Source organism: Electrona antarctica, assembly GCF_951216825.1.
Source record: "Electrona antarctica genome assembly, contig: scaffold_25, whole genome shotgun sequence".
In the NCBI taxonomy this organism is placed as follows: domain Eukaryota; kingdom Metazoa; phylum Chordata; class Actinopteri; order Myctophiformes; family Myctophidae; genus Electrona; species Electrona antarctica.
The window spans coordinates 100,276-172,364 of NW_027637034.1; the positions used below are offsets into that span (position 1 = coordinate 100,276).

General features: G+C 41.4%; 1 protein-coding gene and 1 long non-coding RNA gene across 2 annotated transcripts; both read left to right on the plus strand.

The window, feature by feature from the left end:
• Positions 1–1,094: 1,094 nt before the first annotated feature.
• On the plus strand, positions 1,095–2,210 carry LOC306919303. Its single transcript, XR_013789507.1, has 4 exons — positions 1,095–1,156; positions 1,240–1,331; positions 1,437–1,505; positions 1,662–2,210. It is a non-coding gene; the product is annotated as an uncharacterized lncRNA (long non-coding RNA).
• A 222-nt stretch (positions 2,211–2,432) lies between these two features.
• LOC306919299 (S-adenosyl-L-methionine-dependent tRNA 4-demethylwyosine synthase TYW1-like) lies at positions 2,433–16,759 on the plus strand (the record flags this gene model as incomplete). The annotated part of the gene is made up of 3 exons (XM_079532101.1): positions 2,433–2,591; positions 10,510–10,677; positions 16,263–16,759. 3 exons carry the CDS (start codon positions 2,433–2,435, stop codon positions 16,488–16,490), a joined length of 555 nt encoding a protein of 184 aa, XP_079388227.1. The 3' UTR covers positions 16,491–16,759.
• Positions 16,760–72,089: the final 55,330 nt, after the last annotated feature.

Here is a 72,089-nt window from a genome sequence, read left to right on the forward strand (position 1 = left end):
ACAGTGTATGACCATGTCCGACAGCAACTGCAGGCCAAAGCAGAACAACGGAACCGAAAGCACAACCAGCAGGTGACCAATCCTGGTCTAGAAGAGGGTCAGCTTGTCTACAGGAGGAACCACCAGGTTAGAGGCAGGAACAAGATCCAAGACCTCTGGCACCCCTGCCTCTATCGAGTGGTGAATAGACCCCTCGATCAGGGAATGGTGTATACCATCGCCCCTGTCCACCAGGATGGCCCTGCTCTGCGAATACACCGGACCGAGCTGCGGACTGCACCAGAGGGAGGGGGGCCCGATGCCCAACCGGTGACTCCAGTACAGGTCACTCTAGACCATACACCTCCAGTTGATGCCACAAGTGACTCTGAGGAGTCTATCGTTCTGGTAGTAGAGGATAATGAGAGAGGAGACCCAGGTCTACGAACACCAGAACCGGAGGCTCATGGGAGCCCACCACATCCGGTACCAGACCAGGGAGGTAGCCCAAGATCAACTGAAGGCTCGGAAGAACATTTATCACCACCTTCTCCTGGCCTGCGCCGCAGCAGCCGGCGTAATGCTGGGTTCCACCCCAACCCTCACCGGCTACCATACAGACAAACGGTGTCACCAGCACAGGGGGGGAGAATGGGGGCCTGCTCGTCCCAGTACCAGGTTGATACATCGTCGGGACGCCGATTCAATTTAGGAGGGGCGAATGTAATCAGTGGGACAGTCCCACTGGGACTGGGAACCAATACGTTTCATAGCACCACCCCCTCAGCTCAGCATATAGGGTAGCTGGCCAGGCATAGGGAATAGGCGGTGTTTTACCCAGGTTGTTTCCTGTTCCAGTCAGGCTGTTGGGTGGTGTTTTGTTTGTGCTCGTAGCATCGAGGTAAGCTCTTGGTTTTACTAATATAGGGTTACCTGTCTCTAGGTTGATTTATGTCAACAACCTCCAGTTTATTTATTATTTTTCTTCGTCAGAAACTGTGGAGCTCTGATCTAGTGACAGCCCTGTCAGCGTGTGTGTGTACACAGTTCAGCACAAACGAGCCGTTACGTTAAATTGTCTCCCAGTTAATTATGCAAATGCTTGTCTTGTTGTTAGACGCAGCGGCGAACGAGCCGGCTAATGTGTGTGTGTGTGTGTACACACCAGAGTCTTGAGGTAGGCTTCCGTCCGTATTTTGACAGCATAAAAGTTTGTGTTTGATGAATGACGTGAGTCCTCATGATACGTTTGTTACACAGACGGTGTTTCTACCCAGTAATACACTGACAAGAGCCTGGCTAGCGTGGTGTCCGTTGTGCGTGTGTGTAAGCCTACACACCAGAGTTTAGAGGTAGGCTTACGTCCATACTGCGACAGCATAGCAGTCTTTGTTATGAGTAAAATGCAAGTCCTCATATGTTTATATTAGTCCTCATGACATGTTTATATTACACAGACGGTGTCCCGACCGAGCAAACACTGACTGTTTTACCAAGAACCTGGATGCCCTGATCACCTTAACAGGGTATGTGCTCATTAGCAGTACAAAGTACATTTAATGCATGTTATGTATGACTGTTTGGCTACCTCAGCGTTGTACTCAGAATCTGAGTACAACCATGAAAGCGCTTTAACTATATGGTAAATCATGAGGCTAATTGAGGTTTGTGTTCCATTACAGATTGGACCTCATACTGTGAACCGCTGTTCTTTTTATCTTTTTTGTTTTGAATTCAAGTCTATGCTGCTATAGTTTTTATGTTTTTGTACTAGATCACACCCAAGTGGTGTTTTTATGGGGTCCTCACTTTTACTGCTCTAACCAAGGAGTTAACTAGTTAACCGCCAAAGACGGATGTATTGGTTTAAGGATTATATTGCAGAGTTGCACTCAAGGACTACTGTCCCTTTTTACAGTGTGGTGTTCTTTTTGGCTTTTAGCCTTTTAGTGTTATTTTGCAGTGTTTAATGCCAACCATATTTGGCTCAGAGTGCTATTGCGTTTCTTTGCAGTGCTTAACGGTGTGTCTATGGACATAGGAAATGAGTGCATCCTAGTGCAATTGATTCAAATCCCTTTTATCTGTGTAGTGGAAGACTTGATAACCTTTTATTGGTAACGCTGTGAATAGTGAATATACGTTTTAAAGGAAATGTCAATACTGTGAATAGTGAATATACGTTTTAAAGGAAATGTCAATACTCTGTACTTTCTCCGAATAAAGTTCTATTCCCATGAAGCAACCGACAATTATTGTTCACTCAACCTGAACACTTACCTTCATATGTATTCCGGGTCTCCCACCCTGTAATTGGGAGTGGCGTAGTATCACTGTGACATTAGGAGTACGTAGCGACTCCATCTGGTTACATATGCATTTGATGTATTACCATGCATGTGTTGTTCTTGCTTACTGTAAATCGCTCTGGTCTGATAAATGCCTAAATTGTAATGGTCATATCCTTTGCCTCCACTTTGCCCATCCCTCCTGGCATGCAGAGGCAGAGGACGGTGTACAGGCTGACTCTGGTGAAGGCTTGGAACGTGGAAGAGATGCTGTCCTACTCTGAGCTAATCGCCATCGGCCAGCCGGACTTTATAGAAGTCAAGGTAGGTCTGATCGGCATGCAAAGTTGCACACACACACACACACACACACACAGCAAAATCAGCGGTGTAAAGTAACTAAGCAAATTTACTTAAGTACTGTACTTAAGTACAATTTTTAGGTATCCGTACTTTACTTGAATATTTTCCATTCCATTTCCATCCACTTTTACTTCTACTCCTCTACATCTCAGAGGCAAATTTTGTACTTTTACTCCACTACATTTATTTGAAAACTTTAGTTACTTTGTAGATTTTGTAGATGCATTACCCACTTCAGCCCTACTGTTTTTACTGTACATTTCGGCCATTTTAAAATAGGCGATCTACAAGCTCATAATGTGTTGTTGCGCAGCCTAACACACACACACACACACACTCACACACACACACACACACACACACACACACACACAAACACACACACACACACACACACACACACACACACACACACACACACACACACACACACACACACACACACACACACACACACAGTACAAGTACAGCACCACTCAGTTCAGACAGGCCTGAATTTTTTTTTTGTCATAATGAAAGAATTACCACATACTGCACTATATTCTTTTCTACGCTTGCTTATTACCATTTGTTCGTTCGCCGCACTCACATATTCAGTGTGAATCTTTATACTTTCTATTGGCGCGAAGCTGCGATGTCCGTCTAAAAGTAAAGTGACTCATGTCCCGAGCACATCCCCTTTTACTCCTCGCCAATGTTATTTGCCAAGAGCAAATGAGCCAGGAGTACTGCTGGCACTGGTCTTAAGCAATTAATGGATTTAGGACAGCTCACCTCAATGAAATCTCCATCCACAGATAAATCTGTGTTCAGCACATACCGTGCTTTACCAAGTAACATTTATATATAATGATCCTGAATTAGCCTGAACGTATAGCTTTAATGGAAATGTAATGGGGAGAAATGGTTTTGATTGAATGGGCTTGACAGCGCCACGGTGCTAGCTAGGTAAATATTTCAAAAAATCAGTGTCAACATCTTCCTGGGCGTGGGTTCTTCACAGTCCATCAATTATATCTCCATCATCATATCCATCAAGTGAGACGGATGTTACACCTGATGTTCTTACAAATAATATTTTTCTCTACCCGGCCAGGAGGCTGGGATTAAGCAAAGATTGTGTTTCCGCCCCTTGTGTGTGTTCTGCACAGCTACTTGGTAACCACTGGACCAAGGATGATGTATCAAAGATATAAAATGCATTATTTAAACATGGCACCAATAGAGCACCGAACGTCAATATCGGTAGAGAGTGCTAAGTCCACAGGTTCCCCATAGGGGGATTTTAGATCGCCTCATATAAGGACTGTGTTTTAAAAATAAACAAATCATCCTGGCCGTTTTGCACTCATATGGATATGAAGAATCAACTGACTGAGAGAAAACGCTAATATTACTGCTGCCAAATTAGTTAAACTTTCGCTAGAAACAGACTGTATCAAATATGACTGACTGACTTGTCTTAAACGATATAGAGACACCTCCCTGACAATATATCAGACGATTTTAAGATGACCCCATGTTATTCTCCATAGAGAAACACTCATTCTGTTTGTTTTTTGGTTCCAGATCCACAGGGAAGCCATGTTGTTATTAGAACCATGGCTATTATTTGTTTTTTACCAACCTTGTTGTCCAGTGCAGTTTGTACTGGACAACAAACTGCACAGTTTCCCACAAAAAACGACCCCAAAAATTAGGTCAACGGAATTAATTGTCTCCACTTCAGACAACTAGGAGACCTTTTGAAGTCATCATGTTGAAATGTGGTTGTATTCTATTTTTATCCAACTCCGGGGGCGCTAACTAATTGGTTTGAACAGGCTCCGCGCTTCCTCCATCTGCCCGGCCTGTCCCTGATACGCATCCACGTGAACCCCACCCAACCCCCCTTCTTATCGGTCCCTCTCCCCTGGTCCTTCTTATCGGTCCCTCTCCCCTGGTCCACTGGTCCTTCTTATCGGTCCCTCTCCCCTGGTCCACTGGTCCTTCTTATCGGTCCCTCTCCCCTGGTCCACCTGAGTTGAATATGCACAGTCTGGCCTGGGCCATAGCTCAGTGGTCCAGGCACCTTGGCTGGTAATCCAGTCTGGCAGTGTGTCGCGGGTTCGACTCCCGATCCCGACGGCCTTTACTGCATGTCTTCCCCCCATCTCTCTCCCCATTTCCTGTCAGCCTACTGTCTGTCCCTCCATAAAAAACATAAAATAAAGGCGAAAGCCACAAAAAAAAACTTAAACTTAAAAAAGAATATGCACAGTCTTAGCCAGTCACCGACTTGATAACGATCCAAATGGATTTAGACTGTGTGTGTCCACCAAAGCGTTGAAAACGCCACAGCACTCCTGTCCCAACAAAGAAAGGAATGTCCACACAGGATAATTATGTTTACTCCGCCGTCCTCTCTTTATTTTAACCAAACAACGTTTCGCCCGTCCGTCTAGAGTTGAAAATGTTTCAACTTCTTGTTGACCAAGATGAAAACACACACACGTGAACTCACTCACTCACACGTACAGTACACACACACACTTCCTCTGCGTGGTAGCTGGGTTATAGGATCAGACAATGTTCTTGGCCGAAAGATCAGAGAATCTTGCTAACAGTTGCCACATTGGCCTCTTTACAACAACACCAATGCGCTGCTCAGCCCTTCTTCTGTGTGTGAGCGTTGTGAGAATGGACGAGTGTCTGTGGGAGTGTTTGAGCGTGTTAACCCGTTAAGACCTGAGACCAGGTTCTAAAAATGTCTTCTAAATCCTGACAGTTTTCGGAAAAAAACTATGTTTCTGTGTCAGTCAGTGGTGCTCAAACTTTTTCGTGTCAAGGACACCCCAAAATTATATGTATTTTCCCGCCAACCCCCAATGTTTTGTGCCCCCCCCCCCCCCCAGAAGCAAAGATTTGCATTAAAAACGTTTGCTGTGAAAGAATATAATATTCAAAGACTGTGCCACATTTTCACGATTTTTCAAAAATATCTGCTATTTTTCAACAGCTAAAGTTTGAAATAATGGTTAAAAGCTAATGTGATGGGTTAAAATGAACGCCCAGGACTTTACTGTGTACACGACACGCGTCGTTATCATATTCAATATTATGCCAGAAATTGCAATTACTCCTCCAGTTTGTGGCGCTTCTTCTCTCTCTAGTATAGGCACAGAGCTTGGGAGTTATTATAAGAGCCAATGCCCACGTTAATCCTCCCAGTGTCATCGTCAGGCTCTTTGCTACGATCCCCCACAGCCCATTAGCTTTCCTGTGGCATGCACGGTGGAGCTGTTGTTCATCTCTCATTAGCTCTCTCTCTTTGGTTGATGTCACGGGCAAGGCCAGATGGTTTTTCACCCCAGACAACGTCTCTCTCATCCACTGATTGGAGATAATGTGCAAAAAAAAAAAGAGATTTTACCTCATATGGAGGTAAAAGGAGATGTCTCAGTCTAAACTCGTTTTGATTTGTAATTCCCACTACCTTGTTTTGTTCATTTTTTTTCTTCCTTATTTTTGAGTGGTGCAACCACTCCATTGTGGAGCTATGTGTGTCCCTGGGTCCCTGGCTGTGTCCCTGGGTCCGTCCGAGCACGAAAATAGTGTTTGGTTGGGTTTCACCACCAACTGTCACGTAATTGCGCAGCCTAACACACACACACACACACACACACACACACACACACACACACACACACACACACACACACACACACACACACACAAACACAAATTAACTGTATATATGATGATTTCGGATGTGACAGTACAGTACTGTCCACGTTAATCCTCCCAGTGTCATCGTCAGGCTCTTTGCTACGATCCCCCACAGCCCATTAGCTTTCCTGTGGCATGCACGGTGGAGCTGTTGTTCATCTCTCATTAGCTCTCTCTCTCTTTGGTTGATGTCACGGGCAAGGCCAGATGGTTTTTCACCCCAGACAGCGCTTTCTCTCGTCCACTGGTTGGAGATAATACAAAAATAATAAATAAATAATGAGATTGCGGCGGGGGTGAATTAGCGTTTTTTTTTTTTTGCGATCCAGATGCTACAGACTGTGAATATTGTCAGATTTAAACAATTGAAGGATATCTTTTATATCATACGGCGACACATTTATTATGAATTTATTTTTCTTTGTCTGAGGAACAGTTATTAAAATCTCAATGGACCGTGAAGACAGTGTACCAACTGAATCCCTACGGTACATTCTTATTTAATACAGATCAGAAAAGCGGTAAAAGTGGAAGAAGTACTTAATTGTTTTACTTAAGTAAAAGTTTCAATACTGCAATCTAGAACTTTTACTCTGTTACCTCAGAACGAAAATACATCGCATGGATGCAACTGGGACGTATCCCCAGTGATGTATCCCAAGGTCATCAGGGTTTCCGGTCTCGCGAACATCATACCCGTCACTCAGGTGACCCAGCCGGGGTGATCAAGTCCCGACTTACGTCCCAGTAGAGCTACCCTCGATCAGACCCACTAGGGAAAGACCAGGGCCACACAATCCGTTGGAACCACTCCGGAACTACTATGCCGCGACTTAGAGGTACAATTCTGGCATGTGGAGGGACTAGGCTCTGTGGGTTGCCTCCTGTCCGGGCCCCTCCTACGTCTCACCAGGTCCACTCAAGCTCTCACCAGGACCTGTGCGTTGCACCAGACACTTCATTCAGGAGTGGTGGATTCTTGAGCCGCAAGTAAAAGTCCGGAATTCAAAATGTACTTGAGTAAAAGTATAAAAGTATTGGAATTCCAAAAGTAGAAAGTAATCACTGTGCAGATTGTCCCATTTCTCAAGTTTTCAAATGTATACAAATCTTTTGAAAATAGCAGATCTACAAGTTCGCAACACATTGTGAGCTTGTAAATCGGCCATTTTAAAATGGTCAAAATGTATATAGGGCCAAAGTGGCTAATGTATGTTTTGGAATAATAATCAAAGTGACTAGTAACTAATGTTTTAAATGTAGTGGAGTAAAAGTACAATATTTATCTCTGAGATGTAGTGGAGTAAAAGTAAAAATATTGGACATTGGAAATACTCAAGTAACCAAAAAGTATTACGTAAATTTACTTAGTTACTTTCCACCACTGTGGAGCTTAAGTGCAGCCTTGTCCTCTGTATGAATTGATGTTTTTGTCTGAGCTTTCTAATTGATCCACAATGTAGCCTCGTTAGCAGCCTGATTCACCATTAATTGGTTTTGTCACTTGGCTACTCGGTGACAGAACAAATTCACGGAACGTAGCGAATCGGGTTGGAAGCCAGGCTACACCTCTGCAGTAAGGGTTAAATTAAATTCATTTTGATTCTCCAAACCCTATTCAGAGTCAACACGGACTCATTGTGCTCCCATGCCACCCTTTAAATGTAAGTCCATGATCAGATTGTGTGGCGTGCCGACTAGTGCCAGCTAGTTTGATATCACCTGGGGGTTGTAAATTGAGCCCACATTTATTGGAAACACAGAAAAGCACATTGTACCGCATTGAATGTTTTTTCATGTGTGCACTGAATACTGTTCGTTTCTCAATTCTAAGTCTACAGAACTCTTTAGTTTAAACCCAGTCAACTGTCGAATATGGTTCACAGGAACGGCAACAAAGTACTGGAAGAAATATTCCAAAACATGTATACTCTCTTTCTGTGTCCCCTCGGACTTCCTCCTGCATAAGTCTGTAGAGAAAAACACTTTCCCACCACTGGAGAGGCCTAGGATCGATTCCCGTCGGCACCACTGGGGAATTTATTTCTAAATTGGTTGTTGGAGGCTCGAGGGCACAGGGGAACTGGGAGAAAGATTGAAACTACTGCCTGTAGACTTTGTTGAAGAATTTTCATTGCATTACATTAATTTCATTACCAAACAGCACTCGGCATAAATGAGTCAAATGGGTCAAATCAACTAATCAAATGATTCCCGATCCCGAGCGTGGCACGGCTGCAGCTCACCGCTCCTTGGCTGCGGCTCACCGCTCCAAGAGATGGGTCAAATGCGGAGAACAAATTTCACTGCGTTAACTTTAAACTGTTGGTTTTATTTTTTTATTTCAAATCTTTTACTCCATCTTGTTTATTTACTGTCTGTGTCCGACTAAGGTACTGTTGGTTGTATGAAAACTACATAAATAAGTCCCTGTCATATGGAGGTAAAAGGAGTCTCAGTCTAAACTTGTTATTTGTAATTCCCACTACCTTGTTTTGTTCATTTTTTTTCTTCCTTATTTTTGAGTGGTGCAACCACTCCATTGTGGAGCTATGTGTGTCCCTGGGTCCCTGGCTGTGTCCCTGGGTCCGTCCGAGCACGAAAATAGTGTGGTTGGTTTTCACCACCAACTGTCACTGTTGCGCAACCTCACACACACACACACACACACATATTAACTGTATGATGATTTCGGGTGTGACAGTACAGTACTGCAGAGGGACCCCCTGGGGGCCCCCACACGGTAACTCTGTCATTTATCAACCGTTTCGGACGTGGGGCGGCTCGCCGGAACCGGCCCGGCGCATTCCTGTGGGTCTGGAAGTCCCAAGGACCCCCCGGGTACCCCCACACAGAGTTGCACCACTCAGTTCACACGGGTGTAATTTGTTCTTCTTTTTTTTTAGCCTAAGGGGGGAGGAGGGGGAGCCCGGGTTCGAACTGGCAACCTTGCGGTTCCCATCCAGGCACTCTACCCCTGATCCACCGCCGCCCATGTGTTTTAAAACGTCTTCCTGTCAGGCTTGTGTCTCAATGTTTGCCTATACCCTCTGCAGGTCAACAGTGGGGGGTATTCATTGTCTCCACCAGGCCGAAGGCATGGGGAGAGAGTATGTTTTGCACTCCGTCCGTGTGTGTGTGTGTGTGTGTCCTTCCTTCCGTCCGTCCGTCCTTCTGTCCGTCCGTTATCAGCTAATCTCTGGCACCGTTGGCCCGATCCATGCCAAACTGTGCACACACACTCCCTGGATGCCAACGACGAACCTCTGCCCCAAATATTCCTCAACGGCCTGTTATAGCGCCACCATGAGGCCGATTTAGGCAAAACACATTTCTGTAGATAACTCGTACACATTGTATCCATACATCACACAATTCGGTATACACTATCTCCATAGTCATGTGATCAACAAAGATCTGCACAATTTCCCATCTTCCATCCTGATTGGCTAAGATTGGCTTCCAAAACTCACATGATTGGTCCGTTTCAAACAAAATGCCACAAATCACAAACACAGTGTCCAATTTCCATGAAATTATACACGCACATTTCCATTAGGCCGAGGACGACATGCCACAATTCTTTCCCCAAATCAGCCTCACGGTGGCGCTATAACAGGACAATTCCTGTTTTTACCTATAACTGCATTGACAACTTATGTATGCGCACTCCCTAGAGGCCATGGAAAAACATTTTCCCTGCATCCCTCCACATCTGCCGGATATAGCGCCACCATGAGGCCGATTTCTGCTAAACACATTGTTTGTGTTAGTCGCACAGATTTCATCCAAATCTCACGCACATCGGTACACATGATCTCTGTAGTCATGTGATCAAGACGAGCCTTTTGGATTTCTCAGATTCTACACTGATTAGCTAAGATTGCCTTCCAAAGTTTTCAGGAGTAGCCCATTTTGTACAAAATGCTGCACATGTCCTGCTCATCCAGAATTCTATCCTCAGAGATGCTATGAGTGATCTGGCTCTGTATTTCCTCAACAAAACGAAGAAAATTGTTGCAAGAAACAAACAAACAAAAAAACATGTTTATATTACTCCTAAACATTTTGCCAAACATCACACACACTCCTATCCTCCTGGTGGAGACCTGTGCCCAGAAGGGCACTTTTTCTAGTTTGGCACTGACCTTGTCTGTGTGTCCACACCCAGGGCGTGACGTACTGCGGGGAGAGCTCTGCCAGCACTCTGACCATGGCCAACGTCCCCTGGCACCAGGAAGTGGTCAGCTTCGTCCAGCGGCTGGCTGACATGCTGCCTCAGTACGAGATCGCCTGCGAACACGAGCATTCCAACTGCCTGCTTATCGCACACACAAAGGTAAGACGCATGCTTATTACTTCCATTGACCATCCATCAAAACGATGTGCATCTGTTTTTAAGCAAAATAGATTTAATCAAATATATTTGTAATTCTTGCTTAAAAATTGGTGGTAAAACATACTTACTTCCGTTGACCATCCATATAGAGACCATCCATACAGTGCTGTCAAAATAGATTTAATCAAACATTCATACATTTTGGTTAAACAAGCACGTTAATTTATTTATTATCACATAACTAGACAAACCTTGTAAAATCTTAGCGTTTTTCCGGCCCTTGGCTAATAATAACGGAATGTGAAAAACGGATGCTTTGGATGCATGTGCGTTGTTTAATTGTCAATCAACGGCATGTGCAAGAAAAGCACGCACAAGAGCGCGAGCCCCGGCCAGGTCAACAATCTGCAATGTTGAGAGCTGGAGGAGCAGCTGGATAAATCCCACCGGAGGTTTGTTCAGCTTTGTATGAACCAAATACTACACATACCACCCAAGTCAGGATTTTACTAGTCAGCTGCATTCCAGCTGTCAATAATAATCACAAACACATACAATAGACAAACATACTGTACAGTGTATTACCTTTTCCTAAATATGTTCTTTTTTCCCCCTTGTCTCTTAACCCATTTTGGGCGGGAACCTATTTTGGTGTTTTAAACATTATGTTATAATTTAGCTATTGAAAAATAGCAGATCAGCTTGTAGGTCTGCTATTTTTTGAAAAATCGTAAAAATGTGGCGCAAATCTTTGAATATATATTCTTTCAAAGTGAAGGATTTTCCCGATTTTCATTGATCCTAACTTGCATCGTTCCCAAGTAGGCCGGTAACTGGATCAAGCCCCAGTAAACAGTATATTACAATACCGGAGTCGGAGCTCTCACTTATTTTGCATAATTTAATCCCCTCCTCCTCCTTGTGGTTATCTATCTATCTTTGCTTTCCCCTTGATGTGTGTGATGAGGTAATTAACCGAGCATTACGTCTGTGTTCCCCCTTGGAAATCAGCCTAATAGCAGAGAGAGAGAGAGAGAGAGAGAGAGAGAGAGAGAGAGAGAGAGAGAGAGAGAGAGAGAGGGGGAGAGAGGGGGAGGGAGGGAGGGAGGGAGAGAGAGAGAGAGAGAGAGAGAGAGAGAGAGAGAGAGAGAGAGAGAGAGAGATGGAGGGAGGGAAAAGGAGGAAAGGATCTGCTGAAATGATTAGAATGATTAAGTTATACTCTGTCGTTATTATATGATGCTGTGAATAACCGATCTACAAGCTCACAGTGCGTCAAGTTGGGACATGTGGCGATGTGACACGTTGTGAACTACATATTTTTTAAAGCAGCTTAATCTTTGCCCATCTTTGGAACAGGACATACAATATCCCCTTAGCACGCTCCCACAACTCAACATCCCCTCTCTATATATAGAGGGGATAATTCTTTTATATTTTTTATCCCACAATTTTGTTTTGTCCATTTTTCACCCAGTGTCGATTATCTAATGTAATCCTGGGCTCTACACTCCCTCCGCCAACCAGGGGAGAGCAACGGACTGACCTCATGCTTCCTTCAGTGCATGAGCGTCCAAGCTGCTTCTTTTTACCTGACAGGGGGAGTTTCGCTGGTTGGACGTATAGCACATGGAAGGAACACGTTATTCCAACCAGTTCCTTCCCCTCCATCAGGCGCCACGGCTGGCCGGGGCAGTTTAGAGACCAGGACTGCTGCATGTTTTTTGTGAGGGACATGGGGAGAACATAAAGATAAACAAAAAAATAAAAATGATCAAAACATGCAAACACGAAAACCCTTTCGCCAACCCCACCCACTGATGACGTGGAGGAGAGAACACGCCCCCAGCGTCCCCAGCGGGAATTGCACCCAGGATCTTCTAGCTGTGAGGCGACAGCACTACCGACTGCAGGCGCCACGTGCCCCCAAAATATTTTGTTTTATGAAGACATTTTGACAGATTATTATTATTATATTATGCAGTACATGCACAGTTGCACACTTCCCAACCACGGAAAAAGCTGTTAAAGAGCCAGTTGTTCCTTTACTGCTCCATCTGTCACAAGCCGGCCAACAAGGCCAAAGTCAATGTTTCACTGCATTGATTTACGCCTCCTTCCTCTTTGGTTCTCTCTCTTCATCACCGCCTTTCTTCTTACTTCACACAAATGCTGTGTGATCTATAAGCACGCCAAGTTGTGCCACCACTTTAGACACCTTCATTCATTTACTCATAATCTCCCCATCTACTGCTGTTACTACTGCCTTATATGCACATGCATGTGCGCGTACACACACGCACACGCACACACACACACACACACACACACACACACACACACACACACACACACACACACACACAACTTTAACTCACACTCTCTCCTTCCATTTCGACCCCCAATGGGCAGCTCTGTGTGTGTGTGTGTGTGTGTGTGTGTGTGTGTGTGCGTGTGTGCGTGTGTGCGTGTGTGCGTGTGTGCGTGCGTGCGTGCGTGCGTGCGTGCGTGCGTGCGTGCGTGTGTGTGTGTGTGCGTGTGTGTGTGTGGGAACCGTTAGGAACCAGAATCGATAAGCAGAATCGTTATCGGACTCATAAAAATCCTAACGATACCTATTTGGGTGAGACTTAATTTAGCATGCAGTGGTAAGGCTTTTAAGTAGTTTATGGGCAGGTTACAGATTTAGTTGGTAGAAAGTGTATCAAACATCTTCAAAAGTACAGTATATTTCTGTTGCAGAACTCGCCTATCAGCTTGTTCCTGCAGCAACGCAGAAGTGCCATTAATGACAGTAAACCACTAACCGCTAAAAACGCTAAAAATACATAATTTATTTAATGACAGATGTAGCCGCTACGACCGAAAATGTCCCTAGAAAATCGCTAGCCTAGCAAAAAGAGCAGCGAGACTTGGCACAGCTGATTTTTGAGTGGTGCAACCACTCCCTTACGGAGCTGTGTGTGTGCCTGCCTGGGTGGGTATGAGCACGAAAATAGCATGGTTGTTTTTCACCACCTGTGCGCAACCTAACACACACACAAACACACACGCATATATTAAGTGTATATATGATGATTTTGGGTGTGCCAGTACAACACAGTAGAACTAGAGGGTACAGTAGAGGGACCCCCACACGGTAACTCATTTCTCAACCGTTTTAGACGTGGGACGGCTCGCTGGAATCGGCCCGGCCCCCTGGGCACGTCCCTGGTGGTCTGGATGTTCCGGGGACCCCCTAGGGTCTCCCCGGGGACCCCCGGATACCCCCACATGGTAAATCTCATTTCTCTACCGTTTCGGACGTGGCTCAGCGGCTCGCTGGAACCGGGCCGGCATCCTGGCCGTGTTCCTGTGGGTCTGGAACATCCGGGGACCCCCCTGGGGACCCCCACACGGAGTTGCACCCCCCCTGGGGCTCACAGTCTGAGTTGAAGCATTCACTGCTCCCCAGGTGTCGTATTATTACAGCCTTTAAGAACTGAGGCCGATTCTACAAATGCCCTCTTCTAAATTGGTAGTTCTCACACTTTCAAGATTTAAAAAATAGCAGACATACTGTACAAGCTCGCAAGCGCGGCACAAAGGGGCACGCTGTGAGCTTGTAGATCTGGCTTTTAATCCATGGTGCAGCGTCACATTTTTCTTCACAATAGGCTGTCTTGTTCCATACATTATCAGTGTGGTTTCACTGTGTTGCTTAGAGACTGAAATACTTAACTCTGCACGTTCTATTGAGATTCCAGGCTGAACAAATTGCTTCCCTCCTTGTTACATTAACGTGACGTCGAAATAAAAAAAACCGTTTGCTCTGAAAGAATATTTATTCAAAGATTTGTGCCGCATTTTTACGATTTTTCAAAAATAGCAGACCTACGAGCTTAGATCTGCTATTTTTCAATAGCTAAATTATAACATAATGTTTAGTTAAAACACCAAAAGGGGTTCCCGCCCAAAATGGGTTAACTCCCAGTAGGCCTCCTTTTTTTAATGCCCTCAGGGTTCATTAGCAGAGTATAGCGGGTAAAACCGTACCAATTCCTTCAATGACTCGCAGAGATTAAAAAAAAGCATGTAATGGCTGTTTTAAATCTAAATTCCCATATACCCTCAGCAGTGCCATGATGTCCAACAGAACGTCTATAATTGGACAAGTGAGAGATATTGCCTTTTATGTATCGCTAAGGCCAACCCCCTTCCGCGACCTTGTATAATCGACGTGATTGGTTTTAAAAAACATAATAACTTAAAGGACCACTTCACCACTTTTCAACCTATCTTCATATAATAGGTCCTCACTAATAATCATGAAAAAATGGCGCAATTTTTTTCTACTGTCTGTGTCTCATAGGAGGGCTGTGGGCAGTTCAGAAACTGTCTTCCAGTGACATCATCGATGGGGAATCCAAGCTAATAGAAACTGCAGGCTTTCTAGTCCTGAAAAATTGCAATGCGAAAATGGAAGCCATCGTTCTCACGATAATGAAAATCTAAATATTTTTGTAAAAAAGAATCTTGTCCTATGAGACACAGACTAAGTAGAAAAAAGCGTGCCATTTTATCATGATTATTAGTGAGGACCTATTATATGAAGATAGGTTGAAAAGTGGTGAAGTGGTCCTTTAAGGTGGCATTTGATGCGTCACCGACACGCGTCTAGTAGGTCGGTTATAGTTAAGGTGGCCTTACACTAGCCGATTTTTTTTCACTCTGAAATCTGATAGCACCACACACTACAGGATAATCGGAGCGGGGCACAGCAAATATCAAACATTCTTGATGTTGATCAGGCCGATCCCGATCACGCTTTGAGCGGTCGGGCACCCCCCGAGCGTCAAAAATGCCCGATTATCGGCAAGTGTAAGGCCACCTTTAGTCTCACCATGTGACCTCTGGTCGCTATAGGGAGCGAGATGATGAACGCCATTTTTGTCCAGAGTGCATTGTCTGTGATTTGCTTTGAGTGGCTTCGTGCTAAAGCAGTATATATAATGTCTGGATTTTGTAGCACCCATATCTTTTCCCAGTTCTTCCTTTTTGAAAATATCTTAAGTCCATTGTCCCTGTTAAAGGACCACTTCACCACTTTTCAACCCATCTTCACGTAATAGGTCCTCAATAATAATCATGATAAAATACCACCATTCTTTTCTGCTCAGTCTGTGTCTCATAGGAGGGCTGTGGGCAGTTTGGAAACCCGTCCACCAGTGACATCATCGTTAGGCAGATTATTTTTAAACAAGATGTTTTTTACTAAAATGTTTAGATTTCTATCATCGCGAGAACGATGGCTTCCTTTTTCGCATTGCAACTTTTCAAGATTAGAAAGCCTGCAGTTTCTGTTAGCTTGGATTCCCCATTGATGATGTCACTGGTGGACGGGTTTGTAAACTGCCCACAGCCCTCCTATGAGACACAGACCAAGTAGGATTTTTTTGCCATTTTATCATGATTATTAGTGAGGACCTATTATATGAAGATAGGTTGAAAAGTGGTGAAGTGGTCCTTTAATAAACAAACTACATGATGCACATGCTACAGTTTTCTATCGTCTCTGTTTATCTTTGTCTGCTGTGTGTGTCCAGTTCAAAGTGGAGGGCGAGTGGTGGACGTGGATCGACTACGATCGTTTCCAGGAGCTGGTGGAGGCCCACGACGAGCAGAACGGGGGACTGCAGAGCTTCTCGGCCCTGGACTACATGGCCAAGACGCCCCGCTGGGCTCATTTCGGAGCCCAGGAGCAAGGCTTCGATCCCGCCGAGACGCGCTTCCAGCGGCGCAGCAACAAGGCCAAAAACATCTCCGGATGCTGAGAGTATAGAGGGAGTTGTTGTTGCACATAATGAAATGACTACTCGGAACGAGGAGTTTGTATGCACGCCGAGTTTCAACTCGCAGATTCGAATGAAAAACGTCCGATAATCACCAGTAGGTTACTGTACTTATCAGTCGAATGCAATCGAGCCAGCAGGCTCGCCTGAGCCTACTGGCTGTGACTAGGAAACACAGAGACGTCCGACGTGGCGGCCGCGTTGTCCGACTAGTACTAAATCTAACCCTGACCTCCGTCTTAAAGGGGAATTTCTCCCTAACCCTTTTTTTTACAAAAGTAAGTTGATAATTATGTATATTGACAAAAAAAAATATTAAAAAATAAATAAAGATATATGGGAGCTGAAGCTGCAGCTGGAGATGAAGCTGCTCCTGGAGGGATCTAACGTCAGCTCACGTAGACCAGGAAGAGTGCAGTGTCAACAATGCATGGAGTGTTGCTTTCACATCATCTAGAACAGAAAACAAAAAACAATTGCGCGATTGAATAGGAGTTCTAGCGTTAGACCCCTCCAGCAGCAGCTCCAGCTGCAGCTTCAGCTCCCCTATATCTTTATTTTTTTTTAATATTTTTTTTGGTCAATATACATAATTATCAACTTACTTTTGTAAAAAAAGGGTTAGGGAGAAATTCCCCTTTAACCGGCCACGTAAGTCAGTTTCACGATGTTTTGGCTTCGGCAGCAGTAATTTCACGTCCGTGTTTACCTAACAGCAGCCAGTAGGCTCCAGGAGATTGTTTTGGAGTGATAAGTTACCTACTGGTGAATGATTATCGGTTGATGACATCCAAAACGGGTGGTTTCACACAAACTTTGTTCTCATTTGTGTTGTTGTTTTTTTGTTTCTCAAAGCATTCCACTATGAACTTGAATTATTTCCCTACTTTTAGGAACTCACATCTTGAATATTTCCTCTCCTTTCAGGTCACCATTATATAAATGTCAATGGCTGTGGCTTTTATTGCCCAGAATGGAGCCATTTTGGAAGGATTATGCTGTTTATGTAGTGCCTGCGAGCGACACACAGCACATTTCTTTCCTTTCTGACACTTTAACAATAAAGCTTCTTCTAACGCTGGCAACTCGGGACATGCTCGGGATGTTCAAGCAGCTCCAATCTTTTCCCCCCACATGTCAACCCATGTGTAGCTGCAGTTCTTTCCCTGCAGGGAACCTTGAATACTCAACACGCTCATTAGAAATGTGTGCCAAGCTTAGTCATATAGACAAATTCACAGAGGGGTGCCCTGGGCGCGGCCATTACTGAGGGGTAATCCATGGAGCAGGTGCTCCGTAGGCCAGGTGTAGCTAATCAGTGCTGCTGCGCTTAATGGTACACCTCAGTAATGGCCGCACCCAGGCAAGCCTCTGTGAATGTGTCTATAGTAGGTAAGGTATATAGGGCTAATAGTAATATGTGGTGTAGCAAGGATTCATGATTTGATTTGATTTTATTAACCCATTTTGACCTGAGATCAGATTCTAAAAATGTCTTCTACATCCTGACAGTTTTCTGAAAAAGCTATGTTTCTATGTCAGTCGTTCTTCGATTTTTCAAAAATAGCTTGTAGCTATGAGCTTGTAGATCTGCTATTTTTCAATAGCTAAAGCATAACATAATGCTAACACCAAAAGGGGTTCCCGCCCAAAATGGGTTTTAAACGTCAAGCACGAAAAACAAGTTACATCATGTTCACCTGGGAAGCGTCATGGATAAAAAACACAATACAGTCTTTCGACTTATTTTCATTGTGGTCCTTGGTCTGTGACAAACAACATCAGAATAATACTAGCAAGGAGGTATGAACTATATACATAATTCCAGTTACACTGTCATGGAAAGCAGCAAAAATATGACATGCCCATGTTGTTAGTTGGAAAAAAATAAATGATGATGTCACTGGAAGACGGGTTTCTGAACTGCCCACAGCCCTCCTATGAGACACAGACCGAGTAGAAAATAATTGTGCTGTTTTATCATGAACATTAGTGATGACCATATATGAAGATAGGTTGAAAATGGTTGAAGTAGTTAGTCCTTTAACCCATTTTGGGGGCGGGAACCCCTTTTGGTGTTTTAAACATCATGTTATAATAAAGCTATTGAAAAATATCAGATCTACAAGCTTGTAGGTCTGCTATTTTTGAAAAATCGTTAAAATGTGGCGCAAATCATTGAATATATATTTCAGAGCGAACATTTTTAACTAAAATATTTGCTTCTGGGGGGTCCCTGGAACTACATATTTTGAGATGGGGGTCCATGGCCCAATAGAGATAATTCTGGGGGTCCTTGACATGAAAAAGGTTGAGCACCACTGACATAGAAACATAGGTTTTTCAGAAAAAAAATAGGATTTAGAAGCCATTTTTTTTAATCGACCTCAGTCCAAAATGGGTTAAAGATGGAGTGCTGTTATTTTTTTTACACCTCATGTGTGGTTATTATAATATTCAAATATGTCTTACCTGTGTATTTTTGGTTTCTTCCTGAAAGCTGAAAGCCCAATGGAAATGCACCACTTTAGTGACATCAAAACCAGTTGTAGGCGAGGCTTAAGTTCAGGTGTGTGGTGCTAACCTCAAGCTCATAGCGTGCCTCGGTGGCGCGCTATGAGCTTGTAGGCCTGCTATTTTTGAAAAATCGTGAAAATGCGGCACAAATCTTTGAATATATATTCTTTCAGAAGACTTTTTTTAGTTAGTTCAGGCTTAAATGGGTTAAAATAAATTAACTTGTATTATAATGCCACATCTGGGTCGACAAGTACCATCCAAGTACATGATATTCCACAGCCGTATTCTGTGGAAACCACAACCGGAGGGCCACAATCACACCCTACAATGAAATCCCATTCCATAATCCATACAAAACAAATCATGTATAAATATAAAAATCACACCCGTGTGATGTGAGTGACGCTCTTTTAATCGTACATCATCATCATACATCATCTCATTCCAGCCAATAAGAATTTGCGTCCTCACCTTCATCTTTAATGTTTGTGTTACGCAATGTATGTGTTTACACACACACACTAAAAGCTGGAGATAGGAGGGGCTATCGCCCCACAAATATAGATATGTTTTGGGTATACTTTAATATGAATTCCTTGTTATCTCAGCTCCATTGTGCCACTGTGGTTCTCAACCAGTGGTCCTTGAGGGGGTTCCAGGTTATCCCCAGCTAAATGATGGAAAGTTGGTAACCATATGGACCCAGGTGCAGTACTTAGTTTAGACAGTTTTTGGTTTAGACTAGTCATTGGTTAGACCAGTCATTAGTCCTACAACTACAACCTATCCCAGAAACCTAAACCTAACCTCCCACGGGGCAGCACACCTAAACCTAACCTTAACCCATGTCTAACCAATGACTAGTCTAAACTAAGTATGCACCCCTATGGACCCTTATAGATCTTTAACTCTTGAGTGTTAAATAATTTTACACTCTCAAGAGTACAATTATTGTTAAACATCTGCATTGCTTAATTTACAGGAAGTCTACACAATTAGAGAATGTAGAAGAATAGTTATTTTGACCGTTTGCCTGTTATCTCTCCTAATGGTACCAACATCAATACATCATGGAATTGTGGACACAATCTTATCCAACAATAACAACATACGGAGGCTAAATGTCATCAAAATGGTCTGTGGCTCAAAATAAATAATGGGCCTTGATATGAAAAGAGTTATAAACACAGTGATCCTATAAAGTGTCAGGCTACTTTCTGTATACTATACGCACAATCCTGTTCCATCTTCCCTGCTTTCTCCCAGGCTCATCCCTTGTGGATGAATTGCCTTCTCTGGTCCTGTAGGCCTACTAAGCCGCCGAATCCAAATGTTATACTTGAAACTGTCCAGTTTGATTGTTGATTTGCTTTTGCTTTTTTTTTTTTTGCTATTTTATTATTTCCATATTGCTCCTGTGTTTCCCTGCGTGGGAAAAGAGCAGAACAGCGGTTACAGTATGTACATGTATTTGTGCATTTTGTAATAAATGTGTGTAACAGGAGAATGTACTTGTCTTTTATCTTTCTTTGTCATTTTAGATGCAGTTGCATATGTACTTCCATTCATACATGTATGGAAGGACAGACATTCTGGCTGACACCTTTGTATCTCCCTTTTTGTTGTCTGTGTTACATTGGGAGGCTTTTTTTGCGGAGCCTGTGAGTTGATGGTCGCTGAGGGGGCGCTTGTTTTACAGGTTAGGCTTAGGTTTAGGCATAGTTTTACTGAGGTTAGTTTTAGGCATAGTTTTTGTGAGGTTTGGGTTAGGTTTAGACAGGTTATATTGGGGGCACGGTGGCACAGTCGGTAGTGCTGCCGCCTCACAGCTAGAAGGTCCTGGGTTTGATTCCCGCTCGGGCGCTGTGGGTGCTCACTGCTGGCTGCGTGTTTCCTCCTCCGCGTCATCAGTGCCCATACCCGAGGCGGGGTTGGCGAAAGGGCCTTTCTGTGTGGAGTTTGCATGTTCTCCCCGTGTCCCCTAGGGTAGGTACCCTCACAAAAAAACATGCAGTAATCCTGGTCTCTAAACTGCCTCCCCCTGGCCAGCCGGGGCGCCTGATGGAGGGGAAAGGAACTGGTTGGAATAACGTGTTCCTTCCACGCGCTACGTCCAACCAGGGAAACTCCCCCCTGTCAGGTGTTAAGGAGCAACTTGGACACTCAGGCATGAAGGAAGCATGAGTTCAAGTCCATTGCTCTCCCCATGTCCCCCATGGGGACTAGGCTGGCGGAGGGTGTGTAGAGCCCAGGATCACATTAGATAATTGACACAGGGGTGAAAAATGGGTTACAAAATCGTGGGATAAAAAAAATAATTTAAAAAAAGACAGGTTATATAACCCTGCCCGGTGCCATACTAGTAGTAACCGGCGCTGTAAAACAAGCGTCCCATCAGCGCCCACAATAAAGGTAATCCTGTGTTACATTTTTTTCCTGCGACAGAGTAGCAGGCTGACATTTTAAGACTGATGTTGCCAGTAAAGTTGTTTGCAGACTGTATTTCTTAGCATGCAGAAAAGTGTTGAATCGTGAGTTGATGTTATAAGGTTGCGCCATAATTTCACACGTAATCATTGAGAATGAATGCATGGATGTTTTGCCAAGCAGAGCAAAGGCATGGCTACCGTAACCTGACTCCGCCAGACCGTACAGGCAGGGGTGATTCTATTGTCTGCTATAGGTTCTGTTCATCAACACTTTGAGACGGGGAAGTGTGCAATTTATAATGAATTGCATTTGTATAGTGCTTTTCCAAGTGCTCAAAGCGATTTACATTTGGTTCATTCATTCATACATTGGGAGGTGAAGTGGCGAACGGTCAACGCCAGCGTCCTCACTTCCCACATTCACACACCAATGGTGGCGAGCTAGCACAGAGTCGCCACCGACCAACTCATTTGAGGCAATGTAAATGTAAGGCAAAGTGTCTTGCCCATGGACACTTTGACATGTAGACAGGAGGAGCCGGGATTCGAACCGCCGACCCAGGGATCATTGGAGGACCTGCTCTACCTCCTGAGCCACAGCCGCCCTGAATTTATGAAAGTTTATTTATGCTAAATGCCTATATTGTAAATTGTCTGACAGTGCAATCAATGCATTGTGTCGCTCAGCAAAACTAGCCGATCTACAAGCCCACAATGCGTTGCGCTGAGATGTGTTGTGAGCTTCTAGAGTAAATAAGCATAAATCAGGCCTAATGATTATGTGCCTGGTCGTATACGAATGTGAGAGTGATAATGGCTTTCGCAGATGGCTTGTAAATGTGTTTGGGGTTTGTTTTCCAATTATCTGTGTGTGTGTGTGTGTGTGTGTGTGTGTGTGTGTGTGTGTGTGTGTGTGTGTGTGTGTGTGTGTGTGTGTGTGTGTGTGTGTGTGTGTGTGTGTGTGTGTGTGTGTGTGTGTGTGTGTGTGTGTGTGTGTGTGTGTGTGTGTGAATCCATGAGAGAGGGCAAAGTATGTAAATGTGCTACCCTAGTGTACATATCCTCTGTTTGACTTGGAAGCACGCAGCATCGATACTAAAACTGACGTAGAACAATGTGAAAATGTCATTGTGACTCTTGATTTACAAACATCAGATGATGCATTTATTTCTGTTCGTTATAACAGACGTTTAGCGGCGCACATATTTCTGTGCTCAGAACTGCTGAGAGTAAGCTACTGTGTTTGTGTTAAAAAATATGTGAAAGTACATTGACATCTGGTACTGGGACATCTGTGCAAACAAACACCCTTTTGTGTGGAAAAACACTTTGTGACACATCTTTGGTCCCGAAATGCATAATGTTTCAAGTTTGTGTTTCTAGAATCTGGGATGGAGTTCAGGAAAACGGCAAGGAAAGTAAATATTGTTCCAAGGGCGGCTCTCTTGTCTCCTGCATCTTTGATGTGGTGACGGCAGACGGCATGAGAGATGAGATTTGGGAGGTTTTTGAGGCCCTTTGCAAGACGTCTAGGAGCGTATAAAGTTATACAGGCCCTTTGCAAGACGTCTAGGAGCGCATAAAGTTAAACAGGCCCTTTGCAAGACGTCTAGGAGCGTATAAAGTTAAACAGGCCCTTTGCAAGACGTCTAGGAGCGTATAAAGTTATACAGGCCCTTTGCAAGACGTCTAGGAGCGTATAAAGTTATACAGGCCCTTTGCAAGACGTCTAGGAGCGTATAAAGTTCTGAGATGTTGAAGCTAACAGTTTGAAAGTGGGATGATGCTGAGGCGAGTGCTTTTCAACCATGTCTTCCACAATGGCAGAGGTTAAACATCAACTTTTGTTTAATTTCTTTATCATGAACACATGGATTACCATAGTTGGTTCTAGGGCTGTCCCCGACTAAGGATGTGTATAGTCGACTATGATTGGCCAAATATTGTCTAATTTGGCAGCCTTCTCAGTCTGATTGCATAACATAAAAATGTTATAGAGAAATGGAGAATCAAGAGCAATAGAGAATAATTATGTCTGATTTAACATGTACTTGCTTAGTTTCTCCCTTACAAATCATGATATCCTTTTTAATGTATTTCTTCTCCAAACTACTAATTGATATAAGAAATTATTTCATGATCTCTAAGTCAAATCATGAAAAACAAACTCGAGCGATTAGTCGACTAATCGAGGTCAGGCCCAGTTATATCCGTATATCCGTGCATATTTGTGTTAATCCCTGACAAATATTGGTCTGCCGACAACAGAGAATTTGAGGGTTTCTTGTTCTTGTTCTTCTTGTCGTATCCACAAGGCAGTCAGTTACAACACTTGTTAGGCTAGATGTGGTTCAGCCACAGCTGAATAACACATAGAGCACCGAAGTCTGACGTCGATTTTTCAAAAATAGCAGACCTACAAGCTCGTAGCGCGCCACTCGGTGGCGCGCTATGAGCTTGTAGATCTGCTATTTTTCAATAGCTAAAGCATAACATAATGCTAAAACCAAAATGGGTTAATCCAGGGCGATTTACATTAAGCAAGAACAAAAAACATGGCAATACATCACATACAAAGAAAGTAGTTATCATGAATCATACGTAAGCTGATTACCGATACGTAAGCTATCGGTAGAGGGCGGTAAATTCACGGGTTCGTGTACTTTTTTATTTGTATTATAATTCCCAATTCCCATAGAGGGATTTTAGATCGCCTCATATAAGAACTGTGTTTGAAAAATAAACAAATCATCCTGGCCGTTTCACTCATATGGATATGAAGAATCAAATGACAGAGAAAAAGCTAATGTTACTGCTGCTGAATTAGTTAAATTTTCGCTAGAAACGAACCGTATCAAATATGGCTGACTGACTGTTGTAAACGATACAGTTGTGAGCTTGTAGATCTGCTATTTTCGCTATTTTTGTCCAAAAGTGCCCTCTTACGGGATGTCAGCCCCTGCCTCTCTAACAAACGTCCCTGGCGCTTACTCTGCACCCCATGTTTGCTTCCCGCCTGGCTTTCACCAACACAGATAACTGAGAACCAGGGGATGAGCGAGTGACATCAGGACTTCGGCGCTCTATTGTTGTCACTTCTCATTGAACTCTGCCAAGTCCGATGCTGTGCATGACTGCTCCAGCAGGGGGCATGTGTGAGGAGGTGCTGCATGGCACCTCCTCTTGTAACACGGGTACACTTGATTCTTACCAGCGCTTACCAGGGATGTGATCTGCACACATAGACATCAAAGGGGTCTTCAGCCCCTGCCCTTTTACCCGTCTGTAAAACAACTGCCCTCTCCAAACCACAAATGCTATGGTGAAAGAAATGCCACTCCTTTCCATGCCATGCCGGAAGGCAGCATTCACGAGACTTCCTTTTTTCCCCGAAGTCTCCCGAACTTGAACGCAGCATTTTGCATGAAGAAATTTGTTGTCGTACACCGCATCTCCACTAGCTAAAGAGTGCTGGGTTGCGCCCCGAAAATCTCTCAACGTGTCGCAGCGCGGCACGTTGTGAGCTTGTCGATCTGCTATTTTCGCTATTTTCCAAAAGTGCCCTCTTACAGTCAGCCCCTGCCTCTCTACCACTCTCTGCACGTCCCTGGAGCTTACTCTGCACCCCATGTTTGCTTCCACCTGGCTTTCACCAACACAGATAACTGACATAACCTTTGCACCTGTGGGAAACAATCTGTCCTTTCCAAAGCATTTAGAACAAATAAGCAAAATGTGATTGATGCTGCGATGGCAATTCTGTGAGATCAAAGGACGTAATTGAGGAGGGGGTGTCCGGTGGTCTTAGGAGTTCCTGCCTAACTACCACTATGGGGAATGGAATACCTCCAGCTTGGCTGTGACTGGGCGCTCCAATGAACACAATTTGGCTTTGTTTTGTGGGTGGGCAGCTAGTTTATATTAGTTTACATGTTAAACATTTACCATTGCCAAAAGATAAGTATTAATACTATTTGTAAGTTCCAAATTAACTTTGAAGAGAAAGGAATTGTCCACAATTGGAATATCGTAGAGGAATATTATTACATAATTTTTTTTATTCATAGGGATCATTCTAACTCGGCCTGTGAGCTCTGATTATAGCAGTGTTGATTTTGACAGCAAATTTTGATTTTAGTTTTAGTCATAGTCTCTTGAATAGTTTTCATTTAGTTTTAGTCACATTTTAGTCACCTGGAATGTTTTAGTGTTTTAGTCGACTAAATATCATAACATTTTAGTTGACTAAATCTACAGTTGATTTAGTCGACTAAAATGTATTTTGGCGGGCCTTGATGCCGTCGTAATGGCTGATTGTACGAAATTGCCGATATACAAGCTCACAACAAGATCACAACGCGTCGCAGCGCGGCGCGTTTTGAGCTTGTAGGTTTCAGCATGTAACCAAGTGTAAAATTACTTTTACTGTGTCTCTTGTCCACTAGTCCCTTCCTAACATTTTGGTCTACTATTTTTATTTGTTGACGAGATTGCCAATATATTTAGTCTTAGTTTTAGTCATCATAGCTTAGTTTTTATTTAGTTTCCATTTAGTTTCCGTCAGTGAAAAAAGGTATAGTCGACGAAATCAACACTGAATTATTAGCAATAAAGATCACAGTTTTGGTTTTACAGTGAGCATTACTGTGTTTGACCACTAGGTGGTGTCAGAGACTCTTATTTCAGTGGGATATATAGTGTTGAACTCAATTTACTGAGTAGGAGATAATTTATTGTTGGAGGAGAGCCTTGAAAAACATAACTTGGTTTTGCTAGAATTACCAAGTAACTTATTTATATGACTCTTCAGGGTAATAATGATGTTTTCACAGCATGATGGAAACAATTACAAGAGATGAGCAGATTTCATTGACTGTACTCAAGTTATTTTGTTCACAACTGTGGGGAAATAGACCCAATAACTCAAGTTATTTTGTTCACAACTGTGGGGAAATAGACCCAATAACTTAAGGAATACTTATTTCCAAGGGGCGGTTACAAACAGATTCCAACATCAGAGCACTTTGAATAGTGGCTTCTGATTGGTCACTCACAACTTTGGGGTGAGCGAAATGTAATTCAAACTGAGGAGTGCCAGGCCAATCTCCCCAGGGAGTTTTATTTTCCCTGTGGCAGATCCATCAGATTCCACGCTACCAATAGTGCCCGTACTACTGTAGTGTACTTAAAGGACCACTTCACCACTTTTTAACCTATCTTCATATAATAGGTCCTCACTAATAATCATGATAAAATGGCACAATTTTTTTCTACTCAGTCTGTGTCTCATAGGAGTGCTGTGGGCAGTTTAGAAACCGTCTTCCAGTGACATCATCATTAGGCAGATTATTTTTTAAACAAGATTGTTTTACACAAATGTTTAGATTTTCATTATCGTGAGAACGATGGCTTCCATTTTCGCATTGCAACTTTTCAGGACTAGAAAGCCTGAAGTTTTTATTAGCTTGTATTCCCCATCGATGATTGATGGATTTATAATTAAGATAAAACCCATTTGTTGCATATAAAATGCAAAAGGGACCAAAGATATAAAGGACTGTATTATACTGAATTACTGAGCCACACAGGGCTAAACTATAAAAAATACTTTAGAGAAAGTACTCAAAGAGTACACAGAAATACTCAGCACCACAACTAGGCAGAGAGCCTATGACCAAGTTAACAATTAGTTTTAACAGGATTAACAACTTCCAAAAGTTGATCTGAGCAGGAAATACTCTTTTAGAAAAATACCTTTAAGTATACCCAATAAAAAGATGAAACCACCAGGAAGAAGGATTGTCCAGTCAGCAGATTATGGTTTAGTTCTATTCATTTTCAGATCAGAGAGACAGAACAGATCCGCATACAGCCAAATTACAAAAAAACTCTCACCCTGTGCGGCAAACGGCACAGGGTTCTCTCTCACGAACAATTCATTACAAAGGCATTAATACTGTAGAATTACAATTGTTGATACACTTTCATTGGCTCAATACACAGTTAATTTCCACAATGCCACGCTGGCACTAGGTGTCGAACGCTGATTGGACCAGCACATAGATGATGGGACTGATATTGGGACAACTTCCTTAGTTTCCGTCATGAAAGCCATAGACCGGGAAAGCGTGGACGCTGGCGTTGCCAGGCAACCTGTTGATAACATTCTTTCCCTGCTAGCAGAGACAGAGAGAAATACTCCTATCTACTTTCTCACTGGGCACCAAGGTCAAATACATGTAGTGTTTATCCAAATAGACCTCTCAATATGCCAGCTAACTTTTGACTACAGGCAGACAGTATGGAGCCTAATTAAGATATAAAATCTGAGCTTGGCGTCAGGCAATCCATAATATAATATGATATAATAATATAGGTCTGAGATGATTAGGCCTGTGGAGGGTGATAAAACTGATGGTCAAAGGGCAAGATGACAAAATATGAACACTTGACACATGTCCACAAAAAAAACCAAAGTAGCAGATCTACAGATCCATCAACTCCATCACGTTTTGTGGATGAAGTGTCAAATGTGATCAATAATCAATAATCAATCTTCAGGGAATTAAATTAAAATAATATAAGGGTCAATAGGGAGATGAGAAATAAAAATTAACTCTAAACTAAGGCTCAGGAGGGGAATGGAACCAGAATGAAAACAGGAACAATGAAAAATAAAAAATAGTTTTGACTTAAGACTAGGCAAACAATCACTCCTTATTTAGATGGTACTGTGGGAGAGAGACAGAATGACTTTTCTCTCTCGAAGTCTTCGGTCTTCGGGGTTCTCAAAGAACTCAGCAATGTTGCAGCGTTCCTACGCCGTCGAAAGTGTCATTTGACAACAAAGTTCTTTGTGGCTCATCAGAGCAGACACTGGATGGTCTTCTTTTGGCTCGTTGTCGGAGCCGAATCTTCGCCCCGCCCCCCGGATGGGTGACATAACAGTCTCAGCCTATACTTTCTCATTGACAGATACTTGATCTCTGTGATTCAAACGGGAGAAAACGGCCGGAGATGCCCCTAACAGTTCTTATACCAAGCAGAGCTTGGAAAGGGGGGGGGACAGGGTAATTGATGATGTCGTGTCGCTTCCTGGCGAGTCCATTAGTACCATGAAGGCCAAATATAGAATCAAGTCTATTCAGGGGAGGATATATATGCCTAATCAAGTCAAACTCAAGGTGATGAAAACAAAATAATAAAATGAAATGGAAGGGAAAGATGTCCCTATTCTAAATATCTCAATGTAAGGTCAAGGGGTGGTTCGGGGATAATAAAGGTTAAATGTTTACAATGGAGGGATATTCCAAATTCAGAGGTAAAATATGAATCCAATCTAAAATAATAAAAATATGATGAGGTGGGATAATGAATCCTAATGGAAGGAAATTTAGATTGTCCAAAGATGGGATAATTCAGTTTACATAATCTATATAATGAAGCAGATCTGGGATCTGGAAAATGAATAGTCAAAATACCATATTAATCAATTGAGGGGAGAAGGAATGATCAAATGAATCCTAATACTAGGTAGGGAAGGGTAACAGCGTTTTAGCAAAATACAGTGTCTTAGAAAAGAAAAACATAAAACAATTATGTGTATGGTGAAACATGAGTGGAATTCTAATTTGTTCCCGATGGGAAATCTATGGGCAGATGGCATAAGGCCTAATCATAATGATAAAAGGGCAGTCATTGTTCTGGGGGTTTGGGCCTAATACTGTTTTTTAAACGGTTCTGAGTGGGTCGGGGTCTAATACTGTTTTTTAAACGGTTCTGAGTGGGTCGGGGTCTAAGGGCAAACCCTAAACTTAAGGGAAAAGGGATCTCGAGGTCGACAACACATTCCTTCACTATATTCTCCATCACTTTTTGTTGACCTCAGATTCCTCTATCCTGGGTTTGTTCCTGACCACGAAACCACCAGAAATCCGTATCTGTGAGATAAAAACAGAAAGACAAAAAACAACTGGTGAATGAAATGAAACAACAATTATAAACAATTCATCAACAGGGTAAACATCCACAGGGTATAGTTTAAAAAAAAATGAAAATGACTGTTCTACCAACCGCGCATGTTCCACAGCTATGGTGAAAGTAGGGCGTGTAGGTAGACAGGGTATGGTTTAAAAAATTAAAATTTAAATAATAATAAAAAATAATATTAATATTTGTACTTCTCCTGACCGTTCTCACAGTACGTATTTACACATTTATGGAGGGAGGATACGCAGAGAGACAGACGTTCTCAAACGCATGCATTTCACAGTTATATGGAGGGAGAGTACTTAGAGAGACAGGTCAAGGAGAGAGAGATAGAGAGAGAGAGACCCAGCGTTCTACGTACGCATTTACACAGAGATAAACAACTGGAGGGAGGTTACGTAGAGACAGGGAGAGAGAGAAAGATATCTCAAGAAGAAAACAAAGTATTCTATTTTTTCTATTTAATTGTTTTCTATAATACTGGTGCAGTGATTAATCCGTTAACACAGGAAACACAGCTTGATGATGACAGAATAAACGCACAAGTCTATTTTGCCCTGTATTTGCACTGGACTTTAAGACTATCATGCATAATATGGCATGGCATTGCAAACACGGACAGAAATAAACAAAATGTAGGTCATCACTCCTAAAAAAACACATGTATGCTAATGTACTTATCAAATACGCTATTAATGACGTAGCTAATGTCACGTATAAGATGCCAAAAAAGAAATTGTGAGATCACAAGTTCTACCTGTAGGAGCCTGCAGAACTCGTTCCAGGCAGAGAAAAAGAGAGAGTAGAGTACAAATAAAAATAAAATAATAAGTATTATAATAATAGGGAATTTAAAATGTCTTGGGAATGAATGGTTGACACCACTCAATTGTCATGATAATGGGCCTTTAAATGTTCATGGGGTCCTATCTAAAATTGAAAAACCATGGCACAGCCACTAGGCAATTATAAAGTGTATGAAATGATGATAAATGGCGGGACACGGAGCCTGACAGTTAAATAAATCAATAGTAAATAGTCGTCACGCATCCCTAATATTATCACTAATCATTAGAATGGAGGCTATACGCAAGTACCCGTACTGTCACACTCTAAAAAAAAAAAAAAAACAATCAAATGGTGTTTCACCCACACACATATACACATGAACACGGACAAACACATATGCACGCACACACGCACCCTGTGCGTAATTGTCTCAGCTACTGACACACGCACGAACGCATGCACACACACATAGACGAGGGCAACATATCCGCCCACAAGACGAACGTACTCACTCAGTCACTCTAAATACAAATAAAATAATGTACAATATAAATAGGTGACATTGAACGAATGGCACGCTACACACACACCCACATCATTCAACTATTAGGCCTAAAAGAAGAATAACTGTTCTACGGGACAACACACACATCCATTCCAACACAAGACAGTGATATACACACCTACGCACGAACACGCACGCAGACAGACAGAGAGGCCCACAGGCAGATAGAGAAAAAGGAGAGAAGGAGAGAGTTGGAGCCATGCGTTATAACACGCACGCACACGCACGAAGGAGAGCCTGTTGCTCTCCTCCCTAAATTCCTTAGATAAGGAGCCTACACACTCTAAAATCATTAGTGTCATAAAAACCGAACACTACTATAAGGTACAATGTAAAAGGGGTGATAAAAAAATGGTGTAATCAAATGGTGAAAGGAATCACAGACCTTTTTTTACGGTATAAAAGAACCTTTCTACTCTCGCACCCCGGCCGGAGGTTTGAGAGAAAGAAGACTATAAATTAAGTAACATGTATGGGTTCCTACAGCGATATATCAACATAAAACAAGACAAATGATAACCGCATGCTGAAAGGCAAACATATTATAACAGATAAGAAATCGAAGTGGAAAGTAAAATAAAGGCTGAGGATGTTGTGCCCATGCATGGTTGCGCTACATCCTGAAAATCTAAAGTGAAGAAAAGTAATGTGACTGAGACATGTTCAGGGATTAAGTCCCAGACATGAATGTACGGCAATAAATTATAATAACAGTATAATCTAAGAAAGATACAGAAAGGGTAAATTACTTAACTTGAGAAAGGCAAGCTGGGAGAATCACGTAGGCAGACCGGACCCAGACAGAGGGCACCGAAGCGGAGAGGAACCGTCGTACGGACAGACGGTCCAGATGGGGGGGGGGAAATCTGTGGAGGACCGGCCAAGGCAAGCTGTATAACTCGTGCTTCGTTCGTTCGTCCACAGATCCGCGGCTTGTATGTTCCCAAAAATGGGAAGGATCGGTTCCAGAACTGAACATGCATCGACCAAACCACTGCTCCAAAAATATGACTATGGACTTTGTTCTTCCGGCAGAAAAAAATGAAAATGGGGATGGGGCTGGTTCCTTTTTGTCGGAGGTGCTAATTAAATAAATTAGACTTATACTCGGAAAAAAGACGGTTCGAAATGGACCAATTTGATGGATTTATAATTAAGATAAAACCCATTTGTTGCATATAAAATGCAAAAGGGACCAAAGATATAAAGGACTGTATTATACTGAATTACTGAGCCACACAGGGCTAAACTATAAAAAATACTTTAGAGAAAGTACTCAAAGAGTACACAGAAATACTCAGCACCACAACTAGGCAGAGAGCCTATGACCAAGTTAACAATTAGTTTTAACAGGATTAACAACTTCCAAAAGTTGATCTGAGCAGGAAATACTCTTTTAGAAAAATACCTTTAAGTATACCCAATAAAAAGATGAAACCACCAGGAAGAAGGATTGTCCAGTCAGCAGATTATGGTTTAGTTCTATTCATTTTCAGATCAGAGAGACAGAACAGATCCGCATACAGCCAAATTACAAAAAAACTCTCACCCTGTGCGGCAAACGGCACAGGGTTCTCTCTCACGAACAATTCATTACAAAGGCATTAATACTGTAGAATTACAATTGTTGATACACTTTCATTGGCTCAATACACAGTTAATTTCCACAATGCCACGCTGGCACTAGGTGTCGAACGCTGATTGGACCAGCACATAGATGATGGGACTGATATTGGGACAACTTCCTTAGTTTCCGTCATGAAAGCCATAGACCGGGAAAGCGTGGACGCTGGCGTTGCCAGGCAACCTGTTGATAACATTCTTTCCCTGCTAGCAGAGACAGAGAGAAATACTCCTATCTACTTTCTCACTGGGCACCAAGGTCAAATACATGTAGTGTTTATCCAAATAGACCTCTCAATATGCCAGCTAACTTTTGACTACAGGCAGACAGTATGGAGCCTAATTAAGATATAAAATCTGAGCTTGGCGTCAGGCCATCCATAATATAATATGATATAATAATATAGGTCTGAGATGATTAGGCCTGTGGAGGGTGATAAAACTGATGGTCAAAGGGCAAGATGACAAAATATGAACACTTGACACATGTCCACAAAAAAAACCAAAGTAGCAGATCTACAGATCCATCAATGATGTCACTGGAAGATAGTTTTTGAACTGCCCACAGCCCTCCTATGAGACACAGACCGAGTAGAAAAAAATTGCACCATTTTTTCACGATTATTAGTGAGGACCTATTATATGAAGATAGGTTGAAAAGTGGTGAAGTGGTCCTTTAATGCATAAATAAACAATTATTTACAATGATTTTAGTTGCTGGGGAAAAAAGGAAGTGTACTTTATCTTATGTCTGCTATGCTTTCAGCCTGCCTGAAGTGGACTTTATCTTATGTCTGCTATGCTTTCAGCCTGCCTGAAGTGGACTTTATCTTATGTCTGCTCTGCTTTCAGCTGCCAAGAAAGAGTAACATTTGCCATTGAAGTTTTAAAAAGTACATTATGTATTATATAACTTTTTTGCCTATTGTGCAAATCTTCTTCACAAACCTGCTGGAAGGCAGCTGCGATATCAAAAGGTAGTTTACAAACCCCAAGTTGGCCTCCTGATATTGATCTTTTAGCTGTTTTGCTGTGGTTTATTCTGCCAGCTGTCGATACACTTTATTTCCATTACTTCCCCACTTGACTTTTACATAAAGGTTCACTTTATTGGCATCTATAAATTGGGCCCAGAAAGCTCTACTCCGCTAGTGCCAGAGTAGTCATGTGTAAACCATTGTTATTGTTATTTCATTGGCTAGCAGGACCTTTTCCAAATACTGCAGAAGTGAGTTGAATGGATCCCTTTTACCGTCGCTGCATATAGCGGTCCTTAGAGATGGACCACTCTCCATCCACCTACAACCTACAAAAGTGGCATTATTGTAAAAGATGAGGAGTTTTATGTTTTTCGCTTATATATATATGGTTTAAACCAGTGTTTGCACTGTCCATGAAGCCAGGAACCAGAATAACCTTGCACATACTACTCTGGTAAAGTTGTTCTTTGTCTGTGACCAACACAGACAAAATAAACCTAGAACATTTGCTCAAACATCTCAGTATGCCATGGTATTATTGATTCTCTATTGATCTACCTTAACCCATTTTGGGGCGGGAACCCCTTTTGGTGTTAGCACTATGTTATGCTTTAGCTATTGAAAAATAGCAGATCTACAAGCTCATAGCGCGCCACCGAGTGGCGCGCTACGAGCTTGTAGGTCTGCTATTTTTGAAAAATCGAAGAACGACTGACATAGAAACATAGCTTTTTCAGAAAACTGTCAGGATGTAGAAGAACATTTTTAGAATCTGATCTCAGGTCAGAATGGGTTAAGCAGCAGTGGCTAACATTTTCTGTCACTTCACTTAGTGTAGATTAAAACATAACAAAAACTGCATTTCAGGTTTGCCTTTTTGCCTTTCCTTTCATGTGAATATAAATCGGGGCAAACGCGGCCAGCTGTGCTGCATCAACAAAAAGCTACCCGCTTGTTGTCAACTCAGCAGTACCAGGCATCAGATAAACACAATGGTATAGCTAATAGGATTAGTGATGGCCCTAATGGAGGAGATGATACAGATTGCTGCAGTGCCGTGTGTGTGTGTGTGTGTGTGTGTGTGTGTGTGTGTGTGTGTGTGTGTGTGTGTGTGTGTGTGTGTGTGTGTGTGTGTGCATTGTCGCTCGCATGCGTGCGCTGAACAGTGTCATTAGCCTGTTCTCTCACTCTTTGCTGATGTAGGCCTGATCTATTTATTTAGTTACATCCTCCAGTCATGCCCAAATATGGAGTCTATGCAGATGTCAGAACATCATTGTGAGAACAAAACAGAACAGGCCAGCTCCATATATGGAGATCTAGGGGTGATCAGGTGTGATCAATTGGCAAATTTGGGCCCTGTCCAGAGCCTGGGCAGAGGCTTTTGTGCTGGTTCTGGACAACCATGCATCCGACCAGCTCATGGCCGGACACTGCACTCCCTGTGGTGGTGTGGCAGGGCTGGAAATTGCGACCGGTTTGGTCGCAAATGTGCCTGAATTTTAATCTGTGCGATCTAAAAATCGAATTGGGAGCACCAGTGCCACTGCAAATCATTGCTACAGAGCGACCATAACGATCGCGGCCGTCCCGCAAGATGATTTAATCCGACTTGTAGAGCATACATTTCTGAGCATGTAAAAAAAAAGTACGTTTCTAGTGCATTCCTGTCAGAAGTTATGATTTTTTAAAGAAATATCGGTAACACTTGCAGATACGGTTCATGAAGTAATGATTAACTCATGATTAACTAATACATTAGTTAAGCATTATTTCATCACAATTCATCATGAATTAATGATGACTTCATCATGAATTAACTGTAGTTAGTTAATCATGATTCATGGCATTCATGATTTCATTTATAGATCAGATTTTTTCGCCCAAATCTATGCCCACGATGAGTGCTCAAAGGCGGGTAGGTTTAGTCAGCAGACTGTCTCTCTGGAGGTCCTTCCTGGTTGTCCCCAAGGGTATTTTTTCTCAATTCTATGCCCACGATGAGTGCTCAAAGGTGGGTAGGGGTCCCTGGTGTTTTATGGATCATTTTTGGACTCACCCATTTTGCCCAAATCTATACCCAGGATGAGTGCTCATAGACGGGTAGGGTTAGTGAGCAGACTCGGCCTCTCTGGAGGTAATTTTTCTCAATTCTATGCCCACGATGAGTGCTCAAAAGTGGGTAGGGGTCTGTCCGAAGCTCTCCCTGCATGGTGCTTTATGGATCATTTTTGGACTCAGCCATGTTGCCCAAATCTATACCCAGGATGAGTGCTCATAGACGGGTAGGGTTAGTGAGCAGACTCGGTCTCTCTCTGGAGGTAATTTTTCTCAATTCTATGCCCACGATGAGTGCTCAAAGGTGGGTAGGGGTCCCTGGTGTTTTATGGATAATTTTTGGACTCACCCATTTTGCCCAAATCTATACCCAGGATGAGTGCTCATAGACGGGTAGGGTTAGTGAGCAGACTCGGCCTCTCTGGAGGTAATTTTTCTCAATTCTATGCCCACGATGAGTGCTCAAAAGTGGGTAGGGGTCTGTCCGAAGCTCTCCCTGCATGGTGCTTTATGGATCATTTTTGGACTCCCCCATGTTGCCCAAATCTATACCCAGGATGAGTGCTCAAAGGTGGGTACCCCTACCCACCTAAACCACCTGGTGTTTTATGGATCATTTTTGGACTCCCCCATTTTGCCCAAATCTATACCCAGGATGAGTGCTCATAGACGGGTAGGGTTAGTGAGCAGACTCGGTCTCTCTGGAGGTAATTCTTCTCAATTCTATGCCCACGATGAGTGCTCAAAGGTGGGTAGGTGTCTGTCCGGAGCTCTGCCTGGTGCTTTATGGATCATTTTTGGACTCCCCCATTTTGCCCAAATCTATACCCAGGATGAGTGCTCATAGGTGGGTAGCGGTTAGTGAGCAGACTCAGCAGAATGGTTATTTGTACCCCAAAGTAAAGTGACAACATTTTCATCATGAACTAGCTGTAGTTAATAGTTAGTTAATGGATATTTGCACCCCAAAGTAAAGTGACAACATTTTCATCATGAACTAGCTGTAGTTAATAGTTAGTTAATTGATATTTGTACCCCAAAGTAAAGTGACAACATTTTCATCATTAACTAATCATGAACTAGCTGTAGTTAAGGTTATTTGTACCCCAAAGTAAAGTGACAACATTTTCATCATGAACTAATCATGAACTAGCTGTAGTTAATGGATATTTGCACCCCAAAGTAAAGTGACAACATTTTCATCATGAACTAGCTGTAGTTAATAGTTAGTTAATGGATATTTGTACCCCAAAGTAAAGTGACAACATTTTCATCATGAACTAGCTGTAGTTAATAGTTAGTTAATGGATATTTGCACCCCAAAGTAAAGTGACAACATTTTCATCATGAACTAGCTGTAGTTAATAGTTAGTTAATGGATATTTGTACCCCAAAGTAAAGTGACAACATTTTCATCATTAACTAATCATGAACTAGCTGTAGTTAAGGTTATTTGTACCCCAAAGTAAAGTGACAACCTTTTCATCATTAACTAATCATGAACTAGCTGTAGTTAAGGTTATTTGTACCCCAAAGTAAAGTGACAACATTTTCATCATGAACTAATCATGAACTAGCTGTAGTTAATGGATATTTGCACCCCAAAGTAAAGTGACAACATTTTCATCATGAACTAATCATGAACTCTTGATTAACTAATCATGAAGTAATCATGAACTGGATTTTAAGAGCCAGTGATGCATATCAATAACAAAGTGTTACATGGCCACTTATTACCAAATAGACAGCAGTAATATGAAAAATAACAAACAAAAAGAAAAGCCGGCAAAAATATGAAAACCCTTAGTTCCCAAAGTTTTTGTTGTCGTTGGGGCTCTTTCATCTGAATTGTGACATTGTTCGATTGGTCTTTTTCCTACCACACAAACCGTGAGGGAGGGGAATCAATGTTGCACCATCAGTGTCCAGACTTGGATCCGTTAGCTTGCCATCCAATATGCACTGGGAATTTATCTGGGGAATTGTTGGGTATGGAGACTGTGGAACCTCACATGGACCTGGGCTCCTCAGTGGATGGGAAGGGAAGCGCTGTCCTCTGTCCATGTGCTCCAGGGGATGAAGATGGGGATCACCCAATCTAAAAAAAAAACTGACCTATGGTAGATCGGACAAGATCCAATAGCATGTTATTCACACACTCTGTGTAAAATGTTTTTAAATCCCCATGAATTAGTAAAAATTAACACCTTTTTAACTTGCATTAATTAGCTTAATCATTTTCTTTTTATAGTAATCATTTCAAATACATTGAAAACCATTCAAAATAATTCAAAGTACTTATTTTCTTTTACAATGTTTCAAATATTCACTATATTCAATGAACTGTTTCTTTTCCACAAAAATACTATGAAATGCTCCTTTAAGTATCACAATGCAATGAGTTAAATTGCATAAAGTGCACATTCAATCGCTTTACAGGGTGTTTTGTGCAGTAACTGAGGTATTCATGACTCAAATGTGCTTAGCATCTCTCCCTGGCTAGCATCAGGTGAGAGATGCACTAAAAATGTACATTCAATCACCATAACCCAAAATACTCATGTACAGGAATAAGTGTTTCAAAATGTAAAACACCATTTAAGATGTCACCTGTACTACTGGCTGCTCAGTGATTTGCAATACTCGCTCTCACACTGCTCTGCAAAGTTCAAAATGACACAATATACAAATCAGGAGTTGTCTAACAACATTAAGAATGTGGATGATTTGAATTGGAAGATTATTTTTTAGTCTTACCAAGTGGATTGCAAAGATTGTTCCTCTGTGTGTGTTTACAACAACACATGAAGAACCAGCCATGTGTTCAATTGAACAGGAAAGGGGAGTTTTCCTGCTTAAATACTGACAGGAAGTGGAATCACTGGTAGGCTGGACATAAACGCTTACAGGCTCACTGATTGGCCACTTAGGTTAGCAATCACAGAGCCAGGTAATTTTAACCCTTTGCAAAAACCTGTTAGACATCCTGTTTGTTTGTATATAGCTTCTTGGCATTTGAATCAGACTTGTAGAGCAACATTTTAGATATATTGTATATAACTTAAATGCATTAATTCACTGTAAAAAGAAATCACTGAAATGAACGTATGTATCCTATTAACTATTTTTTAATTCAGCCTACCCAGGCTTGAAAGCAGGCAGCCAATTTACAAGTGTTAAAAACGATCTAAAATGCTTTTGAAATAACACACATTTAAGTTCTAAAATGTTGCTCCACAAGTCTGTTTAAAATACAAAACAAGCTATTTACATGAAAGAGAAAAAATGCAAAACAAACAGGGTGTCTAACAGGTTTTAAAGGATTAAAATTACCTGGCTCTGTGATTGCCAGTGGCCAATCAGTGAGCCTGTAAGCATTTGTGTCCAGCCTACCGGTGATTCTACTTCCTGTTAGTATTTAAGCAGGAAAACGTCCTTTTCCTGTTCAATTGAACACATGGCTGGTTCTTCATGTGCTCTTGTAAACAAACACAGAGAGACAATCTTTTGCAATCTGCCTGGTAAGACTAAAACATAATCTTCCAATTCAAATCATTCACATTCTTAATGTTGTTGGGCAACTCCTGATTTGTGTATTGTGTCATTTTGAACTTTGCAGAGCAGTGTGAGAGTGTTGCAAATCACTGAGCAGCCAGGTGACATTGCAGTCTCAGCATTCATGAAGTGGTGAGTGAGACAATGTAGAACAAAGATGGTTATCTTAAATGGTGTTTAGCCACAATACATCCTGCCAATGATTTATTGTTACATTTAAGTATTTAAGTTCATGTTACAATTTGAAAGACAGTTTGTTACCGAAGGAATACAATATGCATGTACATGAGAATTTTGGGTTATAGTGACATTTTAAGGGTACATACTAAGCACATTTGCGTCATAAATACCTCCTAGTTACTGCACAAAACATCCTCTAAACCTTTTGAATGTGCACTTTATGCAATTTAACTTATTTCATTGTGATTTCATACTATTTTTATTTTTGTGGAAAAGGAACAGTTCATTGAATATTAAACATTGTAAAAGAAAATAAGTGTTTTGAATTATTTTGAATGGTTTTCGAATTGGTCCAAAATGGTCTCAACCTCAGGTCAAATGCTTGGCTAGTATGCTACGGTGTGTAGTACCAGCATTCAAATCCGAGGGGGGTAAAACATGTCTGGCCTTCTTTGGCCCTTGGTCGTGGAACGACCAGTCCAGACTAAAATTGGCTTTGAAAGTTCCCTTGAGAAGTTTCAAACGGATCATCTTAGATGTACAGTCCAACATCTGCATCTGTTTGGATATGTACTAGCCTATGTTCATGCCTATATATTATGTCGGGTTAGATTTTATATATTGTGTATTTTGCCGTACTACTAAAAGATTAGGACTGTGGTGATGTGTTGTATTTATTCATAGGTACTTTGAGGTGTATTATGGATGTTCTATTTGCTGTTCCAAAATGTAACATTTATGATAGTAGTATTAAAGTGTAATTTTATTTCTGCCACTTGGCCAGCTCCCACTTGTAAAAGAGACGCAGTCTCAATGTGTTTTTTACTGGTTACATTTTTTACAAGTCTTCCTGGGGTCCACATAAAACATACAAATACAATTAACAATTGATAAATGTCATAATGTGAAAGCTGGTGTTAGTGTACTATTTATGAAGTGTGTCTTCACAATTTACAGGGGGTGGGTGGCAGTTTGTGTCTTGAAAGAAATGGTATGACTTTATACATTTCATTGTGTTTTTCTCTATATTTTTAATACATATTCGAAGGCAAGAGTTGTTTTGTATCTATGCTTTATAGGAGTCCAGTTTGTTCATGACAATTTCAGTCAGTAACATGCCATGCCCTTTAGTAGATAATAACCCTCGTAATGTTATTGCATGGTTTCTACAGCGCCTAAATGTCTATAACTTATTGCACATTCATATGTCTTACTGTCCATTTATATGTACCTTTTATGTCCGTATATCTATCTCTCTCTCCTTGGATCAATTGAGCATATCTGGGGAGGAGGGAGGGGGGGGGGGTCAGTATTGTGGAGAGGTAGTTCTATTGTTCTCTTTGGCCAATCATATCAAAGCAGTTAGTGGCTCCACCTCAAACTATCTGGTATAAGAAGACTTTGTCTGTGTCATTTCTCCACAACTGCTCCGGGATATCAATCATTTATGATCAGATGTGACTGTGGACTGTGTGACTTCAGCTGAAAATGATGAACTCTCTCGACCCCACCAAGGACATTTCTGCTCAACAGGAGGAACCCAAAGACCTTGGTATGTTACTCTACCTCCCTTTTCAAACCCCATGTTCTGTTTTCTTTTCCCTCAATATTGTCAATAGTCATTTTATTATTATTAATTCTGAATCTTATATTGTGTTTCAATGTAATTTGACCTTTGGAATGTTTCTTTTAAATAATTCTAGTATTACTTAAGTATTAAGTAACCACTTAATTCCTATATTTTTAGTCATGCAATGTATTAACGTTTTAGGGCCATTGTTCGTTGGCTACGTGATAGGGTTTTGTTGCACCATCTACTTTTACGTACACAAAGTGCTGTCTTTCTACCTATCAACAATCTTTGTATTTGTTTCCAATCCAGTGTCTCATCAGTCTGATTGCCCTGACCTACCAGAGGTGAATGAACAAAGAAGCTTGGCAAAGAAAAAACACCAATGCTGTGATCAGTGTGGAAAACACTTCCCTAGCATATCCAAACTTAAAATACACCAGCGAATTCACATGGGAGAGAAACCCTATGGGTGCGATCAGTGTGGACAACACTTCTCTAGAATGGACAGCCTGAAAAGACACCAGAGAATTCATACTGGAGAGAAGCCCTATGGTTGTGATCAATGTGGACAACACTTCTCTCATTTGGCCAACCTTAAAAGCCACCAGAGAATTCATACTGGAGAGAAACCTTTTGGGTGTGATCAGTGTGAACAACACTTCTCTCGTTTGGACAACCTTAAAAGCCACCAGAGAATCCACATGGGAGAGAAACCCTATGGGTGCGATCATTGTGGACAACACTTCTCTCATTTGTCCAACCTTAAAATCCACCAGATAACTCACACTGGAGAGAAACCCTATGGGTGTGATCAGTGTGGACAACACTTCTCTGACATAGCCAACCTGAAAAGACACCAGCTAATTCACAAGGGAGAGAAACCCTATGGGTGTGATCAGTGTGGACAACACTTCTCTGAAATGTCTAGCCTTAAAAGCCACCAGAGAATTCATACTGGCGAGAAGCCCTATGGGTGTGATCAGTGTGGACAACACTTCTCTCAAATGTCTACCCTTAAAAGCCACCAGAGAATTCATACTGGCGAGAAGCCCTATGGGTGTGATCAGTGTGGACAACACTTCTCTAGAATGTCTACCCTTAAAACCCACCAGAGAATTCACACTGGAGAGAAACCCTATGGATGTGATCAGTGTGAACAACAATTCTCTCATTTGGCCAACCTTAAAATCCACCAGAGAATTCATACTGGAGAGAAACCTTATGGATGTGATCAGTGTGGACAACACTTCTCTCAAATGTCTACCCTTAAAATCCACCAGAGAATTCATACTGGAGAGAAGCCCTATGGGTGTGATCAGTGTGGACAACACTTCTCTATAATGTCTACCCTTAAAATCCACCAGAGAATTCACACTGGAGAGAAACCCTATGGATGTGATCAGTGTGAACAACAATTCTCTCATTTGGCCAACCTTAAAAGCCACCAGAGAATTCATACTGGAGAGAAGCCCTATGGTTGTGATCAGTGTGGACAACACTTCTCTCTATTGGCCAACCTAAAAAGACACAAAATAATTCACACTTGAGTGAAACCCTTTCATTGTGATGTATGTGGACAAGCTTTCATTCGCTCAAATGATGTAGAAGTTCACAAGTAAACGCTGGATTTAAACTGTTTAAACTGGTCAGTGTGGAAAAGGTTTTTCGTAAAATATCATGAGTGTACACATAAGAAAAATAAATCTGTTTAGTGTGAACAGTAGGCCTATGACAAAAGCTTAATAATATAGGCAGAGAAAGATCAGCACATCCATGGAAATTATTGTATGATGATCAATTTTTTATGAATGTGTTGATTAATTGCAAGTAAACTTAACATACTGTTGATCAGCTTTTTGCGTGTGGTGGTGACTTGTGTTTGAATCTGTTAGAGTCCCCTTTGTCTTCTGCCATTTAGATTTTCCCCTATTGCAAGAATCTATCTACATTATTTCTTTCTGCTTCATTACATCTGACCCTACATGTTTTATTATTATGATTCTGTTGTTATATACTGTATTGACTTTGTGGAACATGCCACATCAACATTATGCTGTAGAAATAAACAAGTCTCAATATAAAAAAAATATTCTCAATCATATTCTTTGTTTCACTGTAATTTGACCTGTAGACCTGCTGTATATTAGATTTGCTTTGTCTCAGAGGTTGTTTGACTACTTCGACCACTAGAGAACATAAGATTTGTGCCAGCATAAATAATTACTAGACTTTTCTTTCCCCTAATAGAGGGTAGATGAAATGTCCTCTTTGAGGACATTTACACCAGAAAATGGTGAACCTGCCCATCAACACCTAGCATTTAGAGTTATAGTCTAACATTACAATGTTGGGCGTTGCCTCCCAAAGGGTGTTTAACGTGATTTACTGAAATTACCATATCAGAACTTTGTTACTATTTTGAGGTGATTTGATGCGATGCATTGCAAAAGTGCGGGCTAGCCAACACCAACTCGCTACTCCTGAATCGTTGTCCTCCACACTCTCCTATCGGGATCATGAGCTCTACGGTGTGGTGATTCATGTCAGTGGCGCCACCGGGACGTATAAAGTATTATATTATTTTGGGCGGATGGTCAGAATGGTCATTGCAGCGAGAGGCAAGCATGCAGCGGCAGCCAATACACAATGACGATTGCGCAAAACAAAATGGGCACGCTGCTAGAGAGACCACCACCAGCGCCAGTCGGGAAAAGTAAATACGTAAATAGACCAGTCAGGGCAGGGTACAGAACAACACTTTCTATCAACATTCTACAAGCTCAAAACGCACCACACTGCGGCACGTTTTGAGCTATTTTGCTATTTTCGCGTGCCGACGAATCGAAACACCGTCGAATCAAGGGCGTGCGAGCGCATTTTAGGTCACTTTAGGTCCTACAGTGACCTAACAGGCTGCGCTGCAGCCAGGATGGCTGAGAGCGGCTGCTGTGCACAACATTATTATGTCACAAAGCAACATGATTATATAGGCTGTTACCTTGTTAAAAGATAATTGTGTATCTTCGAAATTAAATATATATTTTTTTTATAAAAACAAAAACAAAAAACGGCTGGCCCAGACCGGCCTGGACTGGACCGGCCGTTCGGGAGTTGTCCCGAATTTCCCAATGGCCAGCACGTCTCTGATGACATGCTTACAGAACAAAAGGTTTAAGTAGATTGGACATCCTTTCTTTCACCTATTAGAGGTGGAGATGATTGTCCTACTCTTAGAGGACATTTACACCTGTATTATGATATGGCACTTTTGATCAACCAGGATGCAAATAGTGAACCGGCCCATCGACACCTAGGATGTATTGAAATGCAAAGTCTGGCCAGATCTATGAAGACGGATGGCTGTTCTGTACAAAACAACACCAGTCCTCTACACTACAGAACCAGACCACTGTTTTCTAGGTACAAAAAGTGAAATAAATGTAACGATTGGACGTACATTGCAACTTTATTGTTGTATATTTTAATTGCACGGTTAAATAATAGATACAGTAGGAAGTAGGCTATGTACAAAGTCTAGATTTTAGGATCCACATTAGCTGGTGCCGTGGCACTAGTCTTCATGGGGTCCACATAAAACATACAAATACAATTACAAAATTATTAAATGTCAAAAGCTGGTGTTGGTGTACTATTTATGAAGTGTTTATGGAGAGGGGGATGGGGGATTTCAGGGGATGGGTGGCAATTTTAAATTAATTGTGTTTTTGTCTTTATTTTAAATAAATATTCAAAGGCAAGAGTTTTTATTTTAATCTATGAGTCCAGTTTGTTTATGACAATTCCAGTCAGTAACATGACATGCCCTTTAGTTAGATACCTTTATGTATTTGCCCTAATTTTGCTGTGCTGAAGTTGACACTACTCAAATGCTTCTTTGTTATTAACATCTTAACTTTGTTTTTATTTTTAATTGAATTTATATAATTGTCATTGTTGTAGCATATATATATATATATATATATATATATATATATATATATATATATATATATATATATATATATATATATATATATATATATATATACAATCATTCATTAAATATAATCATTAAAATGTTATCACTTTGGATCAATTGAGCATATCTGGGGGAGGAGGGAGTGTGGAGGACAGTATGTTAGACTGTGATTAGTGGAGAGGTAGTTATATTGTTCTCTTTGGCCAATCATATCAAAGCAGTTAGTGGCTCCACCATCCAGACTCTGGTATAAGAAGGGTTGGTCTGTGTCATTTCTAATTCTCTGCAACTGCTCCAGGATATCAATCATTTCTGATCGCATCGGACTGGACCCCGCACAGACTTCAGCTGAAGATGAACTCTCTCGACCCCACCAAGGACATTTTTGCTGAACAGGAGGAACCCAAAGAGCTTGGTATGTTACTCTACCGCCCCTTTCAACCCCTATGTTCTGTTTTCCCTCAATATTGTCAATAGTCATTTTATTAATTCTGAATCTTACATTGTGTTTCAATGTAATGTGTGTTTTTAAGACCATTATTAGTTGGCTACATGACAGGGATTTTTGCAACATCTACTTTTAAGTACACAAAGTGCTGTCTTTCTGCCTATCAACAATCTTTGTATTTGTTTCCAATCCAGTATCTCATCATCAGTCTGGCTGCCCTGACCTACCAGAGGTGAATGAACAAAGAAGCTTGGCAGAGAAAAAACACCACTGCTGTGGTCAGTGTGGAAAACGCTTCTCTTACATCTCCAAACTTAAAACCCACCAGAGAATTCATACTGGAGAGAAACCTTTTGGGTGTGATCAGTGTGGACAACACTTCTCTCAAATGTCTAGCCTTAAAATCCACCAGAGAATTCATACTGGAGAGAAACCCTTTGGGTGTGATCAGTGTGAACAACACTTCTCTAATTTGGCCAAACTTAAAATCCACCAGAGAATTCATACTGGAGAGAAACCTTTTGGGTGTGGTCAGTGTGGACAACACTTCTCTCAAATGTCTAACCTTAAAACCCACCAGAGAATCCATACTGGAGAGAAGCCCTATGGTTGTGATCAGTGTGGACAACACTTCTCTCAATTGGGCCACCTTAAAATCCACCAGAGAATTCATACTGGAGAGAAACCTTTTGGGTGTGGTCAGTGTGGACAACACTTCTCTCAAATGTCTAGCCTTAAAATCCACCAGAGAATTCATACTGGAGAGAAACCCTTTGGGTGTGATCAGTTTGAACAACACTTCTCTCATTTGGCCAAACTTAAAAGCCACCAGAGAATTCATACTGGAGAGAAGCCCTATGGTTGTGATCAGTGTGGACAACACTTCTCTCAAATGTATATCCTTAAAATCCACCAGAGAATTCATACTGGAGAGAAACCTTTTGGGTGTGATCAGTGTGGACAACACTTCTCTCAAATGTCTAACCTTAAAAGCCACCAGAGAATCCATACTGGAGAGAAGCCCTATGGTTGTGATCAGTGTGGACAACACTTCTCTCAAATGTCTAGCCTTAAAAGCCACCATATAATTCACACTGAAGAAAAACCCTATGGGTGTGATCAGTGTGGACAACACTTCTCTGGAATGCCTAGCCTTAAACGCCATCAGATAATTCATATGGGAGAAAAACCATATGGATGTGATCAGTGTGGACAACACTTCTCTGAAATGTCTAGCCTTAAAATCCACCAGAGAATTCATACTGGAGAGAAACCCTATGGATGTGATCAGTGTGAACAACACTTCTCTCATTTGTCCAACCTTAAAATACACCAGAGAATTCACACTGGAGAGAAACCCTATGGATGTGATCAGTGTGGACAACACTTCTCTCATTTGTCCAACCTTAAAATCCACCAGAGAATTCACACTTGAGAGAAACCATGTCATTGTGATGTGTGTGGAAAAGCTTTCAGTCGCTCAAATGATGTAGAATTTCACAAGGTTGTACACACTGGATTTAAATATCTTAAGCCACAGAAAATGTCACGAGTGCACATGATCAACGACATCAGGACATCCACGTAAATTGTTGTATGGTTATCCATTTTTGATTAATGTGTTGATTAATTGCAAGTAAACTTAACATTCTGTTTAAATTGTCTGCTTTTTGTTGTATTTCTTATTAACTGGGTCAAGAGTTTTCAGAGCAGAAAAAAAAGTGTCTGTTAGAGACACTTTTTTCTTTTATTTACATTATTTCTTTCTGCTTCATTACATCTTTATTATTATGATTCTGTTACTGTATTGTCTTTGTGGAACATGCCACATCAACATTATGCTGTAGAAATAAACAAGTCTCAATATCAAATCTTATTCTCAATCGTATTCTTGTTCCACTGTAAGAGAGAAACCCTATGTGGACAACACTTCTCTGGAATGCCTAGCCTTAAACGCCATCAGATAATTCATATGGGAGAGAAACCATATGGATGTGATCATTGTGGACAACACTTCTCTCAAATGTCTAGCCTTAAAATCCACCAGAGAATTCATACTGGAGAGAAACCCTATGGGTGCGGTCATTGTGGACAACACTTCTCTCAAATGTCTAGCCTTAAAATCCACCAGATAATTCATTCTACACTACAGAACCAGACCACTGTTTTCTAGGTACAAAAAGTGAAATAAATGTAACGATTGGACGTACATTGCAACTTTATTGTTGTATATTTTAATTGCACGGTTAAATAATACATATAGTAGGGAGTAGGATATGTACAAAGTCCTAGTCTAGTTTTTATTTTATTAAGGATCCACATTAGCTGGTGCCATGGCAGTAGTCTTCCTGGGGTCCACATAAAACATACAATTTCAGGGGGTCGGTGGCAGTTTGTGTCTTGGATTCACAACAGAGAATTTTCAATAAATCATTCAAAAATCTGCCATAGCAGAAACTAGCAACCAAAGTGACTGGACCCAAATCTTCTAAAGAGTTAATAAAGGGGGTGCATACTTAGTTTAGTCATTGGTTAGATAGGGGTTAATGTTAGGTTTAGGTGTGCTGCCCCGTGGGAGGTTAGGTTTAGGGTGAGGGTTTGAGATAAGTTGTAGTTGTAGGACTAATGACTGGTCTAACCAATGACTAGTCTAAACCAAAAACTGTCTAAACTAAGTAAAACTAAAGCTATGGTGTTCACTCCACAAGCTATTTCAGCTCCAGTGACCATCTCCACTCTCGATGGAACTCCCATCGAGTGGGTGGAGCGCTACAAATACCTTGGCTACAAACCCCTTCATTTCAAATTTCATATTTCCTTGTGCAAAAAAATTCACTCTGGTTTTCTTCTACAGATTGAAGGCTTGTTTTGCTTGTTCAGCTCAGGTCATTGGTCTCTTTCTGTCCCAATTGGATTATGGCAAACCTATAAATTACCATTTATAGGTTTGCCTGCTCCTCCACATTGGCCAAATTGGATCCCCTGTACCGTGCTGCATTGAGATTCATAACTAAATCTCCTTTCAGAACACATCACTGCACGTTGTATGCTGCAGTCGGTTGGTTCTCTCGCAGGCTGCAACATTGGCATATTTTCATTTACAAAGCCATTAATTCTGAATCTTACATTGTGTTTCAATGTAATGTGTGTTTTTAAGACCATTATTAGTTGGCTACATCAGGGGTTCTCAACCTTTTTGGCCGGGTACCCCCGGAAATGCTTTGGCAATGTCTCGGGACCCCCGCCCCGCCCCCTCCCGACCCCCAATATAAATTGACTGCTACAATAACCTTAAACCATTTTGGGCGGGAACCCCTTTTGATGTTTTAAGCATTGTTATAATTTAGCTATTGAAAAATAGCAGATCTACAAGCTCATAGCGCGCCACCGAGTGGCGCGCTATGAACTTGTAGGTCTGCTATTTTTGAAAAATCGTGAAAATATATATATATTTTTTGAAAATAATTTGGGGACCCCCTAAAATAATTTGGCGACCCCCCGAGGGGTCGCGACCCACGGGTTGAGAACCCCTGGGCTACATGACAGGGATTTTTGCAACATCTACTTTTAAGTCCACAAAGTGCTGTCTTTCTGCCTATCAACAATCTTTGTATTTGTTTCCAATCCAGTATCTCATCATCAGTCTGGCTGTCCTGACCTACCAGAGGTGAATGAACAAAGAAGCTTGGCAGAGAAAAAACACCACTGCTGTGATCAGTGTGGAAAACGCTTCTCTAACATCTCCACACTTAAAATTCACCAGAGACTCCACACTGGAGAGAAACCCTATGGATGTGATCAGTGTGGACAACACTTCTCTATAATGGCCAGCCTGAAAAGACACCAGAAAATTCATACTGGAGAGAAACCGTATGGGTGTGATCAGTGTGGACAACACTTCTCTATAATGGCCAACCTGAAAAGACACCAGAGAATTCATACTGGAGAGAAACCGTATGGGTGTGATCAGTGTGGACAACACTTCTCTATAATGGACAACCTGAAAATCCACCAGAGAATTCATACTGGAGAGAAGCCCTATGGGTGTGATCAGTGTGGACAACACTTCTCTCAAATGTCTACCCTTAAAAGCCACCAAATAATGCACACTGGAGAGAAACCTCATGGGTGTGATCAGTGTGGACAACACTTCTCTCAAATGTCTAGCCTTAAACGCCATCAGAGAATTCATATGGGAGAAAAACCATATGGATGTGATCAGTGTGGACAACACTTCTCTGAAATGTCTTCCCTTAAAAGCCACCAGAGAATTCATACTGGAGAGAAGCCCTATGGATGTGATCAGTGTGAACAACAGTTCTCTCATTTGGCCAGCCTTAAAAGCCACCAGAGAATCCACATGGGAGAGAAACCCTATGGGTGCGATCATTGTGGACAACACTTTTCTCAAATGGTCCACCTTAAAAGCCACCAGAGAATTCACACTGGAGAGAAACCCTATGGATGTGATCAGTGTGGACAACACTTCTCTCATTTGGGCAACCTTAAAAGAAACACACAGAGAATTCACACTTGAGAGAAACCATGTCATTGTGATGTGTGTGGAAAAGCTTTCAGTCGCTCAAATTATGTAGAATTTCACAAGGTTGTACACACTGAATTTAAATATACTTAAGCAACAGAAAATGTCACGAGTGCACATGATCTGTTTAGTGTGAACAGTATGACAAAAACTTAGAGGCAGGACATCCAGGTAAATTGTTGTATGATTATCAATTTTTGATTAATGTGTTGATTAATTGCAAGTAAACTTAACATTCTGTTTAAATGGTCTGCTTTTTGTTGTATTTCTTATTAACTGGGTCAAGAGTTTTCAGAGCAGAAAAGTATGATGGTGGCTTGTATTTTAGTCTGTTCTTTTTTTTTACATTATTTCTTTCTGCTTCATTACATCTTTTATTTTTATGATTCTGTTACTGTATTGTCTTTGTGGAACATGCCACATCAACATTATGCTGTAGAAATAAACAAGTCTCAATATTAAATCTTATTCTCAATCGTATTCTTGTTCCACTGTAATTTGACCTGTAGATTAGATGAGCTTTCCCCTATTAGAGGGTAGATAATTGACCTCTTTGAGGACATTTACACAAATGGTGATCCTGCCCATCAACACCTAGGATGCATTGAAATGCAAAGTAGTGTGACCACTGACCATGGTCTATGCCGATGGATGGCTGTTCTGAACAAAACAACAGTCCTGTACAGAACTAGACCACTGCACTCTAGGTTATAAAAGTGTATCTACTAAAGTGAAACCAATCTAACAATTACAGTACATTGCAACTTAATTTATGCATTTATTGTATACAGTGCATAATAATATACAGTAGGTTATGTACAAAGTATAGATGTGAAGGCTGGTGTTAGTCACTGGAACAAAATATTTTCACATGTGGCCAAATACAGATCATTCTGGGGGTCCTTGACATGAAAGGGTTTGAGCTCCACTGATTTAACTGATAACTGATTTTAAATAATTACAGCAATATAAAAGAAAACATCACTGTTGCAATTAATTACACCAGTTGAAGTAATTGGATAATATGAGAAAAAAAAACAATTAGTAGTGAGGATGAATGGTTATGAAATGCTTGTCGTTAAAAATAGAACTCGCTGAACGTCACATGGCAGCCTATTGCACGACTGTATTTTTAGTTCAATGTTTCTGGATAAAAGACCTGAACCTGCTTGGTTTGGATGGAGGCCATCAGGCTCATTATGCCAGCCAAGCATCCAGGGAAGCGTAACTCATACCAGACTGATAACAAAGGCAATTCCAGCATAGTTTATTATGTTACATTTTTATGTTTGATTTTGTGTGTAGAAAATGCTGTCATTACAGTGTTATCGTATTTAATGCCCATCCTTTATACAGCTTAACAATGGCATGTATTGTGGATTGCCGTGTGCCAAGTTCTCATTTCTCAAAATGAAACGTTTTACAGTGAATTGAGCCTCACACTATCTCTTCCATTCTCTCCCTCTATATTCATCTATTTTCGGATTCTCCTGACCCATTTCTCTCTACGGACCGCCCCTTTATTCCTCATGGTGGACTCTCCACCTCCATATTATTGACGGATCGACTTTTACTTCTCTGACTTCTCCCCTTTGGACCACATTCTCCTTGTATCTCTCATCCAAGTGGCCTCCATTGCAGCATGTTGGGAGATTGATGGTTGATGCATCGTTGAATTTTATAGTAGAGCATGCTTGATACACCTCCCTGTCTCCACTGTTCAGCAGGGGAAGGATATCTTCCATCTTCCTCCTTATTTTCCCCACCGTCCGTCACCACTGCCAGATTGTTCAGTTTAAGTCCAACTACAGAGCTATCCTTCCTTACTTACTAGTTTGTTCAGTATAAATGTCCCTCTCCTTGTGTTGATGTTGACCCCCAGCAGACCACCGCAATTGAGACACTAAGATCTTGAACACATCTGTATCACTTTAGCTTTCAACCACTTTAACCATTATTTTAAACTTTAGCTGTTGGAAAATAGCAGATCTACAAGCTCATAGCACGGTACAGAGTGCTGCAATATAATCTTGTAGATCTGCTATTTTCGAGTTAATAAAAAAGGACAACAAAATAATAATATTTTTTATTTAATAAAAAAAATAAAAATAAAATAAACGAATGGTTCAAGCCCATTAATTAAGATTCGAGTGCCAACCCTAACGAGCGAACATTCAAACCGTGAATGTTTGGCGACAGCCTTACTGTCATGTAGAGTTTGTAGTCTGTGGTTGATGTTGTCATATTATGTCATATATTATTATGTGACTGATTTCATCATTATATTTATCATCGTCTGTTATGTCAGATAGACGGTTCTGATGAATAGTTACCGATTTAGCAGCTGCTCTCTGTTTCTCCCCTCTCTCTCTCCCTCATTTGTGATAGAGAGATGGGAGAGTTGAGGTCATTTTGAAACATAGACCATCTAAAGCAAATATGACTTTGATAGATTATCTGTGCCATCCGTGGTTATGGGCTTCGCGTCCTCACTGTTTGGGATAGCCCTCTACCATTACCACGTTTTGCAAAAGCAGACTGCACGGTTAAGCCAGAACTGCTATTTTTGGTGGAAGGAGGAGAAGAAGAAAAAAACAGACTAATACAATACCAAGAAGTCACTTATGACTTTAAGGTAACAATCAAAAGCACTATTTTCAACATGGGGGCACAGTGCAGATACTGTACTGCGATGTACTGTGATTTGAACAGTATTGCATGCGTTAAACATTGTTACGTGGACTTCTCTTTAAGCTTCATTCTACATGTAAATAACTGCAGGACCTGCAGAACAGCAATGATATATAGTGGTTCATGTTTTACTTCAAAGTCAGATTGATCTCCCATTCCTTTATGAGACTTCAAAGTCCATAAAGTGAAATCCCTGATTGTCACTTTGCTGATGGAGTCTGTGTTTCTATGTCTATACGTTTTAGTAATGACATGCTTACAGAACAAAAGGTTTAAGTAGATTGGACATCCTTTCTCTCCCCTATTAGAGGTGGAGATGATTGTCCTACTCTTAGAGGACATTTACACCTGTATTATGATATGCCACTTTTGATCACCCAGGATGCAAATAGTGAACCGGCCCATCGACACCTAGGATGTATTGAAATGCAAAGTCTGGCCAGATCTATGAAGACGGATGGCTGTTCTCTACAAAGCAACACCAGTCCTCTACACTACAGAACCAGACCACTGTTTTCTAGGTACAAAAAGTGAAATAAATGTAACGATTGGACGTACATTGCAACTTTATTGTTGTATATTTTAATTGCACGGTTAAATAATACATATAGTAGGGAGTAGGCTATGTACAAAGTCTAGATATTATAGAATATTTTATTAAGGATCCACATTAGCTGGTGCCATGGCAGTAGTCTTCCTGGGGTCCACATAAAACATACAAATACAATTTCAGGGCGTGGGTGGCAGTTTGTGTCTTGGATTCACAACAGAATTTTCAATAAATCATTCAAAAAGTGCAACAAATCTGCAACCAAAGTGATTGGACCCAAATCTGCTAAAGAGTTAATAAAGAGCATGTTGTTGTTAAATGGCAATAAAACTAAAGCTATGATGTTCACTCCACAAGCTATTTCAGCTCCAGTGACCATCTCCACTCTCGATGGAATTAACTCCCATCGAGTGGGTGGAGCGCTACAAATACCTTGGCTACAAACACCTTAATTTCTTGTTCCACTGTAATTTGACCTGTCGATTTGCTATATATTAGATGAGCTTTGTCTCAGAGGTTGTTCAGGACGACTTGGAAGGCAATAAACCTTGGACCACTAGAGAACATATAACATTTGTGCCAAACAGAATCAGACTTTTCTTTCCCCTATTGGAGGGTAGATAATTGACCTCTTTGAGGACATTTACACAAAATGGTGATCCTGCCCATCAACACCTAGGATGCATTGAAATGCAAAGTAGTGTGACCACTGACCATGGTCTATGCCGATGGATGGCTGTTCTGATCAAAACAACAGTCCTGTACAGAACTAGACCACTGCACTCTAGGTACTAAAAGTGTATCTACTAAAGTGAAACCAATCTAAGCTGGTGTTGGTGTACTATTTATGAAGTGTTTATGGAGAATTTTCAGGGGATGGGTGGCAGTTTGTGTCTTGAAAAAAATGGCATGCCTTTATAAATTCATTGTGTTTTTGTCTTTATTTTAAATAAATATTCAAAGGCAAGAGTTTTTTTTATCTATGAGTCCAGTTTGTTCATGACAATTTCAGTCAGTAATATGACATGCCCTTTAGTTAGATACCTTTATGTCCTTGCCCTAATGTTGCTGTGCTGAAGTTGACACTACTTAAATGCTTCTTTGTTATTAACATCAACATTTTATTTAATTTATATAATTGTCATTGTTGTTGTAGCACAGTATGGTCAAGACAACATTGTAGTTTGCCTTTGTATACATGTATATATATATATATATATATATATATATATATATATATATATATATATATATATATATATATATATATATATATATATATATATATATTATCACTTTGGAACAATTGAGCATATCTGGGGGTTGAGGGAGGGTGGAGGACAGTATGTTAGACTGTGATTAGTGGAGAGGTAGTTCTATTGTTCTCTTTGGCCAATCATATCAAAGCAGTTAGTGGCTCCACCATCCAAACTCTGGTAGAAGAAGGGTTGGTCTGTGTCATTTCTTATTCTCTGCAACTGCTCCAGGATATCAATCATTTCTGATCGCACCGGACTGGACCCCAGACTTCAGCTGAAGATGAACTCTCTCTACCCCACCAAGGACATTTCTGCTGAACAGGAGGAACCCAAAAAGCTTGGTATGTTACTCCCTCAATATTGTCAATAGTAATTTTATTAATTCTGAATCTTACATTGTGTTTCAATGTAATGTGTTTTTAAGACCATTATTAGTTGGCTACATGACAGGGATTTTTGCAACATCTACTTTTAAGTCCACAAAGTGCTGTCTTTCTGCCTATCAACAATCTTTGTATTTGTTTCCAATCCAGTATCTCATCATCAGTCTGGCTGCCCTGACCTACCAGAGGTGAATGAACAAAGAAGCTTGGCAGAGAAAAAACAACACTGCTGTGTTCAGTGTGGAAAACGCTTCTCTAACATCTCCACACTTAAAATTCACCAGAGAATCCACACTGGAGAGAAACCCTATGGGTGTGATCAGTGTGGACAACACTTCTCTCAATTGGCCAGCCTGAAAAGACACCAGAGAATTCACAAGGGAGAGAAACCCTATGGGTGTGATCAGTGTGGACAACACTTCTCTCATTTGGCCAACCTTAAAAGCCACCAGAGAATTCACAAGGGAGAGAAACCCTATGGGTGCGATCAGTGTGGACAACACTTCTCTAGAATGGACAGCCTGAAAAGACACCAGAGAATTCATACTGGAGAGAAGCCCTATGGTTGTGATCAATGTGGACAACACTTCTCTCATTTGGCCAACCTTAAAAGCCACCAGAGAATTCATACTGGAGAGAAACCTTTTGGGTGTGATCAGTGTGAACAACACTTCTCTCGTTTGGACAACCTTAAAAGCCACCAGAGAATCCACATGGGAGAGAAACCCTATGGGTGCGATCATTGTGGACAACACTTCTCTCATTTGTCCAACCTTAAAATCCACCAGAGAACTCACACTGGAGAGAAACCCTATGGGTGTGATCAGTGTGGACAACACTTCTCTGACATGGCCAACCTGAAAAGACACCAGATAATTCACAAGGGAGAGAAACCCTATGGGTGTGATCAGTGTGGACAACACTTCTCTAGAATGTCTACCCTTAAAACCCACCAGATAATTCACACTGGAGAGAAACCCTATGGATGTGATCAGTGTGGACAACACTTCTCTCAATTGGCCAACCTTAAAAGACACCAGAGAATTCACACTTGAGAGAAACCATGTCATTGTGATGTGTGTGGAAAAGCTTTCAGTCGCTCAAATGATGTAGAATTTCACAAGGTTGTACACACTGGATTTAAATACCTTAAGCCACAGAAATGTCACGAGTGCACATGATCTGTTTAGTGTGAACAGTAAGACAAAAACTTAGAGACAGGACATCCACGACATCAGGACATCCACGTAAATTGTTGTATGATTATCCATTTTTGATTAATGTGTTGATTAATTGCAAGTAAACTTAACATTCTGTTTAAATGGTCTGCTTTTTGTTTTATTTCTTATTAACTGGGTCAAGAGTTTTCAGAGCAGAAAAGTGATGGTGACTTGTGTTTGAGTCTGTTATATATTAGATGAGCTTTGTCTCAGAGGTTGTTCAGGACGACTTGGAAGGCAATAAACCTTGGACCACTAGAGAACATATAACATTTGTGCCAAACATAATCGGACTTTTCTTTCCCCTATTAGAGGGTGGATATTGACCTCTTTGAGGACATTTACACAAATGGTGATCCTGCCCATCAACACCTAGGATGCATTGAAATGCAAAGTAGTGTGACCACTGACTAACATATTTTCACATGGGGGTCGACGGCCAATTACATATCATTGCTGGGGTCCTTCACATGAAACCACAGATTATAACGGTCATGATTTAGAACAGAGCGTGGGCAACTTTGAAGATGGAGAGGGCCACTATATTTCCACGCTCACTCCATAGGGCCACATGCATATTTCTGTCGTAGCAAAAAATAGCAGATCTACAAGCTCAAAACGCATCACACTGATTTTGAGCTATTTTTGCTTTTATTTCAAATGCACTTAGTTATACTTATGTTAACTTTATGAACTTAAATGCAAATACATTGGACATTAAAAAGGACAATAACATTCTAATACCAGTCATTCAGCTACCAATATAGACTGAAGTAATTAAAGCAGGTCATGTTTCGAAATGTAACTGATTGCCGACCACAATACGTGAAGGTGAGGGCCGCATGTGGCCCCCTGGCCGCCAGTTGCCCATGCATGATTTAGAAGACATTTGTAGAATCTGGTCTCAGGTCTCAATGGGTTAAGACACAAACTGTCTGTTTAGTGTGAACAGTAGGCCTATGACAAAAGCTTAATAATATAGGCAGAGAAAGATCAGCACATCCATGGAAATTATTGTATGATGATCAATTTTTGATGAATGTGTTGATTAATTGCAAGTAAACTTAACATACTGTTGATCAGCTTTTTGCGTGTGGTGGTGACTTGTGTTTGAGTCTGTTAGAGTCCCCTTTGTCTTCTGCCATTTTGATTTTCCCCTATTGCAAGAATCTATCTACATTATTTCTTTCTGCTTCATTACATCTGACCCTACATGTTTTATTATTATGATTCTGTTGTTATATACTGTATTGACTTTGTGGAACATGCCACATCAACATTATGCTGTAGAAATAAACAAGTCTCAATATAAAAAAATATTCTCAATCATATTCTTTGTTTCACTGTAATTTGACCTGTAGACCTGCTGTATATTAGATTTGCTTTGTCTCAGATGTTGTTTGACTACTTCGACCACTAGAGAACATAAGATTTGTGCCAGCATAAATAATTACTAGACTTTTCTTTCCCCTAATAGAGGGTAGATGAAATGTCCTCTTTGAGGACATTTACACCAGAAAATGGTGAACCTGCCCATCAACACCTAGCATTTAGAGTTAGAGTCAAACATTACACTGTTGGGCGTTGCCTCCCAAAGGGTGTTTAACGTGATTGACTGAAATTACCATATCAGAACTTTGTTACTATTTTGAGGTGATTTGATGCGATGCATTGCAAAAGTGCGGGCTAGCCAACACCAACTCGCTACTCCTGAATCGTTGTCCTCCACACTCTCCTATCGGGATCATGAGCTCTACGGTGTGGTGATTCATGTCAGTGGCGCCGCCGGGACGTATAAAGTATTATTATTTTGGGCGGATGGTCAGAATGGTCATTGCAGCGAGAGGCAAGCATGCAGCGGCAGCCAATACACAATGACGATTGCGCAACAAAATGGGCACGCTGCTAGAGAGACCACCAGACAGTGGCGTTTCCAGGAATTACATTTTGGGCAGGCAAGAATTACATTTTGGACAGGCAAGATGTGTTAATTGTCGTCTCCCCGCGCACAATCGTAGCACTAAAGGTTTTCAAAGAGATATACCTGCCAGACGAGTGGGATACAAAGGCTGAAAGGCTTGCATTTACATTACAATGGGTGATTGAGGGTCGCGCTCTACCGCAACGGCCAATCAGCTGTCCACTAATAGTTCTCATGTCTTGTTTTTGTCTTTGTCTTTTTTTTTCTCATTGTATGGATTTTGGCCAGGCCAGAAATGGATTTGGACAGGCGGACGCCTGCCCTCGCCTTATTGTAGATACGCCTCTGCCACCAGCGCCAGCCGGGAAAAGTAAATACGTAAATAGACCAGTCAGGGCATAGTGTGACACTATGCCCTATTAAGATGGTGTGACTAAAAGGACGTTTAGTCTTCTAAATATTTTCACGATTTTTAAAAAATAGCAGACCTACAAGCTCGTAGCGCGCCACTCGGTTGTGCGCTACGAACTTGTAGATCTGCTATTTTTCAATAGCTAAAGCATAACATAATGCTAACACCAAAAGGGGTTCCCGCCCAAAATGTGTTAAGTGGTTAAATGTATGAAAAATTCAAAATACACATTTTTGGAATCCCAACATACACTGATGATAGTGCTGTCAAACAGCTTGAAGTTCTTGGCCTGAAAAACCTTGAAGTGAGAGAGCAATGTAATAGAGCAGAATTTTAATTCTCACACACACACACACACACACACACACACACACACACACACACACACACACACACACACACACACACACACCTCAGGTGTGTGTGTGTTATTACCCCAGGACACGTAATGAATGATGTTGATTACGATACTTTAATATATTGATCAATTAAATACATGAATACAAAACAAGCCATTGTGTCTCATACAAGAGTCACATTGTCAGCATACATAGATAATTGGTAAATTTTGATAAACAGATGGAAATGCTTAGATTACATACCGCGTTGTCACCGTACAATATCTCTTATATAATACACCTGGTTATATGTACAGTTCATCTTCCATGGTAGCGAATCATCTGTTAACGCCTTCTATAAGGGCCTAAAAGGGACCCAGACTATGACAGATGAAGAGATCTCCACACATTCCACATATGCAGGCATGGTACATGTGGGCCTAAAAGGGACACAGGCTGTGACAGATACAGTGACTGAGAACGAGATTTCCACAAAGTCCACATATCCAGTTCAACGGGGGACAGGCAGACAAGCAGAATGGTACAGAGTTTACATTGACAGACCGACGGGCCGCGCTGCGGGTGCGGCATAGCCTTTTGGGAATGCATTCCCAACTCAGATCTCTCCCGACCTGCGTCGTACCCGAGGCTGACTGGCGGGGCTTCTAATATCAGTGAGTCCTTTTCAAAACGCATCCCCTTCGGCATCTTATCTTCCGACCGTCGAATCGCCCAGTGGTCGTTCCAGTTGGTCACGTGGTACAGCTCGGGCTCGTCCGCCAGTGCGTTGACGACAAAGTAGAACTCGGTGTTGTACCGGTTCTCTCTGGCGTGTTTGAGTTCGTTGTGAGACGCGACGAATCTGGCCCGATGATAGCGGACCTCCTTGGTTGCTTTGACCTCGATGTACTGAGTCCCTCCGGCGCTGTGGACCACCATGATGTCGTAGGGCTGACGCGATTCCTGTCCGCTGTTCATCCAGGTGACCGTGGCGCTGTCGCCATAGAGCGACTTCAGATACAGCCAGGCCCATTCCTCTCCCCGTCTGCCAACGTCACTCTCCTTCAGCGTGTCCTGTAAAATGCACCTTGTATCCATCTTTTTCAAATTGAACATTGTGCGTACGGTGTCAGGTGATCCATGTCCATTAAATGGACGTCCATGTTTAGTGTCAGGTGATCTATGTCCATTCAATGTATGTCCATGTTTAGTGTCAGGCACCATGAACCTTGAGATTAGATGGTTTTGCAAATGGGTTCCCGGATTGGGTGGCATGTTGCTCTCAGTACTGTGTCTACTCCTCCTTCAGATGATGAGATTAAATGAAGTGAAATGATCTGTTGACAGTTTGACACTTCATCTTTTATGCCATCAGTCATGATGATGTCACGCAAGGCCCGTTGCTATGTCAACAAACACACACGTGTCACACATGTCAACAAACACACACGTGTCACACATGTCAACAAACACACTGTTTTAGTTTATTACCATAGCAACCACTGTTTTACCTTAGCAACCATTCACCTTCAACAAACACAGTTTATTTGTTTACCATAGCAACCCCTGTTTTACCTTGGCAACCATCCATTTCACCTTAACAACCACCGCTTTTACCCTAGCAACCGAATATTTAGACACTAGCAACCAACTATTACACCCTAGCAACAGCTAATTGGGACCCTAACAACCACTGTTTTACCATAGCAACCACCATTCTTACCCTAGCAACCACATATTAGACCCTAGCAACCACTATTTTACCATAGCAACCAATAGTTTTACCCTAGCAACCGCATATTAGACCCTAGCAACCGACTATTAGTTCATAGCAACCAACAGTTTTACCCTAGCAACCGCATATTAGACCCTAGCAACGGACTATTAGTCCATAGCAACCAACAGTTGTACCCTAGCAACCACCTGTTGACCATAACAACCACATATTAGACACTAGCAACCGACTATTGGTACATAGTAATCACATGTTGACCCTAGCAACCACCAATTAGATCCTAGCAACCGACTATTGGTCCATAGCAACCAGCTGTTGACCATAGCAACCGCATATTAGACCCTAGCAACCCAAATGTTGACCCTAGCAACCGACTATTGGTCCATAGCAACCACCTGTTGACCATAGCAACCGCATATTAGACCCTAGCAACCGACTATTGGTCCATAGCAACCACATGTTGACCCTAGCAACCACCAATTAGACCCTAGCAACCGACTATTGGTCCATACCAACCAACAGTTTAACCCTAGCAACCGCATATTAGACCCTAGCAACCGGCTATTGGTCCATAGCAACCACCATGTCAGTGGTTCTCACATTTTCATGTCAAGGACCCCCAGAATGATATGTATTTGGCCATGGACCCCCATCTCAAAATATGTTGTTCCATGGACCCCCAGAAGCAAAGATTTGAGTTAAAATGTTCGCTCTGAAATAATATAAATATTCAAAGATCTGCACCACATTTTAACGATTGTTCAAAAATAGCAGATCTACAAGATCTATGACCTTGTAGATCTGCTATTTTCAAAAGATAAAGTAAAACATAATGCTTAAAACACCAAAAGGCGTTCCCGTCCAGAATGTGTTTCTCAAGTTGCTGTACTTCAATATATTTTGCCCCTGTTTTACCCTAGCAACCATCCTTTTCACCTTAACAACCACCGCTTTTACCCTAGCAACCGAATATTTAGACCCTAGCAACCAACTATTACACCCTAGCAACAGCTAATTGGTACCCTAACAACCACTGTTTTACCATAGCAACCAACAGTTTTACCCTAGCAACCGCTTATTAGACCCTAGCAACCGACCATTGTATGTATTGGACACACACAGCAACCGATGAATTGGCTAATTTGGGCCCTGGGCAGAAGCTTGTGTGCTGCTTCTGGACAACGGTGTATCCCACCGACTCAAGGTTGGGCCTGAGTGTTTAAGTGGTTAAATGTATGAAAATTTGAAAATACACATTTTTAGAATCCCAACATACACTGATGATAGTGCTGTCAAACAGCTTAATGTCTAAAATAGGTTCTTGGCCTGAAAAACCTTGAAGTGAGAGAGCAACGTAATAGAGCAGAATTTTAACTCACACACACACACACACACACACACACACACACACACACACACACACACACACACACACACACACCTCAGGTGTGTTATTACCCCAGGACACGTAATGAATTATGTTGATTATGATACTTTAATATATTGATCAATTAAATACATGAATACAAAACAAGCCATTGTGTCTCATACAAGAGTCACATTGTCAGCATACATAGATATTGGTAAGAAAAAACAGATGGAAATGCTACTGCTTAGATTACATACCGTTGTCACCGTACAATATCTCTTATATAATACACCTGGTTATATGTACAGTTCATCTTCCATGGTAGCGAATCATCTGTTAACGCCTTCTATAAGGGCCTAAAAGGGACCCAGACTGTGACAGTTAAAGAGATCTCCACACATTCCACATATGCAGGCATGATACATGTGGGCCTAAAAGGGACACAGGCTGTGACAGATGAAGTGACTGAGAACGAGATTTCCACAAAGTCCACATATCCAGTTCAACGGGGGACAGGCAGACAAGCAGAATGGTACAGAGTTTACATTGACAGACCGACGGGCCGCGCTGCGGGTGTGGCATAGCCTTTTGGGAATGCATTCCCAACTCAGATCTCTCCCGACCTGCGTCGTACCCGAGGCTGACTGGTGGGGCTTCTAATATCAGTGAGTCCTTTTCAAAACGCATCCCCTTCGGCATCTTATATTGAGGGTGTAACATACCAAGCTCTTTGGGTTCCTCCTGTTCAGCAGAAATGTCCTTGGTGGGGTCGAGAGAGTTCATCTTCAGCTGAAGTCTGGGGTCCAGTCCGATGCGATCAGAAATGATTGATATCCTGGAGCAGTTGCAGAGAATAAGAAATGACACAGACCAACCCTTCTTATACCAGAGTCTGGATGGTGGAGCCACTAACTGCTTTGATATGATTGGCCAAAGAGAACAATAGAACTACCTCTCCACTAATCACAGTCTAACATACTGTCCCACCCTCCCTCCTTCCCCAGAGATGCTCAATTGATCCAAAGTGATAACATTTCATATATACATGCACACAAAGGCAAACTACAATGTTGTCTTGTCCATACTGTGCTACAACAACAATGACAATTATATAAATTCAATAAAAATAAAAACAAAGCATTTAAGTAGTGTCAACTTCAGCACAGCAAAATTAGGGCAAGGACATAAAGGTATCTACTAAAGGGCATGTCATGTTACTGACTGAAATTGCCATGAACAAATTGGACTCCTATAAAGCATAGATAAAAAACAACTCTTGCCTTTGAATATTTATTAAAAATAAAGACAAAAACAAAATGAATTTATAAAGTCATGCCATTTTTTTCAAGACACAAACTGCCCCCCATCCCCTGAAAATTCTCCATACACACTTCATAAATAGTACACCAACACCAGCTTTTGACATTTAATACAATTTTGTAATTGTATTTGTATGTTTTATGTGGACCCCAGGAAGACTACTGCCATGGCACCAGCTAATGTGGATCCTAAAATATAATCAAATCTAGACTTTGTACATAGCCTATTCCCTGCTGTATGTATTACTTAACAGTGCAATTCAAAAATAAAAAATAAAGTTGCAATGTACGTCCAATCGTTTATTCATTCATTTATTTCGCTTTTTGTAGCTAGAAAACACTGGTCTGGTTCTGTAGTGTAGAGGACTGTTGTTTTGTAGAGAATAGCCATCCGTCTTCATAGATCTGGCCAGACTTTGCATTTCAATACATCCTAGGTGTCGATGGGCCGGTTCACTATTTGCATCCTGGGTGAATACAGGTGTAAATGTCCTCTAAGAGTAGGACAATCATCTCCACCTCTAATAGGTGAAAGAAAGGATGTCCAATCTACTTAAACCTTTTGTTCTGTAAGCATGTCATCAGAGACGTGCTGGCCATTGGGAAATTCAGGACAACTCCCGAACGGCCGGTCCAGTCCAGGCCGGTCTGGGCCAGCCGTTTTTTGTTTTGTTTTTAATACACAATTATCTTTTAACAAGGTAACAGCCTATATAATCATGTTGCTTTGTGACATAATAATATTGTGCACAGCAGCCGCTCTCAGCCATCCTGGCTGCAGCGCAGCCTGTTAGGTCACTGTAGGACCTAAAGTGACCTAAAATGCGCTCGCACGCCCTTGATTCGTCTGTGTTTCGATTCGTCGGCACGCGGCCTCTGGCCTGCAAACAGGAATTTCACTTCATGTATTTTGATGTCTCATAAAGGAATGGGAGATCACTCTGACTTTGACAAGTAAAACATGAACCACTATATATCATTGCTGTTCTGCAGGTCCTGCAGTTATTTACATGTAGAATGAAGCTTAAAGAGAAGTCCACGTAACAATGTTTAACGCATGCAATACTGTTCAGATCACAGTACATCGCAGTACAGTATCTCACTGTGCCCCCATGTTGAAGATAGTGCTTTTGATTGTTACCGTATTTATATAAAAGTGTAGAGAGACAGAAAACTGAGGCAGAGATCCTGGGAGACATGTGAGAAATTACACCGGACACCTACTGTGCTTTTATTATGGGACCAAGTCCTAAGTGACTTCTTGGTATTGTATTAGTCTGTTTTTTTCTTCTTCTCCTCCTTCCACCAAAAATAGCAGTTCTGGCTTAACCGTGCAGTCTGCTTTTGCAAAACTTGGTAATGGTAGAGGGCTATCCCAAACAGTGAGGACGCGAAGCCCATAACCACGGATGGCACGGATAATCTATCAAAGTCATATTTGCTTTAGATGGTTTCAAAATGACCTCAACTCTCCCATCTCTCTATCACAAATGAGGGAGAGAGAGAGGGGAGAGAAACAGAGAGCAGCTGCTAAATCGGTAACTATTCATCAGAACCGTCTATCTGACATAACAGACGATGATAAATATAATGATGAAATCAGTCACATAATAATATATGACATGATATGACAACATCAACCACAGACTACAAACTCTACATGGCAGTGCAATCAATCTTGTCTGTAGTAGCCAGTGTCTTAACCCATTGAGACCTGAGACCAGATTCTACAAATGTCTTCTAAATCGTGCATGGGCAACTGGCGGCCAGGGGGCCACATGCGGCCCTCACCTTCACTTATTGTGGTCGGCAAATCAGTTACATTTCGAAACATGACCGCTTTAATTACTTCAGGTAGCTGAATGACTGGTATTATAATGTTATTGTCCTTTTTAATGTCCAATGTATTTGCATTTAAGTTCATAAAGTTAACACAAGTATAACTAAATGCATTTGAAATAAAAGCAAAATAGCTCAAAACGTGCCGCAGTGTGATGCGTTTTGAGATTGTAGATCTGCTATTTTTTGCTACGACAGAAATATGCATGTGGCCCTCTGGAGTGAGCGTGGAAATATAGTGGCCCTCTCCATCTTCAAAGTTGCCCACCCCTGTTCTAAATCATGACCGTTTTAAAAAAGAATCTGTGGTTCTCAACTATTTCATGTGAAGGACCCCAGAAATTATATGTAATTGGCCGTCGACCCCCATGTGAAAATACTGTAGGCAGGCAGGGACCCCCAGAAGCAAAGATATTAGTTAAAAAACGTTTGATGTGAAAGAATAATAGTCAAAGATTTCACGATTTTTCAAAAATAGCAGATCTACAAGATTATATCGCAGCACTCTGTACCGTGCTATGAGCTTGTAGATCTGCTATTTTCCAACAGCTAAAGTTTAAAATAATGGTTAGTGGTTGAAAGCTAAAGTGATACAGATGTGTTCAAGATCTTAGTGTCTCAATTGCGGTGGTCTGCTGGGGGTCAATATCAACACAAGGAGAGGGACATTTATACTGAACAAACTAGTAAGTAAGGAAGGATAGCTCTGTAGTTGGACTTAAACTGAACAATCTGGAGGTGGTGACGGACGGTGGGGAAAATAAGGAGGAAGATGGAAGATATCCTTCCCCTGCTGAACAGTGGAGACAGGGAGGTGTATCAAGCATGCTCTACTATAAAATTCAACGATGCATCAACCATCAATCCCCCAGCATGCTGCAATGGAGGCCACTTGGAGGAGAGAGACAAGGAGAATGTGGTCCAAAGGGGAGAAGTCAGAGAAGTAAAAGTCGATCCGTCAATAATATGGAGGTGGAGAGTCCACCATGAGGAATAAAGCTCTACGGTGAGGTGATTCATGTCAGTGGCGCCGCCGGGACGTATAAAGTATTATTATTTTGGGCGGATGTGACTGTGGGACTGTGACGCTATAATATACAGCGTCACAGTCTATAGACTATAGAGTATATATCCTTCCTTACTAGCTTGTTTGTAGTGAGTTTGATGTTGTCATATTACGTCATATATTATTATGTGACTGATTTAATCATTAGATGTATCATAGTTTGTTATGTCAGATAGACAGTTCTGAATAATAGTTACCGATTTAGCAGCTGCTCTCTCTGTCTCTCTCCCTCTCTTTCTTTCTCTCTCTCTCTCTCTCTCCCTCGCCTGTGATAGAGAGATGGGAGAGTTGAGGTCATTTGAAACTTAGACCATCTAAAGGACTTTGATAGATTATCCTTATCTTATCCTTATCACCTGTGCTTGAACTGTAACTGTTGAGCGATTGTACCTGTTTTTATTGCATCCATATGCAGCATGTTGGGAGATTGATGGTTGATGCATCGTTGAATTGTATAGTAGAGCATGCTTGATACACCTCCCTGTCTCCACTGTTCAGCAGGGGAAGGACATCTTCCATCTTCCTCCTTATTTTCCCCACCGTCCGTCACCACCGCCAGATTGTTCCGTTTAAGTCCAACTACAGAGCTATCCTTCCTTACTTACTAGTTTGTTCAGTATAAATGTCCCTCTCCTTGTGTTGATGTTGACCCCCAGCAGACCACCGCAATTGAGACACTAAGATCTTGAACACATCTGTATCACTTTAGCTTTCAACCACTTTAACCATTATTTTAAACTTTAGCTGTTGGAAAATAGCAGATCTACAAGCTCATAGCACGGTACAGAGTGCTGCAATATAATCTTGTAGATCTGCTATTTTTTTTAAATCGTGAAATCTTTGACTATTATTCTTTCACATCAAACGTTTTTTAACTAATATCTTTGCTTCTGGGGGTCCCTGCCTGGAACAACATACAGTATTTTCACATGGGGGTCGACGGCCAATTACATATAATTTCTGGGGTCCTTCACATGAAATAGTTGAGAACCACAGATTCTTTTTTAAAACGGTCATGATTTAGAACAGTCGTAGCAATAAATAGCAGATCTACAATCTCAAAACGCATCACACTGCGGCACGTTTTGAGCTATTTTGCTTTTATTTCAAATGCATTTAGTTATACTTATGTTAACTTTATGAACTTAAATGCAAATACATTGGACATTAAAAAGGACAATAAAAGTCATCCAGTCAGTCATTCAGCTACTAATATAGACTCAAGTAATTAAAGCGGGTCATGTTTCGAAATGTAACTGATTGCGGGCCGCAATAAGTGAAGGTGAGCGCCGCATGTGGCCCCCTGGCCGCCAGTTGCCCATGCATGATTTAGAAGACATTTGTAGAATCTGGTCTCAGGTCTCAATGGGTTAAGACACTGGCTACTACAGACAAGATTGATTGCACTGCCATGTAGAGTTTGTAGTCTGTGGTTGATGTTGTCATATTATGTCATATATTATTATGTGACTGATTTCATCATTATATTTATCATCGTCTGTTATGTCAGATAGACGGTTCTGATGAATAGTTACCGATTTAGCAGCTGCTCTCTGTTCCCCTCTCTCTCTCCCTCATTTGTGATAGAGAGATGGGAGAGTTGAGGTCATTTTGAAACGTAGACCATCTAAAGCAAATATGTCTCCTTGTGTTGATGTTGACCCCCAGCAGACCACCGCAATTGAGACACTAAGATCTTGAACACATCTGTATCACTTTAGCTTTCAACCACTTTAACCATTATTTTAAACTTTAGCTGTTGGAAAATAGCAGATCTACAAGCTCATAGCACGGTACAGAGTGCTGCAATATAATCTTGTAGATCTGCTATTTTTGAAAAATCGTGAAATCTTTGACTATTATTCTTTTACATCAAACGTTTTTTAACTAATATCTTTGCTTCTGGGGGTCCCTGCCTGGAACAACATGCAGTATTTTCACATGGGGGTCGACGGCCAATTACATATAATTTCTGGGGTCCTTCACATGAAATAGTTGAGAACCACAGATTATTTTTTAAAACGGTCATGATTTAGAACAGGGGTGGGCAACTTTGAAGATGGAGAGGGCCACTATATTTCCACGCTCACTCCAGAGGGCCACATGCATATTTCTGTCGTAGCAAAAAATAGCAGATCTACAATCTCAAAACGCATCACACTGCGGCACGTTTTGAGCTTTTATTTCAAATGCATTTAGTTATACTTATGTTAACTTTATGAACTTAAATGCAAATACATTGGACATTAAAAAGGACAATAAAAGTCATTCAGTCAGTCATTCAGCTACTAATATAGACTGAAGTAATTAAAGCGGGTCATGTTTCGAAATGTAACTGATTGCGGGCCACAATAAGTGAAGGTGAGCGCCGCATGTGGCCCCCTGGCCGCCAGTTGCCCATGCATGATTTAGAAGACATTTGATAGTTTCTTGTACTAGGAAGGGTCGGGGAAGGGTTGGGGTTGTTTAGTTAGGAAATGTATTTATTTAATTATAGGTTGCATTTTATAACTATGTAAATGAAGTAAAGTAGTAAATAAAAGATAGTAATTCAAAGTCCATAAAGTGAAATCCCTGTTTGCTAAATACATTTGTCACTTTGTTGATGGAGTCTGTGTTTCAGAAGCTACTTTAGTCTATACGTTTTAGTAATGACATGCTTACAGAACAAAAGGTTTAACTCTTAGCCTGCCGCCATTAATTAATCCCTCGATTGCGTATTGCCATGGTTTAATCACGCGTGACACTTACTTTGAAGAGCCAAATATCCGTAATCGCATTTTACTATGAAACCATTCCGTGTGTGTTGACGAAGCTGGTGCTCGTTCTCTCGGTCGGTGGTGGAAAAAGTGGACCGCGAGTATCACAGCGCCTGCTACAGGCCGTTGAAAACGCTTGTCTGGGACAAAGCGTCCTCTGCAATGTCGCTTCTGTGAGATAAAGCCGTCTGAAAACAGAGCCGACAATGTTAGTGGATGCGCGCGCATTTTCAAAATGGCCGCGCCCATTGTGTCAGAAGCATAACAAAGTTAACTGACGGTAGATTTCGATACGATCGTATTAAAACATGCATTAATGAATACATCGCTGTTAAAACGGCTTTTCCGTTTGTGGCAGGCTACAAGATTCTACGTTTTAAAATTCCTATGTTCCTGGCGGGTAAACGATTAAGTAGGTTGGACATCCTTTCTTTCCCCTATTAGAGGTGGAGATGATTGTCCTACTCTTAGAGGACATTTACACCTGTATTATGATATAAGCCACTTTTGATCACCCAGGATGCAAATAGTGAACCGGCCCATCGACACCTAGGATGTATTGAAATGCAAAGTCTGGCCAGATCTATGAAGACGGATGGCTGTTCTGTACAAAACAACACCAGTCCTCTACACTACAGAACCAGACCACTGTTTTCTAGGTACAAAAAGTGAAATAAATGAATAAATAAATGATTGGAATTATTATTATTTTGTAATTGCACTGTTAAATAATACCTGTTAAATAATGGCCTGAAAAACCTTGAAGTGAGAGAGCAACGTAATAGAGCAGAAATGTAACTCACACACACACACACACACACACACACACACACACACACACACACACACACACACACACACACACACACGCACACACACACACACACACACACACACACACCTCAGGTGTGTGTGTGTGTTATTACCCCAGGACACGTAATGAATTATGTTGATTATGATACTTTAATATATTGATCAATTAAATACATGAATACAAAACAAGCCATTGTGTCTCATACGAGAGTCACATTGTCAGCATACATAGATATTGGTAAGAAAAAACAGATGGAAATGCTACTGCTTAGATTACATACCGTTGTCACCGTACAATATCTCTTATATAATACACCTGGTTATATGTACAGTTCATCTTCCATGGTAGCGAATCATCTGTTAACGCCTTCTATAAGGGCCTAAAAGGGACACAGACTGTGACAGTTAAAGAGATCTCCACACATTCCACATATGCAGGCATGATACATGTGGGCCTAAAAGGGACACAGGCTGTGACAGATGAAGTGACTGAGAACGAGATTTCCACAAAGTCCACATATCCAGTTCAACGGGGGACAGGCAGACAAGCAGAATGGTACAGAGTTTACATTGACAGACCGACGGGCCGCGCTGCGGGTGTGGCATAGCCTTTTGGGAATGCATTCCCAACTCAGATCTCTCCCGACCTGCGTCGTACCCGAGGCTGACTGGTGGGGCTTCTAATATCAGTGAGTCCTTTTCAAAACGCATCCCCTTCGGCATCTTATATTGAGGGTGTAACATACCAAGCTCTTTGGGTTCCTCCTGTTCAGCAGAAATGTCCTTGGTGGGGTTGAGAGAGTTCATCTTCAGCTGAAGTCTGGGGTCCAGTCCGATGCGATCAGAAATGATTGATATCCTGGAGCAGTTGCAGAGAATAAGAAATGACACAGACCAACCCTTCTTATACCAGAGTCTGGATGGTGGAGCCACTAACTGCTTTGATATGATTGGCCAAAGAGAACAATAGAACTACCTCTCCACTAATCACAGTCTAACATACTGTCCCACCCTCCCTCCTTCCCCAGAGATGCTCAATTGATCCAAAGTGATAACATTTCATATATACATGCACACAAAGGCAAACTACAATGTTGTCTTGTCCATACTGTGCTACAACAACAATGACAATTATATAAATTCAATAAAAATAAAAACAAAGCATTTAAGTAGTGTCAACTTCAGCACAGCAAAATTAGGGCAAGGACATAAAGGTATCTACTAAAGGGCATGTCATGTTACTGACTGAAATTGCCATGAACAAATTGGACTCCTATAAAGCATAGATAAAAAACAACTCTTGCCTTTGAATATTTATTAAAAATAAAGACAAAAACAAAATGAATTTATAAAGTCATGCCATTTTTTTCAAGACACAAACTGCCCCCCATCCCCTGAAAATTCTCCATACACACTTCATAAATAGTACACCAACACCAGCTTTTGACATTTAATACAATTTTGTAATTGTATTTGTATGTTTTATGTGGACCCCAGGAAGACTACTGCCATGGCACCAGCTAATGTGGATCCTAAAATATAATCAAATCTAGACTTTGTACATAGCCTATTCCCTGCTGTATGTATTACTTAACAGTGCAATTCAAAAATAAAAAATAAAGTTGCAATGTACGTCCAATCGTTTATTCATTCATTTATTTCGCTTTTTGTAGCTAGAAAACACTGGTCTGGTTCTGTAGTGTAGAGGACTGTTGTTTTGTAGAGAACAGCCATCCGTCTTCATAGATCTGGCCAGACTTTGCATTTCAATACATCCTAGGTGTCGATGGGCCGGTTCACTATTTGCATCCTGGGTGAATACAGGTGTAAATGTCCTCTAAGAGTAGGACAATCATCTCCACCTCTAATAGGTGAAAGAAAGGATGTCCAATCTACTTAAACCTTTTGTTCTGTAAGCATGTCATCAGAGACGTGCTGGCCATTGGGAAATTCAGGACAACTCCCGAACGGCCGGTCCAGTCCAGGCCGGTCTGGGCCAGCCGTTTTTTGTTTTGTTTTTAATACACAATTATCTTTTAACAAGGTAACAGCCTATATAATCATGTTGCTTTGTGACATAATAATATTGTGCACAGCAGCCGCTCTCAGCCATCCTGGCTGCAGCGCAGCCTGTTAGGTCACTGTAGGACCTAAAGTGACCTAAAATGCGCTCGCACGCCCTTGATTCGTCTGTGTTTCGATTCGTCGGCACGCGGCCTCTGGCCTGCAAACAGGAATTTCACTTCATGTATTTTGATGTCTCATAAAGGAATGGGAGATCACTCTGACTTTGACAAGTAAAACATGAACCACTATATATCATTGCTGTTCTGCAGGTCCTGCAGTTATTTACATGTAGAATGAAGCTTAAAGAGAAGTCCACGTAACAATGTTTAACGCATGCAATACTGTTCAGATCACAGTACATCGCAGTACAGTATCTCACTGTGCCCCCATGTTGAAGATAGTGCTTTTGATTGTTACCGTATTTATATAAAAGTGTAGAGAGACAGAAAACTGAGGCAGAGATCCTGGGAGACATGTGAGAAATTACACCGGACACCTACTGTGCTTTTATTATGGGACCAAGTCCTAAGTGACTTCTTGGTATTGTATTAGTCTGTTTTTTTCTTCTTCTCCTCCTTCCACCAAAAATAGCAGTTCTGGCTTAACCGT